Genomic DNA, 72,089 nt, shown 5'->3' on the forward strand with positions numbered 1-72,089 from the left:
GAAGGTTCAACAGGACCAAGTGCCAGGTTCTGCACTTTGGCCACAACAGTGCCAGGCAGAGCTACAGGCTTGGGGCAGAGTGGATGGAAAACTGTGTAGAGGAAATGGACCTGGGGGTATTGATGCTTGGCTGAACATGAGCCAGCAATGTCCCAGGTGGACAAAAAGGCCACTGGCATTCTGACTTGTATCAGAAATAGGTTGTTAGCAGGAATAGGGTAGTAATTGTCCCTCTGTACTCTGCAGTGGTGAAGGTGCACCTTCAGTTTTGGGCCCCTCACTGCAAGAAAGACATTGAGGCCCTGGAGCATGTCCAGAGAAGGGCAACAAATCTGATGAAAGGGTCTGGAGCACAGGCCTTATGAGGAATGGCTGAGGGAGCTGGGATTGTTCAGGCTGGAGAAGAAGAGGCTCAGGCAAGATGTTATTGCTCTCTGTAACTACCTGAAGGGAAGTCGTAGTGAGCTGGGAGTCAGCCTCTTCTCTAGTGTAACTAGTGATAGGACTAGAGGGAATGGCTTCAAGTTGCACCAGGGGAAATTCAGACTGGATGTTTTGAGATACTACTTCTCCAAAAGAGTGGTCAGGCACTGGACTGGGATGCCCAAGGAGGTGGTGGAGTCACCAACCCTGGAGCTGTTCAAGGAACATTTAGACACTGTCTTGAGGGACATGGTTTAGTGAGAACTATTGGTGATATGTGAATGGCTGGACTGGATGTTCGTGTAGGTCCTTTCCAACCTTGGTGATTCTATGATTCTATGGTATATGTATTTTCTATACAATAACTCTTTAAATAGAGTCTAAGCTTAAAAGGATCTTTGTGTGCATTTAACCTAAGTGTTCTGTGAGCACTCTTTTTTTCTTTGCCTCTAGTTACACAAAATCTCTGTCACTGATTCTTAATGGCTATTTAACATAAATTTAGCCAAAATGCTGATATTTTGTTACTGCATATTTCCATTTCAGATGCACTCATGAAGATTAATAGTAAAGACAGAATGGTGTTCTTTGCCTAAGAGAGCCTCCTGCTTCCTTTATGTACAGAAATATGGTAACACTTTAGGGTCTGACTGTTCAGCTCTCTTGGGTTTCTTTGTCCATTTTTACTGTATAAAGTACTTGCAAATATAGTAAACATTGCCAACAGGGAATATTAGGGCATAGGGAGCCGGTCAGTGGAGTGGCTGAGACAAGGGTGTGTGACTAAAAGCCTCAAGCTGAGAATGAAACAGCAGTGTGTGCACTGTTTTTCTCAAAGACTAGACAGGCAGGGTTTTGGCTTGCCTCAGAATCCAGTTACTTCTATAGAGATGAAATTTGAGCACACTGTCCTTCTCCTTAAGAAATTTAAAAAAAAAAAAAGATACATGGGTGGAAGGAACATACAAAAAGACATGAAATTTACTCAAGTCTGAGGCATCTAACTTTTAGGTCTACTCTCACATAAGGCAGGTAATTAAGTTCTAGGCTAATGTTATTTAGTAAATGCAAGGACAGACTGATGTGTCTATGGACAACATTCCTAGGTGTCAATGATAGGAAGCTGTTAGTTATACAGTTACCAGTTGCAAACATTGTGCAGATATGAAGTGTCTTTGCTGTAAGACTTCCAAAAAGTTATTTTTTTCAAATATGATTAGAGATAAATAAGACTTTATTCAGAATGACTGTCATATTCCAGACATAGTTGCTAAAGGCAGTTCAAATTTTTCCATTCTGAGAGAATCTGAGAAAGAAGGTGTGTTCTAAAGCATTGTCAAACCAGAGCCTCCCAAGTAACTACCTGCTGAATAGATTACTAAATGTCTAATTTTTTTTATTTAAATATTGCATACAAATTCAAATACTTTTGATGGATGAAATTGAAATAAAATAATTTCAAATTTTTATATATTCTCTGATCATGAGAATTCTATGAGAATGAAGAAATCCAAATATTTGATCTAAGCCAAGCAAAGAATGAATACGAATCTGTGATGAGTCTCTGATGAATTGAGAATTTATCAGAGATCACTGTAAAACAAATTCAACAACAACTAGTTTTGTATCCAAAGATGACACATATGTATGGCTGATACATTAAAGGAGTGGGATAAAATGATGTATTACACTATAACTTATTTAGTTTCTAATTTCTCTTTTTATAATATTATTAGTAATAAATAAGTCATTTAATACATAAACAGACATGTAGGCTAGTAAGGATATACTGACTGTCCATTCAGGAAAATTTTTTCTTAACACTGGTACAGATCAGAAGATTTTTTCAACATCTAAAGATACAGAAGGAAAAAAGTGAAGTAATATCTCCTGGGATATACAGAAATAGATCCTATCAAGTACTAAAAGAACTATTCCAAGCAGCTGTCGCACACTGTTAAATGAAAATTAGATTTAGGTTTTTACATTTCAGATTTTTAGGTTTAAATTAAATTCCCCTGTAGTGTCTCCTCTGCCTTGTTAATTTGCATGAATCTGTTGTTGAACATTTTAATTATATTACTGCCATTTAGAAAGCAGTTGACTTTTATAACAGCTGATGCAACAACTTTCTGAGGAGGACACATTACTTTTCTGCATCAAGGTGCTAATAACAGCAGTATGATCTTTTGAATACCGGTATTAAAAAGCACTGAGATATTGAGGATGAATATCTATAGAACAAATTAGAAAGATGAAAAGCCTTAATATCAATATGAATTTAAATATTTTTAAAGGTAAAAAATAATATTTTAGAGACAATACAAATTTTAATAACAAATTTTAGCTCTTTTTTTAGCAATGTATCTTACAGGAATTTAAGAGAGAGAATAAATAATGCTAACTTGACAGATAGTCAAGAGTGCTTGAGTTAATATGACTGAGATTGAGTAGCATTATATCAGCAGAAAATTTCTGGTTTAAAATTGTTGCTTTATCTACTAATGTTGCAAAGTATTACACTGACTAAATGAGCCTTGCAATGTACGCTTCAGTGTGGAGCTGTATTTTGAGATCTATTTCTCACATTTCCATTGGAAGAAATATAGCATGAAAGGTGTCAAGAAAGACAGGAATCAAGTGCTGAAATCCAATATCTTGATAATCATCTATTTATGACTCCTAAATGTAAATGTAAAAACAATATCTATTGTTGTATATGATATAATGCGTATAACCATACTATTAAACATGACTCTCGGCTCTTGCTCCTGTTTCACTTTGTGTTGTGACAACAGAGTTGCAAACTATGTTCAAGTACTGTATTTTAGGTGACCTGTGGAGAAGAGGGTATTGTTTTGATCAACTGCTTGTGGATATATTTGGGCTGACTGGCACAGTTTGCTCAGCCACACGTAATTGTTAGTATTGTGTCTGTCTCCAAATGGACATGCTCACACAAACAATAACAAACAACCCAAGCTATGTCTTCCTCTGCAACAGTTTTAATTTAATAAAACATTTGACATAATAATCCAGAGATGCTGTGTCCAGCAGTGGGCTTATGTAGTATTGACCAGAGGGGGAGACCAGGATCAAATTCATATCCTACCATATTGTTCCTGGTACATTTTCCATTACAAAAGCGAGACAACCAAACAGAAACACTGACAGGTACTACTACCATATTTCAAGTATTGTATCAAATGAAAAAAATGCAGAACTGACACTCTTTCTTTGCATAAAATATTCTACTTTGAACTATGCTCTTTTTTCCTATTGTACTGTGAGCATTGTTATTCAGAGAGTGAATGTTAATAGCCTAAGCATGAACAAAATTTCAGACAGATTTTGTATTTTATTTAGTTCTGTTTCACTTATTTTTCAGTATGGTATTTACATTTGATATTTTATATGGTATAATTGAATGCAAATATTATAGTAAAGAAGAGTGTTAACATATCAATACTGCTGCCTGCAACAGAAGCCAGTGCTTCAGATAATACTGAACTAACTTTAGACTGGTATGAGCACAAAAAGTTAATTAGCACTGTTATGTATTAAGGTGTATGAGTGTATGAAGTTTACTGCAGTAGAAAAATTCAATGAATTCTGTGCTAGTTGTAAACAATCAATCTTCACAGTTAAAAACTTGAGTCTTTCATATGTCTCATAACATTCTATTTAATAAAATCTCATACTCTTTTTGCAGAGTACCTTTTTCAAGCATTCAAAATGTATAGAGTTCTGTTGCCAAGCACTTTTTGCAACATTTTTATCTCTTCAGCCTTTTTCTGGATGTACACAAATCAAATGTTGCTCCAAAGACAGAGTCATTCATCTCCTTGTGAGGTTTTCATCTGGGGAACTTGAATGGATTTTTTTATTTATTTATTTAATTGTGTGTGTGTGTGTGTGTGTGTGTGTATCTCCCCTGTGAGATGAACTGGAATTATTTTTCAGGTGATGAACAGAGACATAGAGAAATTAAACTCAGTGTTTAACATTTAGCCTAGTTTTCTAGTGTGAAATGTCACTGATATATTTTGTTTGAGCTCTAAGACCATCCTTTCTATAAATTAGGTCCCTGAGCTCTAAAGTCAGATATTGGGAAAATAAGAAAGCTATATTTATATATAGAAGATATATCTGACCTTCAGTGAAGAAAATCGACTGTATACTGAGTTGTATTAGAAAGAGAAGTTCTCAGATCAAAAGAGATCCAAGTAGATCTTCACCACCTATAAAGCATTTGTGAAGCAGCATTTGAAGTTCTGGGCACACAGCTGGGCTCTGTTCTACAAGACAGCTATACTGGAGTGTGTCCAGCAGAGACCACTGAGCCAGTAAGGAGGCTGGAGGAAATGGCATATGAATAGATTCTGGCTGTGATCAGCCCTACTAAAGGCATCTAAAGGGGAAGTCCTACTGATGTTTTCAACTGCTTATGGAAAAGTTAAAACAGAGTTGGAGCCAGGTCACTCCTTGGAAAATTTCATCACAAAGTGTGAGAACTTAGTCAAAAAGGGAATTCTGGTTTTATCAAGAAAAAGATATTTACACTGAGAAAAGTCCAAGTTGCTGGCAGCAATAATTCATCTAGCAAACAGATGATAAGGACACTTTCTTAGATAAAAGTTTATATCTTTAGTTTCATCAGCAAAATAATTTTTCCTCATATATACATTTATCGTTCTATCTGCTAGTTAGATAGTATATTTTGATAATATAAATCTTAGATTCAATTGAAGACTGTAAACTTTATTGCAGATTGCACACGATCAACTCCTTGAATTAGGACTGAACAGAACAACAAAGATGAGAAATTTCTTCACAATATGAAAACAACAACTAACCTTAATTTTTTCATATAACACTAAGAAATTATCTTGAGGAAATAGATCAGAATCTCAAATATTGATGGGCTAGACTGTGTCTGACTGATTGTCTCAGTGTGAAAATCCATTCGTTATTCTCATTTTCATTTCAGTTACATCTAGTTAGCTTCTTGCTTAGTTGAGTTCCAAAAGCCAAACTAGCAATTAAGTTTTCTTTGAAGTAGTAAAGGTAACAAAGGAGTAAAGTCTTATCATGTCTTTTGTTTTGTTTTGTTATGTTTTGTTTTATAAATCCGGACCATGATATCACCAGGCAAATAAATTCAGCTTCTATGTCTGCTCAAAATAATTGAAACTTTTATGTTGTTCATACTGGAGTTCAACTTAAAATTACAAACAAGAAGGTAGCTACAGAAGTCTCTCTTGACTTTTTATCTTGCCAAATCTACAGGGGAACCAAACATTCATTCAGAGAATATTTTCTTTGAGTAATATACTGTGTTCTATTGGGAAACAGCCATATGTTTTACATATAATGTTACATACTTTCATAAATAGTAATATAGGAGGAAACAAATGATAGAACTAAGCCTATGTTATATACTGTTAGGAGATGTTTAGAATACAAGCTGATAAAATAGCCATTTCATGGAGGAAAAGAAAAATACAAGTTTTTTCTGTAACATCTTGCAGGCTCTGCATAAACTGCATGATTTAGTTCTTTTGGATAATTGTTCCTACATTTTTGTAAGCTTATGGCAGATGCGTTCATGAAAAATTATGGCTGTCACAGAAGATTTGGAAAGAATCCTAGGCTGCCCAATTATGCAAGAGTTATAGCTTATGTAAGGGACACCCACTGTTTTAAAGAGGAAAGGGGGAATTATAAATTTGCACAAAGGAAGTTCTGTCTGAAAGATTTAATGGAACTGGGACTTGAACAAAAGATGTTCAGTCAGTTTGTTTTGTTTTGTTTTGTTTTGTTCTTTTTTTTGACACCAATTTTGTCAACAGCAATTAATATTAAGTGCTGCAGTGGTTTGAATCTAAGCATAGTCATTTTATTCACACTTCCGACTTGATATATGCTATGAATAAAGAAAAACACTGAGAAAACAGGCATATTGCCAACTAGTTTGTTGTTGATGATGTTGTTTTTCCCTCTTGAAGGAATTTTTGTTAGTTATGGTGCATATAGCAAATATAAATGCTCACATATTCATTTAATTATGTATTAATACAAAATACAAATAGCATACCAAAAAACCTTCATTAATTGTAGAATATAATTTGTGTAGATTTTTCATAGTGTCAAAGGTAAAAAGCAGCAATTTTTTACTCTTACTTTGACCTCATCTATTGCACAGACTCTTATATGTCCTCACCTGAAAATTTCTGCTGCAGGGTCATAACTGGAATGGTGAGGAAAAGTAAAAGTCCTGTTTTATGAGAATGCCTGAAATTTCAGACATTTGCTCTGTCTGAGAAAATAAGTGAAAAATAATAGAACCAAAAATTACTTTTCCAGGAATTACTTCAATTCTGTCCAAAATCCAAAATAACAGAACTGGCAAGTAAGCACTAATTTGCTGCTGCAGCCTTTATTCTTTAACAGGCATCTGCTTCTAAGAGAATAAGCAGTTGTCCTTTCGACATAAATTAGAACCAGTTTTAACGTTGATTATATTACTTCTTACTGTGAATTTTGTTGGCAACAGAATAAATAGGTCTCTTTGGTTACATTCATGTTTCTTTCATCACTATCAGAATTAGAAATTTGAAGTTACTGGTATACTGGTAAATTTCTAGTATCATAAGCTCATTATTCTGTATCTTTGTAAATAGTCTACATATGTTTTAATAACAAGTACCATAAAGATTAAAAAAGGTCTAATTTCCTTGAAGAAGGGAATTTTCAGAGTTCTTAATGACAGGCATTTCTTATCCAACACATAGTGTCTCATGTAAGTATATAATTGTTGTTACCATGTAAGCTAAATATAAATTAATATTTTTTGAATGAATATAATATGAATTATGCTTTTCTGTATTTCTTTAGATACATCACAAGTATTTCCAATTGGATAATGGAATGACATTTTAAAAAATTATGATTACAGCCTGTTTAACAGGAAAAAGTAATTTATGTACCTGAAGGGTCAGATGCAGAACTGACATTTCATCAGCCCTTTTTATTTAGAACACAGAAGGAGATACATTTTGAGAGAGAAATAATATTAAAAAGTAAAAAAAGGGGAAAGCTAGAGAGAAAGAGATGTAAGAAATTATGAGATTATATTGCATTTTGATAGTTACTTCAAAGAGCAGAAATATGCTTATAGATACCCTATTTAGAACCTATATATAAAATTTGTGAATTTCTGCTATTTGTAAAACTCACCTATTTTCACTCAACTATATAGTAGTTTGTCATCTCTTAGCAAATAACAGTGAGAGTGCAGAAAAGTGTCTAAATAACAACTAAGCTGAGTCACAGTTCAACTTGCAGGTTATTAGACTAGCTACATATCCCTTGTCTATCCTCAACCAAGAGACTGTAAAAGTATTGTGATGGTATCTTTGTAATGCATCCTAATGCCTTGGAATTGCATAGTACACTAAATGTGTGAGATTCCAGTTTAATTTTTTTTACCTAATTCTGAGCAGAGATTTGAACTTAGATTTTGGAAAGGAAGAAAAATGCATCATCAGCTATGGAAAAAAAATCTTCTTATTTGGTGCAGTCTTAAATTTTCTCTATATATTTCATACAACAGCTCAATAATTTGTAATTAAATCCAATGTTCCATTTAGGAAAATAACCTGTAGTGAATGCTTGCTTATTAGGAGTATACAAGCTACGACTCAAGTAGTCAAATATTTGATTGCATTCACTAAAAATATAGTCTACCTCTACTTCTGCTATTATAACAGTTAATATAACAGCTCTTTTGGCACTAAGAGATGTAATGTGTACTTTCAGATTTCATTCAAGATAATTAATTTATTCCCATGGTCTAATCAGAGAAAGAAATAGTGCGAATGTATTTTGAACAAAAGTTTTCCTGGACAACTCAAGGATGCTAAAATTGAGAAATAATAGATATTTCAAAGAACAACAGCTATGTAAGGAAAGATGCGAGTAAGTTATTTTATAGTATAGCTGTTTTAAAACGTGTTGAAATTTTCCTTAGCTTGTCAAGATCAGGAGCTAGGAGTTCATGCATAAAGTGATGCACAACGTTCCACTTTATGGTATGTTTTTAGAATAGAAACCCCCTTGTTAACAACTTTATGATGTTGCAGCTGAAGAATTCTTGTCCTTAAGCATATTTGGAAGCACGATATCAAAACCAAGAAGAGGATTTATTGCATCAGGATCTTTGAGGCTATGATATTTCTTCACCTTATTTAATAAATTTATTTGAAAATACTAATATAAATCATGGTAAATCTGCTAAGATAAGCTTGTCAGCAACATTTCTTATTGACAAAGAAAACAGATTGATTGTCTGTCTTAGATTTTAGCAGCAGTTTTGCAACTGTCCATTAAAATTGTCCAACAGCTGTTATCTTTGAAGGTTAATATATCGGACTAAGCCTTTTTGGCCTAAATAATGTGTAACATATTCATTTGTTTTCTTTTAGACATGTATCCCATACTGTTCTGCCATACTGCTAAATCAGTAGCATATCCACTAGGGCTGCTCTGAAAGTAATGACTACTATTCTAATTATGTTAGCTCATGAAGTTAGAGGTGAATATTGATCATATGGCTAACAATAATCCACTTTATTTTGTTGCTGTGTGACAGATGGGAGCAGAGGAGCAATCTGTCAAAAAGGAGTCTGATGTGGAAATGTGTATCAAGCAAAGGTGCATCACTCAATTCCTCCATGCAGAAAAAATTGCACCCATTAAGCACCATCAGTGCTTGCTGAATGTTTATGGTGACCAAAGAGTAGATGCAAGTGAGGACGTAGTGGTGCATTTCAGCAATGGTGACAATGACAGTGGATCGCTTTTGTTGGTACAGATTTTTATGAGTGCAGTATGCAGTCATTTTTATCTTGTTCAAAAATGCATAGCTAATTGTAGTGTCCATGTTGAAAAATAGTGTTCTGTTGCTGAATTTCTTTTTCTATTAAATAGCGTTATTGTACTCTCTGTATCTGTTGTAGTTCCCATGCAAATAAATAGTAGGCATCATTTTCATGGTAATCTATGTTAATAAAACCTTCTCCGCCTTCCCCACTTCCCTTATTCTGATATGGCAATGGAAGGTTAGGTAAACTACTTCTAAACTCTGTTCTGCTCTTTAGAATATGTAAATTTCTCTTGAATATAAAAGGTAGCACTCATGACTTCTAAATATAAAAGTGAAGGATGTGAATTTTGTCTTTAAGAAGCCATAGCAAGATGTGGAGAATGAAATTAGTATAGCACATCTACTCCTTTTCTTCAGTTTCATAGCTAGCTATTTAGAACATTAATAAGGAATAGTAGAAGTCTAGTGGTTGTAATTCTACTGATGTCACTTCACTGGTGAAACAAAGAAAGAAAATGAAGTTAAACATTTGTTCAATGTATACAAGAGCAATCAAATAGATGTCACTGTCAGCCATCCAGAGTACCCAATGCATTCATTCTGAATCGACCTTTTAAAATCAGTACTGACACAGCTCAGCTAGTACGTTTCAATTCACTCTAACTTGATCTGGTTAGAGCACATACTGAAGAATATTCATGTTAAGTTCAGGTAAATGCATACTTGCAAGTAATAGCTCAAATAAGATTATGTCTGTCAAAAGCAATCTTCAACAGTATTACATGATGACACTTAACAGCAGTCATGTGTGAGCAATGTAATCATGCATAAAATAAGCATCACTGAAGGTATGAAAATCAATATGGAGTTATTGGAATAAATAATAACCTTTTTCTTTCGCAGGATTTTATGTTGTTTTTGTTAATTGGTTGGTTGGTTTCTTGTCTTGTTTCTATTTGTTGTTTTTTGCTTGTTTGTTTTACAAAAGTTTTTTGCCTTGTTAAAAATTATATCTTAAGAAGTTTTTAACTGCACTGATTCTCAAGACAAGTAAAAGAGAAGAAAAATATGCTAATATTTCATCATAACTACTAATAAAAGTATTTCTTATTTAAGTCATACACCACAGGAATGCTATGTATAATAGCTTTAAATACTAAAGCTGAGAATAGGAGAGAATTCCCATTACTCACCCTATATACATATGCTCAGTAGAGAGACTGGCTAAAGAGTTCAAACTCTCCCTGTGATGAATAACTTCAGTTTACTGAGGAGCACTAACAGTATTCCTGTTTAGTATATATAGCTTTGTTGAAAAATCATTGTATAGGATGGCTTGCAGAATTGAAGAAATATTAATTAAATATTGTTTCAGGTAGGAAGAGATGGATGGTTAAGAACATTCAGTTAAATATTGCTCTTTACTGTAATGATTGTTTAAGAGATAGTACCTAAACTTCAACCATGCTTGGAAATTAAAGAACTGCAAAACTGATTGAGGGACCTCTCTGATATCTAACTGCCCTCCCCAACACTATTCACTACTTTTCATTGTCTCACAGAAAACCCAGATCACACATATATGTCTGTGAATAAAATATATTGAGCTATTAAATCTAAAAATTCAAATATTTTTTCATTTGTCCAAGTCATTTCATATCTATTATGTATTTACGCATTTTGTTTACCTGTTTTGTTTTGTTTTAATTTTATATCTCTCTTTTCTTCATCACCTATTATTCTCCCTACCTCACAAACACAGAATGGTTGAGCTTGGAAGGGACTTTTAGAGGTGACCTGTTTTAACAACCCTACTCAAGCATGTACATTTAGGGACTCTCAGACAGGGAGATGCCACAACCTCCCTTAAAAACCACTGTTAGTGTTTGATAACTCTCACGATATTATGGTATCTCCTTTACCACAATTTTGTAAATAAAAACAACAAAGTATTATAGCTTACAGTATTTCTCATTAAGAAAAAAAAAAAAAACCAACACCCTAACCCCCCCCACATTTTACTGATAAATTTGTCTGTAAGAAATTTTCAAGAAAATAGGATTTTATAATATTAGTGCAGTTCTGTGATATTATATCACAATCAGAAGCTCTTCTGTCCTCATTATGAGAATATTTTCTGCAAAAAAAAAAAAAGGTAGTATTTAAGTAGGAGAAAGGTACAAAATAATAGTGATCATCATTGCATTGCCACTCTTTCTCCTTATTTATCTTCTTTTCCAAAACCAGTTTGTAATGAAAGATGATCAGTATGTATATTCATTTTATGGCTGATGACACTGTTGTTTGGATTTCCAGCATTCTAAGTGAATTTCATTTTGCTGATTTATTCAGAGTATCTTTATATCACATTGCAATAGTCATTAAATACCACAATTGGTTTACTTTACAAGTAAGAGTAAACTCAACCTGAATTATTTCATCTTTTATGATAAAAAGTAGCATTTAGTGCAAGAACATGAGTCGAGAGATTAAGAATAGCTTTGGAAATCACTCTGCAATCAGCAATGTCTTTGAACATGAAAGTAAATTCTACAGTTCCTAGGACAAGGTATGGATGGCTGACCTCCTTTCTTCTGAGTAAGACACGTTTCTTGGTTGAACTTCCTGTGGCTTTTTTAGACAGCAGGAGACTTGACTGCTCTGCTAAAAGTGGCATGCATATTTCTTGTCAGCTCAGTATCAAAACACTTATCAAAGATTTCTGACAGAGGCAGAGAATGATTTTCTAGAAATATCTACAGCTTATAAAAGTGAAGTGGGAATGACTTCTGCATCCTGGAATATACTAGGAAAAGTATGCAATGAGTTGTGCTATAAATGAAGTGTGCAAATATCTGCCTGTCCTTGTTCTATTAACCTTGAAAAACACATGACAAATTTAATGGACACAGATGTCACCTCTTCCACTATCCAAGCTTTTTCTAATTGCAGTGCTTCAGGCACTAAATCATCATTCATTCATTCATTCATTCACTCATTCATTCATTCATTCATTCATTCATTCATTCATTCATTCATTCATTCATGTTGTCACTGAGTCTGGAATTGCAGATGGCTCAATAACCTAAGAAAGTCTACAGTTCCAGCAGAACGGTTATTATGACTGTAGCAGAAATGCATGAGGTGAAATTCAGAAACTACAAGAAACTTTTCATTCTAGCTGAAACTCTGTACCAGAAATAGAATAAGCTTAAATATAGCAGACAAAAAAAAAAAAAAAACAACAAAAGTTGTGCTAAAAAGATTATAACAATAAAAATAATATTCAGTGTACATGATTTTTACTTCTTCTGAATTTATGATATTGTGTCTTACTAGACTAAAAAACACATATGAATTTATAATTTAACACTGGTTCCACATACTGATGAGTGTCTTCCAAGTCTGGCCAAGAGTATCTTCAAAATAATTCTGAAAAGGCTCACTATCCCCTACAGAGTTCTGTATTTCAACTGTATTCATTGAAACTGAAAGAAATCAGAACTGAATGTTCAGCACATTTCAGAAAAAGACACATAAATATTAAAAGAATGTATTTTAAGCCTTGTATTCTGAATTTATATTTGATATGTGTAAGGGTCTTTACCTATTAGAAGACAAATTCAATACTTCACAGATAGAAGAACAATCATGAAATACATGAAAAGAAGTGATAAACTAACATCTGAGAAATAATTCTGTCATCTAAGAGGGAAAAAAATAAAACTGTCCCAATTTTAACTGGTAAGGTTTTAACGTGGTGAGAAAAAAATCTAGTGAGATTGATAAAAATAATTGTGCTGATTGTCATGAAACTTATGTCTCCAAAGGATGCAGATAGTTTAAAAAAGATACTGAAAAAGCTGTGTGTGTTCAACTTCAATTGTATGTCCACTTAATTAATTTCAAGAATTAATTTAAAGTCAAATGAAGGCCAAAAGGGATTAAAGGAATTCAACCTCTCTTAATCACAACTGAATGATTTTGTCAGTCAACCTAGTCCAAGGAGCCTGAAGAGGGGAAGTCAGTATGAAAATAATTTGCTGTTATGCCATATGTTTTTACAAACATGTAGGGAACTGACCATTCTCTAATTGAGAAAGAATAGGGTAGGGCAGGTTACGCTGAACTAGGATAGGATAGAGTAGGACACAGTAAGACAACATAACACATGACTAAGAAAGATAAGATTAAATGAAATGCTAAAATAAACTAGAAACCAAATTACATTACATTTAATTAATGTATGGATTTATTTACTATTATATAATTTATAATTTATCTGGATAAATTTTAGATGAAAAAGCATATTATCATTACTAACTGCAACAGAATGTCTATAAAATCTGTGGAGTCTGTTATTGCAGAAACAGACATAGCAAAATCTTTTGTTCTCTAAGGCAGAAAGTGAAGATGAACACCTGGTTTCACTAGCTTTCACTAATATATATACATAAATATTTCCAAATTAATCTGATTAATTCATTTGTTGAAAGAAAAAGAAAAGTCATAGATAGAATTCTGTGGCTTTGCCTTCTGATTCAGCATAGCAGGCAGCGTAGCTCTTGGTAATCAAAACAAAACTGAATTCTTGAGAGGGAAAAATAATACAAGTCAACAACAAAAAAAATCAGTTTACCTTAGAACACTTCTAGGAATTTATCTTCCAATATTTTTCTTGCAGACAGTAGGTGTACGTTGGCCTGCTGTTAGCTTCTTTTCAGTTGTGGTGTTAATGGAAGATGGTAATTTCTTTCATTCCACTTCACTGCAGTAATTCAATATAACACAAAAATATTCAGATAGATACAGTGAAAGGTTTCAGGAAGAGTGAGTTGCAATAACTGTCTTAGAAAAACTATTTTTGCTGTTGAATAGAACTGTTGACACTGAAGAAGGAAATGAAAAAGTCAGAGATTTAATTTTTTTCTACTGAAGGACAAGTAGGTAACTGTGACAAAAAATAAACAATTCTTTTCCTCTTTTCCTTATTTATGTGTCAATTGTTTACGGGATGGTTTGGCCCAGTTCCATGACAATTGGGGCAGGAGGACCCATGAACCTACACCCCAGGAAAGGGGAAGGGGAAAGGGAAAAAAGGAAAAGGGAGATGGGCCTATAAAGAACAGCAGCAACAATCTGAAGAGAAAAGCTAATTTACAAAGATATTGGAATGCAAAATAATACAATGTAATACAATATAATTGGAATTGAAGCTAATAAATCAATTAAAATAAGAGAGAGTGTTAGAAAACTGAAGGGCTTACAGTAATGCTGAAGGTGAGATGGATGGGAAGCACCTGTTGCTGGGCTGATCTGGAAGGGAAAAACCCTGTGTCTCGTGACACACAAAGTTTTATCTTTCCCTCTGAGCAGAAAACTGAACAATTAAATCAACGCAAAGTCCTCTGGGGTATGTCATTCTTCTTTTCTTATGAGACAGGTATACCTGGAACTATGGATGATCCATGGAACAGGAGCATTAACTCTTTAACTCCCAATGCACTGCATGATGTTATGATGTGGAATATCAATAACAAAAAATCATAAATCTGTAACTTTTTGAAAATCTTATTTCTGGTACTTTCAGTTAAATCATAAATGAAAAATTAGAAGATAAGATTAGTTTTATATTTATCTCTTCTCCCTGAAAAAAAATAAAAAAATCACTTCTTCACAAAAGGGATCAACATTTTAAAGATGTGGTCTCATTTGTATTGTTAATGATCATTTATTTCCTAACAGGTTGGAAAAAGCTCTATTTTATTATGTTGGCTCCATCTGCATGAGTTGAACAGTAGAGGCTTCTCTATAACACATTCAAACTCTATCTGAGAAATTTAGTACTAGAAGTGTGATCTCAATATCATACTTCATAGTCAGTTGTCTCCCAGTGTACTATTAAACACCATCACTTTCTCTTAAATTTAGAGTCAGTTTATGATGTCTAAGAAATTGAGACTGATATTGAAAAGACTTAGTTCTTAAAAATTACTAGAAATGGTGGCTCATTTAAAAAAGGCAATGATACTAATAACAAGGAGCCACATGAACATACTTGTCTTCAATCAGTAGAGTGGTAACTGGAAAAGGCTTGGTGAATGAGTTCTCTGAGCTCCATTTAATAACTGGAAAATATTATCTTCATTGTAAAACTAAAGACTTTATCACTACAGATACAATTAAAATATTTCTGTTTAATATTAGCATTAATATTATTATGAATAATTTTAATATTAACTTACCAAACTGGAATTAAAACAAAACAACCAACCAAAACAAAAAAAAGCATGATTTTTCTATTATATATAAGAGATAAGAGTACTAGTTCTAGTAAATTTCTTGGATTTGAAATCCCTTTATTGAGGGAATAACAATGTAGTGATTTTGATCCTATACAAAAGTTCAGCACTGAATGCTATAACTACTCCTTTTCATTGCACACTAGACTGGGCAGCAGGAACATAAAGTTATTATAAAAATAAGCACATGTAAGAGTAAGAATAGTAAGACTAAAAAAGCTAGAGTAAATTGAAGCAAGAATACTAAAAACAATGGCTGATAAAATTCTGATGTTGAATATTTCATTTAAACTCTCCAGCCCTACAGAGAACTGTTTAATTTTTTATATTTAATTTCAAAATTGAATTTATCAAATGCTAATACAGTATCAATATTTTAACAAAAAACCTTTTGTAGCTGGAACATTACCCCATGAAGACTCTTCCAATTTTAAGTAATTCTCTGTTATGCCTTGCAATTGGATCAGATTTTTTTCAGCTTTTTTTTTTTTCTTTTTTCACTTTTGCAGACCTCAGATAGATTTGAACAAGTCTCAGTAAAACAAAGGCATGATTGATTACTGTAGGAAATAGATGGATATTCCATAGATCAATTCTATCATGTTCTTGGAAGATAATTGTATTTACATATATGGAATTATATTCTGTTTACTCAAGGATATTCCTGCAAACTGCACTAGTTAAAGAAGATAACTGTTCAAGATTATTATAAATTTTTAATTTGAGAATCCAATTAAGTGAGAATCCTTTATAGATTCATTAATTTAATCAGTTGAACACAAGAAGAAAACTTCCAGACCTGAGGTAATTATGATTTTATATTCAGAGGATCTCAGTACACAAAACTTTCTTCTAAGTTTACATACACTCCCTTTGACATCAGTAATGCTCATCTGAATGATAATCTTCTTTATTAAGTTTTGAATACAACTTTTTAATTCTTTTTCTGATTTGCTTCGCAACAATTGTAAGGATATAACATGTAGGCTTCAAAGTATGACACTTGGAACTTCTGTAACGGTACACATAACTTAACTTTTGGAACACTATATACTTCTTTATACATCTACAATTCATATGGTTTATTTCTGTACTCAGCACAAAGTGTTTCATCATAGTATGGAATGAGATACTCCTGGAAGTTATGCTATAGCATATGTAAGACAGGAAGTCATGATGAGATAACTGGCATGTCTTAACCAAGAGAAAATCTTACCTGACCAACTTTATAGCTTCTTATGATTGTGTAACTGCATGAGTGGACAAGTGAAGAGCAACTGATGCCATCTAGCTGTACTTCAGTAAGGCCTTTGACACAGCCTCACATAATATCCTTCTCTACAAATTGGAAATATATGGATTTGACAAGTGGACTGTTAGATAGATGAGGAACTGGTTGTGAGACCGTACCCAGAGTGTGGTGGTCAATAGATCAATGTCCAGATAGAAATCAGTGACTAGTGGTGTCCCTCAAGGGTCAGTACTGGCACTGTCACTCTTTAATGTCTTAATCAATTACATTGCCAGTGGGATCAAGTGAACCCTCAGCAAGTTTACGGATGACACCAAGCTGTGCGGTGCAGTCGAAATACCCAAAGTAAGAAATGCTATCCAGAGAGATCTAGACAGGCTGAGAAGTGGGCCCAGGTGAGCCTCATGAAGTTCAACAAAGCCTAGTGCAAGATTTTCCACCTTGGTTGTAAGATGAAAGGATAGAGGACAGCCTGCTGAAAATTACCTAGGATATTTGTGGATGGCAAGCTGGACATGAGCCAGGAATGTGTTCTTGAAGACCAGAAAACCACCTATATCCTGGGCTGTATCAAAAGAAGTGTAGTCAGAACACAGCAAGGGAGGTGATCCTGCCCCTCTACTCTGTGCTGTTGAGACTTCACCTGGAGTTCTGCATTCAGATGTAAAGTCCTCAGTACTGGAGAGAGATAGGCTTGATGGAGCATGTCCAGTGAAGGGACACATAAATTATCTCAGGGATGGAACACCTCTCCTATGAGAATAGGCTTAGAGAGATGGGACTTTTTAGCCTGGAGAAGAGAAAGCTCCAGCGAGATCTGTCATATAAAGAGGGGCTATAAGAAGGAAGAAGACAGACTCGTTAGCATAGTCTGTTGTGAAAGGACATGGGGAAATTGTTTCAATCCAGACAGGGGAGATTTAGATTGGATGCCTCACCGACAAGTTGATGAGGCATTGGAACAGGCTGCACAGAAAGGTGGTGGTTTTCCAATCCCTAGAGACATTCAAGTCTGGAACAAGCTCTGAGCAACATAATCTTGCTGTGGATGTTTCTATTCATTGCAGGAGAGTTAGACTAGATGGTCTTTAAGGGTTCCTTCCAACTCAAATAATTTTATGAAATCAATTGCAGTGACTTTATGACACAAGTGGCTGAAACTTTATGATACATAAGTCTATAACACTATCTCTCAAAATATGAAAATGTGTTGAATGTAATAAATTTGAGTAATGGCAGCCACTTCTATTTTAATGATCCTGTTTGAATTATAAAGAAGCATTTGTAATAACAATACTTAAATTAACATGTAAATTGAAATTAATTTGGAGAAAGTATAGATTATCATTACAATATATATTTCTTTAACATTTTGTAATAAAACTGAAGGTGATATTTTCTAATTTTTCTAATTCACCAATGTTCTTTCATGACTAGAATAATACTGATAAGTTAGCAATATAAACAGGACAAAAAATCCAGGTTACACAGCAACTAAGAGTACTGGAAATACGTTGAACATTTATATTCTTTTCCATACAAGCCTGATGTTATAACACAAGTTCACTATGATCTTTTTTATTCTTTTTATGTAAAATCTGTCAGTAGCCACTTCTAGGCTGACATTTTGCTAAAAATTGCATTATAAAGTTCACAGAATCTATCTCCTACTGATGTTTGATAAATATAAATCGTTTACTTGTGAATAAATCACAGTCTTTCCAAAAATCATGATGATTAACGCAGGGTGGAGATTACTCATCAGGAATACTTCAAACTAGATGCGAATTGAATACTCATTTGCTTAACATCATAAATTTTGAATATAATAGTAATTACTCTCATCTATTAATATTGATTTGCAAGGTTAATAGCATTCCCAATAACATCTCCCTGTCCCTCTTTTCTCCAGTAACTTAAAAAAAACTAAATTGTAAAGTACACATTTGAAGATGTCCAAGTTTTAAGAAAACATTAGCTAGGTGAAATTCAGATGTGCTTTCAAACTGGTAATTATAAAATAAATTATATTATGTTGAAATATTTAAAACATTCCAAACCAGGACCTTAGACAAGTCATGGCTTATATCTAGGGTAACTAGACTTAGGGAACTACAGACCAGTCAGCCTCAGTCATCCTCAGCTTCGTCCCTGAAAAGGCGATGGAACAGTTTGTTCTGGATGTCATCTCCAGGCAGTTGGAAGAAAAGAGAGGTAACAGGAGTGGTCAGCATGGGTTCACCAGGGGGAGATCATGCTCAAACAACCTCCTGGCCTTCTGTGATGTCATTACTGACTGGGTGGTTGGGGGAAGAGCAGCGGACGTAGCCTACCTTGATTTCAGCAAGGCATTTTACACTGTATCTCACAACATCCTTATAACAAATTGAGGAAGTACGGAATAGATGACTGGACAGTGAGGTGGGTTGAGAACTGTCTGACTAGCAGAGCTCAGAGGGCTGTGATCAGCAGCGTAGAGTCCAGTTGGAGGCCTATAATAACAATGTTCCTCAGGGGTCAGTGCTGGGTCTGGTCCTGTTCAACATCTTCACCAATGACCTTGATTTTATTGGTGTTTAATATCACTGCAGAGGTATGTACAATTTACTGCATTGTGGGAGTATCTCTTTACTTTCAGCCTTTGATATGGATATATTTTTGCTCGTCATCATGACACCAACTTTGCGTTTGGCAGGAAAAAAAATTAAAATCACATTTGTTCTCACTATTCCCTCAAGTATTTATAAAGTAGTGAAGTCATACATATAACGTTTGAAAGCTAGTTTGTATTACTCTAGCCAAAATATTCTATTGATATTAGTATCTGGTGAAAATTAAATTGAATATAAAAAGATTTATCAAAGCAATCAATATTAAAATCTAAGAGTTAAAGATATGAATAAGAGAATGGGTGAATTTTTAGTACATCTTAGTACATTTTGAAACTTGCTGAACCTTGCTTTTCACCTGTCATGGTTTTATGATTTTTGGTACTGGTATTCCACATCATAACATCATGTAGTGCATTTAGAGTTAAAGAGTTAATGCTCCAGCTCCGTGGATCATCAATAGTTCCAGGTATACCTGTCTCAGAAGAGAAGAAGAACTCCATTCCCCAGAGGACTTTGCGATGCTTTGCGTTCTTACGTGTTTACGCTCAGAGGGAAAGATAAAAACTGTCTGCAGTCACGGGACACTCTCTTTCCTTTGGGATCGACTCAGCAGTGGGTGCTCGCTGCCGTCCTCCTTCAGCGTTAGCGTAAGGCCTTCGGTTTATCGGACACTCTCTCTTGCTCATTTTATTTGATTTATTAGATTTAATTCCAATTATATTGTATTATATTGTGTTATTTTGCTTTCTGATATCTTATTTAGTAAATCAGCTTTCCTCCTCAGATCGTTGCCGCTGTTTTGTTCCTAGGCCCATCTCCCTTTTCCCTTCTCCCTTTCCCCCTTCCCCTTTCCTGGGGCGTGGGTCCCCCGCACCAATCGTCACGGAACCGGGCCGAACCTGCCCGTAAACCGTTGACATTTTTGGCGCCCAACGTGGGGCAAAACCGGCTGCCTTAGCCGAGCAGAGACATACTTTTAGAGTGAATCTCTGTCTCTCGTTAGCAGGCTTATCTGTACTGCAGGTGCTGTACGGCAAAACACGACCTTGAAGTCTGGGCGTACTGCCAGTTGTCCTGGGATATTTGTAAACTTTTTGGGTACTGCCAGCTAGTTTTAGAAAAGGAAAAAAAAAAAAAAAAAAAAAAAAATGCTTTCTCTTTTTAAACTGGTCTTAAAGGGACTGCATTTCATCGGTTTTTCCCTTGTAATGCTCAGAACGTACTGGGACTTAATTAAGTTTGCCAGTCTGATCCATGGAGCTTGGTCTCTGTATGATAAACTAAAAACACTGATGGAAATACCTACCTGGCTTTTGTATATGATGTGGCATTCAGTTCCAGAGGGAGTAACTCCAGATGAAGTTGCTAACTCTATGGAACTTGTGATTTTTAAACAGACTCCTGGCCACTCCTTTGAATTCATTATGCGTTTTCTGAATGCCCATCCAATGCTTGTTATGACTGTGGTATCAGTCTCCCTGAATGTACTTTTACTCAGTATTTGTATTTATAATATTTTGAGAAAACCCTCCCCAGAGCCAGAGAATACTGACTGGCAGGGAGTTTGGAGGGACTTAGGAGAGACTTTAGAGAAATGGGCATCACCGGTGTCATGGAACTTTTCTCCTGAACACCTGCAAGATCCTGAGAACTTAAGCAGATATTTGAGACAGGGATGTTGCGGCTCAAACAGATCTGAGGAGGCCCAAATTATTTGGGGTCTGGCTTATGCTTACCGGGCCTTATTCAATACTATCCCAGAGAGGCATAGAGTTTTTGAAACAGAGCGAGAGAGTCTCCGAGCCGAAAGGGACAGTTTCCTGATCCAGAAAGAGAGTCTTTTAGCTGACAATCAGACTCTCCAGTCCAATCTAGACGTCCTCAAATCTGAGCGAGACACCCTCCAGACTGAGAAAAACACCCTCCAGACTGAGAGAGACACCCTCCAATCTGAGAGAGACGCCCTCCAGACTGAGAGAGACACCCTCCAGTCTCAACAAGAAGCTCTCCAATCCAGCGTGGATGCCTTCCAGACTGAGAGAGATGCCCTCCAGACTGAGAAAGACACCCTCCAGTCTCAACAAGAAGCCCTCCAGACCGAGAGAGGTGCCCTCCAACCTGAAAGAGACACCCTCCAGTTTGAGCGAGACACCCTCCTGTCTGAACAGTACTCCTTCAGAACTGAGCGAGGTACCTACCAGCCACAATAGCCCCTGCCCCCCAGCCAGGGGGGGGAAAGGGATAATAGAGTGTATTGGACTGTTGGATTCGATGGCCTGGCACATCAGAACCACAGAAATATAAGGCCCTGGTGGACACTGGTGCACAGTGCACTCTAATGCCCTCGAGTCACCAAGGGACAGACTTAATCTATATTTCTGGGGTGACTGGGGGTTCCCAAGAGTTAACCATGTTGGAGGCTGAAATAAGCCTCACTGGTAAAGACTGGCAAAAACATCCTATTGTGACTGGCCCAGGGGCTCCATGTATACTTGGTATTGATTACCTTAAAAGGGGATATTTTAAGGATCCCAAAGGGTATCGATGGGCCTTTGGAATAGCTGCTGTGGACGCAGACAACGTTAAGCAGCTGTCTGCTTTGCCTGGCCTATCAGAAGATCCGTCTGTGGTGGGGCTGCTCCACGTGGAGGAGCAACAGGTACCGATTGCTACAAAAACGGTGCACAGACGGCAGTACCGAACCAACAGGGATTCCTTGCTCCCCATTCATAACCTGATTCGTCAGCTAGAGAGCCAGGGAGTGATCAGCAAAACTCACTCACCTTTTAACAGCCCCATATGGCCGGTGCGTAAAGCCAGTGGAGAATGGAGGCTGACGGTAGATTACCGTGGCCTGAATGAAGTCACACCCCCTCTGAGTGCTGCTGTGCCGGACATGCTACAACTCCAGTACGAACTGGAATCAAAAGCAGCCAAGTGGTATGCCACCATTGACATTGCTAATGCCTTCTTTTCAATTCCTCTGGCTACAGAATGCAGGCCACAGTTTGCCTTCACCTGGAGGGGCGTCCAGTACACCTGGAACCGTTCGCCCCAGGGGTGGAAACACAGCCCAACCATTTGCCATGGGTTGGTCCAAACTGCATTGGAGCAGGGCGGTGCTCCTGAGCACTTACAATACATTGATGATATCATTGTGTGGGGCAATACAGCAGGAGAAGTTTTTGAGAAAGGAGAGAGAATAATCCAGATCCTTCTGCGAGCTGGCTTTGCTATCAAGCGAAGCAAAGTGAAAGGGCCTGCACAGGAAATTCAGTTCCTAGGTATAAAGTGGCAAGATGGACGTCGTCACATCCCTACAGATGTGATTAACAAAATCACTGCCATGTCTCCACCCACTAGTAAGACGGAGACCCAAGCTTTTTTGGGTGTAGTGGGCTTTTGGAGAATGCATGTTCCAAACTACAGTCTCATTGTGAGCCCTCTCTATCGGGTGACGCGGAAGAAGAATGATTTTGTGTGGGGCCCTGAGCAGCAGCAGGCTTTCGAGCAAATTAAGCAGGAGATAGCCCGTGCCGTGGCCCTGGGGCCAGTGCGGACGGGACAGGATGTAAAGAACATCCTCTACACTGCTGCTGGAAAGGAAGGCCCCACTTGGAGTTTGTGGCAAAGAGCTCCTGGAGAGACCCGAGGCCGACCCCTTGGATTCTGGAGTCGGGCGTACAGGGGGTCTGAGGAGCGCTACACTCCAACTGAGAAGGAGCTCTTAGCCGCGTACGAGGGGGTTCGAGCTGCTTCCGAAGTAATCGGTACTGAAACGCAGCTCCTTCTGGCACCTCGATTGCCAGTGCTGAGCTGGATGTTCAAGGGAAAGGTTCCCTCTACCCATCATGCTACTGATGCCACTTGGAGTAAGTGGATTGCGCTGATTACACAGCGAGCTCGGATGGGGAACCTCAGTCATCCAGGAATCCTAGAAGTGATCATGGACTGGCCTGAAGGTAAAAAGTTTGGAACAACACCAGCAGAGGAGGTATCACGTGCCAAAGAGGCCCCACCATATAATGAACTACCAGACAATGAAAAGAGATATGCCCTGTTCACAGATGGATCGTGTCGCATTGTGGGTAAGCACTGCAGATGGAAATCTGCTGTGTGGAGCCCCACACGACGAGTTGCAGAGGCCACTGAAGGAAAAGGAGAATCAAGTCAATTTGCAGAGGTAAAGGCTGTCCAGCTGGCCTTAGATATTGCTGAACGAGAGAGGTGGCCAGTGCTTTATCTTTACACTGACTCATGGATGGTGGCAAATGCTTTATGGGGGTGGTTACAGCAATGGGAACAAAATGGTTGGCAACGGAGGGGTAAACCTATTTGGGCTGCTGAACTGTGGAGAGACATTGCTGCCCGAATAAAGAATATGGTTGTAAAGGTGCGCCATGTAGATGCTCATGTTCCTAAGAGCCGGGCAACTGAGGAACAACAAAATAACCATCAGGTAGATCGAGCTGCCAAAGTTAAGGTGGCTCAAGCAGACTTGGACTGGCAACACAAGAGTGAATTATTTTTAGCTCGATGGGCCCATGAGACCTCTGGCCATCAGGGAAGAGATGCAACATATAAATGGGCTAGAGACCGAGGGGTGGACTTAACTATGGATGCTATTGCACAGGTTATCCATGACTGTGATACATGCGCCACAATTAAACAAGCCAAGAGAATGAAACCTCTTTGGGGGGAAGGGCGATGGCAAAAGTATAAATATGGGGAGGCATGGCAGGTTGATTATATCACCTTGCCACGATCTCGCAGTGGTAAGCGTTATGTGCTCACCATGGTGGAAGCAACCACTGGGTGGCTTGAAACATATGCAGTACCCCATGCTACTGCCCGAAACACTATCTTAGGGCTCGAGAAACAAGTCCTATGGCGACATGGCACTCCAGAGAGAATTGAGTCCGATAATGGGACTCATTTCAAAAATTCTCTTGTAAATACTTGGGCCAAAGATCATGGTATTGAATGGATTTATCATATCCCCTATCACGCACCAGCTTCTGGTAAAATTGAAAGGTACAATGGGTTGTTAAAAACCATGTTGAAAGCAATGGGTGGCGGAACATTTAAGCACTGGGAGAAGCATTTGGCAGAAGCCACCTGGTTGGTCAACACTCGAGGATCCATCAATCGCGATGGTCCTGCCCAATCCAGATCTCTACCTACTGTAGAGGGAGATAAGGTCCCTGTAGTACATGTAAAGAACATGTTGGGAAAAGCAGTTTGGGTCCTTCCAGCTTCTGGAAAGGGTAAACCTCTCCGTGGAACTGTTTTTGCTCAGGGACCTGGGTCCACTTGGTGGGTGATGCAGAAGAATGGGGATGTTCAGTGTGTACCACAAGGGAATTTGATGTTGGGCGAGTGCGGTCGTTAATTCCATGTATATACATATATATGTTGTGTGTATTTAATGCATGTTAATCATTGTTCTTCTATACGTATATATCAAACATGATGTAGTGATGTGGAATAAGGGGTGGAATGTCATGGTTTTATGATTTTTGGTACTGGTATTCCACATCATAACATCATGTAGTGCATTTAGAGTTAAAGAGTTAATGCTCCAGCTCCGTGGATCATCAATAGTTCCAGGTATACCTGTCTCAGAAGAGAAGAAGAACTCCATTCCCCAGAGGACTTTGCGATGCTTTGCGTTCTTACGTGTTTACGCTCAGAGGGAAAGATAAAAACTGTCTGCAGTCACGGGACACTCTCTTTCCTTTGGGATCGACTCAGCAGTGGGTGCTTGCTGCCGTCCTCCTTCAGCGTTAGCGTAAGGCCTTCGGTTTATCGGACACTCTCTCTTGCTCATTTTATTTGATTTATTAGATTTAATTCCAATTATATTGTATTATATTGTGTTATTTTGCTTTCTGATATCTTATTTAGTAAATCAGCTTTCCTCCTCAGATCGTTGCCGCTGTTTTGTTCCTAGGCCCATCTCCCTTTTCCCTTCTCCCTTTCCCCCTTCCCCTTTCCTGGGGCGTGGGTCCCCCGCACCAATCGTCACGGAACCGGGCCGAACCTGCCCGTAAACCGTTGACATCACCATTCTTAAAGATCTGGTTTGATCTCATGTATGCTATGATTTTGTACTTCACAACTTTTTATCAATTAATCCAGAAAAAATATATGTAAAATAATTTTGTATGATTTGTTGGAAATAAGACAAAACATGGTCATTAGAACTTAAATAATTTGAAAATACACACAAAAACACATTGGACAAAAAATTTCTCTACTTAGTAAGATATTTCAGACTGTATCCCAGCCACACAATAAAGCAGTCGACAGAAAATGTACATTTTTGATGCTTTCTCTCGTAGCTTAGCTTAGATAATGTATCATTCCATGTGCCTTTTTTGAATTTGATTTTTGTATCTTCAGCTCTTCTATTTTAAAAGTTAGAAATGTTTAACTTACTCAAGAACTGAACATCATACACTGCTAATGATCTGCATGAACAATGTATTTTTTTAAGTGTTCAAAAGTCAAAGACACGCTACCTTTTTCTTAATGATAATTAAGATACTGCAAGAAAGTTTTATTACTCAGCAACCTTTTTGAATCAGTATTGATTTCAGTAAATAAGGACATAATATTTCAAATGCATTGTTTCTCAAAACTGGATTCTGCCTAATATCAGGCATACATCAGATTGGAATTGATCTCAATTGTCCCATTGGTTTGAGCTGCTCTGAGAGTGACTCTGAAGAGAAATCAGAATAAAACGACCATTTTTAACACAAAAATGGTAAAAAAATTAACTATGCATAAATAATAAATTTGGATTTTTTTAGTGCAATTAGCATAAAAATGGATTTTTTTTTCCATAGCTATCCTTAAGAAGGGAAATGAAGGTGGTTGATAATGAAAATTTTCCATATGTAATTCCATACTTTCATTAAATTCCATTTATTTATTTATTTATGAAAATAAATACATTTTTCTAATGTTTGGATTTGAAAGTTGTTTTTATTTTTAAATGTGAAATATTATATGTAAGAAATGAGCTTATATCCTATCAAATTCCCTAAGAGTAGAAAAGAGTAATAGTAGAGAAAAAGCTTTTTAAAATACCATTCTTCTATTTCTAATGTTGCTGCAAATGAATAGCTATTTTATTTAGGAAAAAAATAAAAATAAAAATTTATATAAAAGAGAGATGAAAGTTCTGAGCTCAAGTGCCAGTGCATAACATAATAAAACTTGATTAGTTTAAGAGGTAAAGAAAAACATCTTTGTTCTAATTTAATTGAAGTATTTGTTGATTTATTTAGATTAAAAAAGGATCTGTAAGGCTCGTGCTATTTGAGCATCACCACTTTTTAAACAGAAGTCTATAACAGCCTCTGAGGACTAATCTTCACACCAGATAATATCACTATCAAGTCTATATTTGTTTTCTAAACAAAACAAAACAAAACAAAAAAAAAAACAGGCTAGTGTCTAGAAAATAATTTGTATATATATATATATTTTAGTTTAAGACTTTATAGTTAGAATTAATATGATACATTTTCATATGGAAATGAAGATATTATAGGTACAAACAATTAAAAAGCAAAAATAAAAATTTGTAAATAGCACAGTAATCTACAACAAATATAGAAATACTCTGCTGTAAATATATGGGCCTCAAAAAGCTGCTGCTAAAGCAGATGAAGAATCAGACCATTCCAGAGATTTTCTTAGTGGGAGGGAATATCTTGGCTACCCTGAAGTCAATAGAATCTTTGCTATTCCTCACAGGTACACCAGGAATACTCTTAAAATCTTTTAGAGCTTTGCCAAGTCTTATTACCTGAATGTTATCACACCAAAACAAATTTTGCTTTTCTTATTCTTCTTTTTCTCTCCTTTTCTTTTCTTTTTTTTTATTGCTTATAGGAAAGGCTCCATTATTTCTTCTCTTAGGTCAGAAACATATTTCATTGGATATGACAGGTCTTTAGGCACAATATATTGTATATGCTAAGAAACAATAGAGGAGGTAAAACACTTCCACCTTGGAAACCTTGAAAAAACTAAACACTTTTTAAGGTGATGGAGTCAGAGTTAAATTGTTTGTATTTAAAAAACAAATAAATTACGGGCACAAATGCATTTTGCTTGGAAAATTGTAAATCTTAAGCTCTCTCTTCGAACATTTGTTTTTGAAAAAATTATATATGTAGCTCCAAAATATTGTAATCTTTTTGTCCTTTTTGTTTCATATCATTTATTTTCTTTGTTGTGTTATTATGCTTATTTGTGTATACGTTGCATTTGCTACTTTTTTTTTCCTTTTTTTTTTCTGGTCTGCTTGTTTGATTTAGTACATGTACTTTTTATACTAAATAATAAATAGTTACAGATATTTATTGTAGAAATAAGGAGAAAAAGTTTCATAGAATATATTAATAAAAATTTCGTTCATCAGATGAACAATTTATCTAGTTCATAATTATACCTCAAAACAAACAAACAAACAAAACAACACATAGAAACTCTAAAACAAAATGTATTAGAAGTTTGAGAAAGATGATAAAATAGTGTACATGTGTGAGAAGAATAATCTGCATATGATGAATTTTCTTTTTCCTGAACTTCTTTGGCGTTGAAATATTGCCTGAAATATGCTGTTACATATAAGGTATCCATTTTTTTTAGTAATACAGAAATAACATATAATATTATATTAATATAATATTATATTATCTCTGATGTTGACTTAGTCTGCTGTGTAAAATACTGTCCATAGAATTTGACAGATGTCTTACACTATAATGTTGAATCAGCCTTTGAATTAGAGGTAATTTGATCAAATAATCTATCTTCATTGGAAATTCGATTATTTTCCCATCTTCATGATTTTGAGAGATTGTTCATTTGCCTTTGTCTCTCATAACTCTATTATACTGTATGATGTTCACAGCATAGCTTTCAATTTAATTTTCCTTTTTCTTTGAAAATTTCATTTCTATAGGTAGTGATTACTGAATATTATTACTTATTGTAAGTAATAATTTCTGTTACATCAAGAAGACTGAGAATGTCTTTTCCTATTCTTGTCTGTCTTATCATTTTTTTTTTTTGTCCAATTCTTGATATAAGATTTCCAAGAGACATGGTACTACAGTTATTACTACTATTTAGTGTTTTAACTCCAGTTATTATAACTCAAGACACTGATCTCTCTGGATTATTCAGAACTAAATTAGTCAGGACTATTTCAATCCCTTTGGGCTATTACATCAAATAACTAAATGGGTTGAGGAAATAATTTCTGGGGATAAGAAATTTCTTCTCTAAACATCAGACATTAAATCAGTTTGAATTTCAGTGACTGCTATCATTTATTTAAATATATTTGATATTTCTAAAAACTAACCATCCATATAACCAATGGAAAACAAATAACACTGGGGCTGGAAACGCACACAGACACACACACACAAAGTGATTAAAGGAGTCATCAGAAAGTATCCAGCAAACAGAGAGATAAATTGTCATACGGTATCATACAGATCGTATGGTGATATGGGCAGAACCACAGTCTTGTCGTAAGTCCCTCCAAGGGGAAGAAGCTAAGGAAGCTTCAAACCCTGAGAAGACAGATAGCAAAAACTTGTATGAAGAGGGAGACTGGACTCTCATCTCTGCTCAGAGCAGAGGGAAGAACCTCTTCCTTGACCCTAGTTATTAAGCTCTGGAAACAGAAAGAGAAGGTGTGGATAATGTTTCAGAACTGGTAAAGGGCAACCACATTAATATGGTCCAACGTGGGACATGAGTCAGAAACAGTTCCATCAAAATATGCTGAAAACTCTTATAGCAGTTGAGGAGTTGGCACTGAGGGGCACTGAGACAGATTTTCCACTTGAATAATCTCTCTAGAAAGGCTGCCTGCTGCCTTGCTGCTTGCTGGGAGCATACATTCTGGGCATAACTTAGAGGCTACCAAATACGATAAAGTGAGAGGACTACTATTTGTCCCTGTTCTTTTAAGCTGGGTCACAGGAAGCTGCAACTAAAACATCACTAAATGTTAAAGAAGTTTTTAAGACCCTTGGGGTGACACTGAAGGGATCCAGAGCAAGAGTAGGTCTTTCTTGATCCTTCTGATTGGACTGGTACCTGGGTAGAAGAAAGAGAACAGATAAATTGAATGAATGGCAGCTTGGACAGTGTCACACACACAGCTTTGGGTGCACCTTTAAAAGACTGAGCACGCTGTGTTGCACGGGACACAACTGACTAGGAGTGGTAAGAATATATTGGACTGCAAGATCTCTGGTCTGATCACCAGTGCTTTAAACTAGATTTGATGAGGGAAGGGTATTTAGTGCTGAGTGATAGAGAAGAGCCAGGGAACACTATCACTTTAAGAAGCAGCAGAGAAAAATCTCAGATTTCTCCCAGAAGATTTTGGGATGTATCCTCCAGAAAGGTAATGTGGTTGACCTCTACACCAATGCACACAATATGGAAAATAAGCAGAAGGAGATGGAAACCATTGTGCAATTTGAAAACTACAAAATAATTGCTAACACAGAAACACAGTGGGAGGAATTGTACAACTGGAATAATGCTACTGAGGTCTACAAGGTTTCTAGAAAAGATAGGCAGGGCAGGAAGGGTGGGGAAGTTGCCCTTCATGTTAAAAAGGTAGTAGATTTTGAAGAGTTGCCTCTAATAGTCACGATCAGACTGAGAGTCTGTGGATTAAAATTAAGGTCCATATGAACAAAGGACATCTGATGGTCAATGTCTATTACAGGATATTTTATCAAGAGGAACGAGCTGATGAGATCTTCTTGATTTAGGTGTGACACTCACAGGCTCCCATGCTGAAGGGAGATTTAAAAAATCCTGGCATCTGATTGTAAAACAACATAGCAAGATGCAAGCGATCCAGGAGCATGATGAAGACAACTTCCTGGTCTAGGCATTAGATATTCTGGACCTCGTGCTCACCAGTGTGAAGGAGATCATTAAAGAGGTTAAGAGTAGAGACAGTCTGGGCTATAGTGAACATGCCCTGGCTGAGTTTGAGATCTCAAGATCTCTGGGCTTGGTAAAGGATGGAGTCAGGACCCTGAACTTCAGGAGAGCAAAGCTATGGCTGTTTAAGGAATTATTAGATGAAATCCTCTGAGAAACTGTTCTTAAAGACATGAGAACAGCAGTGAAAGCCCATCTGTAGTGGGTCCATCAGTAGTAGGCACTATTAAATCCAGACCTGGATTCCCAACACAGGAAAGATGTTAGAGTTATTGGAGCAAATCCAGAGGAAGACCACAAAAATAATAAGAGGTCTGGAGCATCACTCCTATGAAGTCGTCTTCAGTCTGAAGAAGAGAAGGTTCTCTAGATACTTCATTGTAGCCTTCCAGTATTTAAAGAGACTATAGACAGGGGGGGAACCAACTTTTTACATGGGTAGATAGTGATAGAACAAGAGGGAATGGCTTTAAGCTAAAGGAGGGAGGATTTAGATAAAATGTCTCTTTCCATTCAGTGGGTTTTGAGGGAATTAAATCTTTTTCTGTCTTTTGAATCACTCCTCCTCTAGTCAGCAATGGGTTGCTACCATGATGGAGTCATCCAAGACTCAGAGAAATAATACATCAATTTAATGAGAACTTTTTTAACAACAAACAACAATTACTTGGAGATAAAACTGGCTAATTAGCAAATTATGGTTAATAAGCATTAGAGGTGAGACAATTTTACGACTACTACAAAGAGGAAAAAAATAAATAAATGAAGATAAGAGAAAAAGATAGAAAATAGGGAAAGAGGGACAGACAGATAAACAGACAGATATATGAACACGAAAAAGCAAAGCAGTTCACCACTCTCAGATCCAGCAAGGCTTCTGTGTCAGCTGCTGATCTTCAGTAGTGATGGGTCATCTGAGGTTGTGTTGATCAGTTGACTATGACTAATAATGACAGCACAAAAGTGATCAAGCTTGTTATTTTGGAGTGACAGCTTCTAGCTTAGACATCTCCGTGGGAGTTCCTTTGTTCCCATCCTCCAGGGTTTGCAAATTTAACTCTGCAGATAAGAAGAAGCAGGGAGAACAGTTTATACCTTGTCTTCACAGTATACAATGGTATCACCTCCCAGTTTCCTATATCATGCTGGAATTATTTGCTCCCAAGTCAGGTCTTCAGCCAATAAACACTCCTGAGCCCTCCTTGTTGAAGACAAACAACTCTAAAGAAATGCTTTCAAGTGTAAAATTGTCCGCAAAGTGATGTTGGTTGTCTCATGTTGAGTTGATACACTCCTTACCAGACTCAGACAGATATCAAGGTGAAGTCTTTCACTGAAAGGGCTATGAGGCACAGGAACAGACTGCCCAGAGAGGCTATGGATGCTCCATCCTTGGGGGTGTTCAAGATCAGCATGGATGGTAACCTGCACAAACTGATCTAGTGTTTGATGGTTGGCAACCTTGCCTGTGTCAGGGATGTTGAACTCTGTGATCCTTGAGATCCTTTCCAACTCAATCCACTCTATGGTTCTATGATTCTTCTCTGCCCTTCTAAGGCCCCATCTGGGGACCCTAGTATATGAAAGAACTGAGGTTTTTGGAGTGGATCCAGAGGAGGATCACCAAGATCATTAAAAGGCTGAAGTGCCTCTCCTGTGAATAAAGGTTGAGAGTGCTGGGCTTATTTTGGAGCAAGGAACACTCCGCAAAGATGTTATTGTGGTCTTCCAGTACTTAAACAGATCTTATAAGTAGGAAGGGGATCATTTTTTTTTTTTTTGCACAACCTGATAGTGATAGGATGAGGAGGAATGGCTTTAAAATAAAAGAGGCAAAATTTGCCTTCAATATTAGGAAGAAATTACTTACTCAGAAGTTGATGAGGCACAGCAATATGTTACCCAAAGAAGTTCTGTATGCCCTATCTCTGGAGATGTTGAAAGCCAAATTGGATGGGGCCCTAATCTAGTAATTGGCAACCCTGCCCATGTCAGAGAGGTTGGAACTATGTGATCTTTAATATTCTGTACCAATCTAAGCCATTCTATGATTCTATGATTACTTCTAACACAAAAATTTACAGAGAATTCCCATTGTGGACATGATTTACTTGATATTATATGATACCTGTAGTACTGACAAGAAAAAAGCTATATGCAGAATTAAACTTTTAAATCATCTCTGCCTTCCTTGATAACTAGCTTGGGAACTTGCTGTCTGTATGGCTTATGTTCCCAATAGGTTAGTAACAATTAATTAGCAATACATCTCAAATGCTCTCTGTTCTAATTGCATGGCACCAGAATGGTACTTTACCTGAAATAAGCTCTAGCCATAACCATTTGATCAGGCAAGACATATATGTAGTTTACATATATTTTTGTTGTTATATTCCAGCCTTTACACAGAGTTGCATCCAGGAGGCATAAAGGATATTTATGAAATTTGGGTGAAGCTATTCAACAACAGATGAAAAATGGAACCATGTTGCTTATATTATATCACTCTTGTATCATTATTCCCTTCAGGTTTATCAGATTTATAATCTTTCCTGATCACTCTGTATCAGAAATCTTGTTTACATTCAGAAGGAAATTTTAGGAAAAGTGATCTCTCAAGAAAGAGTTGGAGGATTAGAACAAACAAAATTGTAGATTCTGTTAGTCTAGAAGATTGACAATTATCATCATTTCCTCTATTTTCTAAGTCATTTAAGACTATTTAATCCTCAACTAAAGCAATTAATGTTTCTCTAGGAAAAAGAATGATAGAAACAGATGCAAATAGTGTGCAGAATTAGATATATGCAACTGATAATTAAATTGAAAACTCCATTTATACAGTTGCCTCAGGATTTATATAAAAGTTGATGAGTCTGCTTCTGTATCTAGTTGGTGAACTAATTCTTAATCACTTGAGATATAATATAGAGGGACCAAAACAGATGAAAAGTATTCACAGATGGTGACTATTTCTGAGTTTGTTTTTGCTAAACTGCAATGCAGAGAACAAGATTTTGAAAAAAGTAGAAGTAATCCTAATTTGTCAGTCCTTAAATGGAGGAACTTTTGAATATACTCAGATAAATGAGAAAATAAGTCAAGTTGTATAATATATAAAAATAATAGAGAAACAACTCATCTTTTAGAGTGAAGAATTGTGAACAACTTAAAAATTGTTTAAAATACTGATTTGTCCTAAGAACAAAATATCAGCTCCAGGAAATTTGACACTGTTATAATTTTTATGTATGAAGTCACTTGAATCTCAATTATATTTAAATGAAGTTGTCTAAAGACACACACACACGTATATATTGAATGTAGTTACAACATTCTAGATAATTCATCATCTGAATTCAATAGAAATACAAATAATGCTTTTTATAGATGGTTACACTTAAGAATTAGTCAACTGGGTCCTCATACTAAGATGTCAAAAAACAGAGCAGCAGACTTTTCATGTTACTTGAAACTTAAAGTGGAAAAACAAAGAAACATAATCCCATGATTTTGTCAAGAAAGATAACCAGCTGTTAAATGTTAGGATTGGGAATAGTGAAGTAAAGATTTGGGGATTGTCTCCATTGAGACAATCAACTAAGGGAAAAATGAACTAAAATAGGACTACAATCATGGACAAAGGGATAAATTTACAAATGCAGCAGGTGCTACATGATACAACCCCTACAATTCTGTGATTCTGTGATTCTTATAAATATCTAAAGGGCTGGTGTGAAGAGGATGGGGGTAGGCTCTTTTTAGTGGTGCTCAGCAACAGGATAAGAGGCAGTGACCATGAACTGGAATACAGGAATTTCCAGTAGTAATCATAAAATTAGTGATGTACAACAGAATAGCTCCACAATACTGACTAATGTCCAGTTTGTCCCCAGACAGTGGCTCCCTGCTCTGCCTACTCTCAAGAGTTTTGAAAGTTTTTATTTTGCATGATGTCCCATTATGGAATATTTCTTTGTCCACTTTATGTCAGCCATCTTGATTCTGTCCCCTACCAGCTCCTTGTGGCTCTCATGACTACTCACTATCAGAACAGTATAAGAAATTTAAATGTCCTTGGCTCTGTACAGTCACTGCTCAGCAACAATTAAAATATTGATGTATAGTTTTTCTCCCAAAGCCAAAGCATAGCATTATACTAGACACTATTGAAAAAAACAACTCTGTCCCAGATGAAATTAAGACAACTAAATTCAAGCTCTCTTTCCATTCTATTCACCTGTAGCATCTTTACCAAGATTCAGGTAAGAACCTTTTGTTTAATTTAATTTTATTTTATGTAAATATTTAAACATTTTTAAATGGTTCTGTGAAATATTTAATACTGAACATGGAAAGTGATATGTGAGGTATTATTTAAATTTATTTACAGTCAATTTCTTAAATTGCTTTCTTTCCTACCTGTATAGAATCTATTTATTGTTGAATTCCTCCTCTGCTTTTGGAAAACAGAGGAGTGATTTTTCTCTCATAGACTACTTCATGGATTGAGGAGGGGGAGTGGAAACTATCCAACTATCTACTTAAAAAGCTTCTACTTGGTAAGAAAAGCATTTTTACTGGCACCCAAGGTAATTAACATTTCATTATATTTCGTGTAGAACTGACTCTTACAAAGCAAAACTGATTATTTTGAATTTGGAAACAGTGGATATTACTCACATTGTGCTTTCTGAAGGTTTTTACTTTCTTGCTGAAGGAATAGCAGTTTAAAGAATTCTGAGGAGGCCAAAATTTTTGTCATTGTTATGGACTGAAAGACAACAGCTCACAAGGTTTCATAGATATTCAGATAATGAAGCTGGTAAATTAAAGTAAGCTAAGTCAATGTTGACTTCTTAGCATTATGGGATATTTTACATGTTGAAAAGGAATATACTAATTAAATCTTGACCACATAAAAGTTTGACAAATAAAGAGTATAGGGATCTGTAAGAAAATGCATGGATGTTATTATTTAAGCTGATAGAAAGGGACTTTGAAAGCTGGAGGGGACTTTTAAGATCATCTAGTTCCAAATCTCCTGCTGTAGCTAGAGAAAACTCCCACTAGGCCAGGTTGCTCAAAGCCCTATTCAGCCAGGCCTTGAACACCTCCAGGATGGGAGCATCCACAACATCACTTGGCAACATGTTCCAGTGCCTTACCACCCTAACAGTAAAGGATTTCTTCCTACTATTTTGTCTAAATCTACCCTCTTCCAGTTCAAAGCCATTTCCCCTAATCTTATTGCTGCATGCCCTTATACAAAGTCCATCCCTAGCTTTCCTGTAGGCCCAATTCAGGTACTGGAAGGGTAAGGATAAGTTCTCCTCGGAGCCTTCTATTCACCAAGGTGAAAAGACCCTGTCCTTACAGGGGAGGCACTCCAGCACTCTAAGCATCTTCGTGGTCCTCCTCTGGAACTGCTCCAACAGTTCCACATCCTTCTTGTCCTGGAGGCCCCAGAACTGGATCCAGCACCTTAGATGGAGCAGAGTAGAGGGAAAGAATCACAGAAGCACAGAACTGTAGTGGTTGGAAGGGACCTCCAGAGATCATCTAGTCCTAACCCCCTGACAAAGCAGGCTTCTTAGACCAGGTTGCACAGGTAGGAATCCAGGCAGATCTTGAACATCTCCAGTGAAGGAAACTACCACCTCTCTGTGTAGCCTGTGCCAGTGCTACATCACCCTCATTGTGAAGAAGTTTCCACGCACATTTGTGTGGAACTTCCTATGACTCAGTTTGTGGCCATTTCTCCTCATCCCATTGCCACACACTGCCAAGAAGCATCGGTCCTCATCCCTTTGCCTCCCGCTCCTTAGATATTTATAGATGTGGATCAGATCCCCTCTGAGTCTTCTTTTTTCAGGGCTGAACAGACCCAGGTCTCTCAGCCTTTCCTCATAAGGGAGGTGTTCCACAACTTTAATAATCTTTGTGGCCCTTTGCTAGACACTTTCAAGGAGATCCCAGACTTTTTTGTACAAGAGTGCCTCAAAATGGACACGATACTTCAGGTGAGGCCTCACCAGAGTGGAGTAGAAGGGGAGGATCACCTCCCTCGACCTGCTGGTCATGCTCTTTTAAAAGCACCCCAGGATATCATTGGCCTTCTTGGCCACCAGGGCACGCTGCTGACTCATGGCCAACCTACCATCCACCTGGACTCCCAGGTCCCTCTCCTCAGAGCTCTTCCCCAGCATGTCTTCCCCCAGCCTGTTCCAGTGCATGCGGTTATTCCTCTGTAGGTGCAAGACTCCACATTTGCTCTTGTTAAACCTCATCTGATCAATCGTCTGCCTGCTGGTCACACTTCTCTTGATGCAATCCAGGATCTGGTTGGCCTTCTGGGCTACAGCACACATTGCTGGCTCATGCTGAGCCTTTCATCAGTCAACATTCCAAAATCCTTCTCCTTAGGGCTGCTCTCAAGCCATTCTCTGCCCAGCCTGTATTTGTGCTTGCGATTACCCTGTCCAAGATGAAGGACCTTGCAATTGACCTTGTTGAACTTCATAAGGTTGGAATGATCTTTGCTCTCAAGCCTGTCCAGGACCTTCTGGATGGCATCCCTTCCCTCTAGCATGTCAACCACACCACTCAGTTTGTATCATCTGCAAATGAGTTCAGGATGTGCTTGATCCCACTGTCCATGTCACCTATAAATGTGTTAAATGGTACCAGTCCAGGATAATGGATACAGAGTTTCCCATAACTACTTTGCCTAACTATTATCTGAACTAGCATATCCTCATAATCTGATCTGGATATGTTTGCATCTCATCAATTCTTTTAACATCTAAACATATTACATATATTCATATACATATTACGTATATTCATATACATATTACATATACTGTGGTGTGGACAGGTTCACTCTTCTCTGGGTGGAGAACTGACTGGAGGGCCGTGCCCAGAGGGTAGTGGTTAATGGAGTTAAGTCCAGCTGACGTCCTGTTACGAGTGGTGTCCCCCAAGGGTCGGTATTGGGGCGCATCTGGTTTAATATCTTTATTGATGACCTAGACGAGGGGATTGAGTGTACCCTCAGTAAGTTTGCAGATGACACCAAGTTGGGAGGATGTGTCAAACTGCCTGAAGGTAGGGAGGCCCTTCAGAGGGATTTGGATAGGCTGAATAGCTGGGCTGAGGTCAATGGAATGAGGTTCAATAAGACCAAGTGCCGGGTCCTGCACTTTGGCCACAATAACCCCATGCAATGCTATAGGCTTGAGGCAGAATGGCTTGAAGAATGTAGAGAGGAAAAGGACCTGGGGGTGTTGGTTGAAGCTCGGCTTAACATGAGCCGGCAGTGTGCCCAGGTGGCCAAGAAGGCCAACAGCATCCTGGCCTGTATAAGAAATAGTGTAGCCAGCAGGAGCAGGGAGGTGATCATCCCCCTGTACTCAGCTCTGGTACGGCCGCACCTCGAGTACTGTGTTCAGTTTTGGGCCCCTCACTACAAGAAGGACATTGAGGCCCTGGAGCGTGTTCAGAGAAGGGCAACAAAACTGGTGAGGGGTCTGGAGCACAAGTCTTACGAGGAGCGGCTGAGGGAGCTGGGATTGTTTAGTCTGGAGAAGAGGAGGCTCAGAGGAGACCTTATTGCACTCTACCACTTCCTGAAGGGAGGTTGTGGTGAGGAGGGGGTAGGCCTCTTCTCCCTGATAAATAGTGACAGGACAAGAGGGAATGGCCACAAGTTGCGCCAGGGAAGATTTAGATTAGACCTGAGGAAACATTTTTTTTCTGAAAGAATGGTCAGGCACTGGAATGGCCTGCCTAGGGAGGTGGTTGAGGCACCATCCCTAGTGCTGTTCAAGAAGCGTTTAGATGAGGTGCTAAGGGATTTGATTTAGTAGTTGGGTAGGGATAGTGATAGTAGGATAGTTGGACTAGATGATCTTATAGGTCCTTTCCAACCTTATGAACCTATGAACCTATGAACCTATATTTGTGCGAGACTAATACTTTTTAATTTATATAAGGATAAAGAATAACTTTGAAAAACACTAGAGATCCCAGCATTTATTCAAGCTTATAATTCTGTGTTGAGCTGTGACTGAAATACGAATTAGGGACAGAAGGAATACATTACTGTAGTAAAATCATATTACCTCTCATCCTGAAGAATCGAAATATTTTTCTAAATACATTTTTAATTTCTTTTTTAAGGGCAAGTTGAAGGACGACTAGTCTTACTGGTCCAGATAAAAGATCAAACAAAAATATGCTGTAGTTAGAAATTACTTCTATCTCCAAAGGAAAAAAAATGAGGAGTGATTAGATCATATTCTACAGTTAGCTAGTTGAGTAATCATAATATAGATCTCTTCAGTCTACAATATATCTCTGTAAGTGTAACTCATTAAAGGTGCATAAGCTGAGACTTCGAGTAGAAATAAGACATTTTTTGATAACAAAAATATTTCAACTAAGTTGCAACTGTTCAGTGTTTCCTACACTTTAGAAATTAAGATTTTAGCTGAAATGTAGAAATTTTCTAATTTTCATCTGATATAAACTTTATTATTTAGCATTGCCTTCATAATCCTGCTTCTGTTATTTGAACTTTTATTTTCATGAATAATTATATCATGGAATCATCATAGAATCATAGAATCATAGAATCATAGAATGGTCTGGGTTGAAAAGGATCTCGAAGTTCATCAAGTTTCAACCCCCCTGCTGTGGGCAGAGTCACCAACCACTAGATCAGGGTGCCAAGAGCCATATCTACTCTTACCTTGAATACCTCCAGGGATGGGGCATCCACAACCTCTCTGGGTAACCTGTTCCAGTGCATCACCATTCTCTGAATGAAAAACTTCCTCCTAACATCTAACCTAAATCTCCCCCATCTTAGTTTAAAACCATTCTCCCTAGTCTGTATGAATACCTGGGATTGCCCCAGCCCAAGTGCTGCATCTTGCACTTGGCCTTGTTAAACCTCATTAGGTTCACAAGGGCAAGTTGAGATTAATCTGAACAATCAGTTGAGATTGCTCTGAATAATCAATTAAGATTGATCTGATTTAGAACACTGACCCTCTTCTTTACTTCTTTCTGAATAACATACTTTTTCCTGTCATTAATTGATCTTTCTGTTTGGAATTATGCTTCATCTTTAATGATACTAGATATGATCAGTCACTAATCTTATAATAAGGAACAACAACACAGGGGAAAAAAATCAGAAAGACCTCTGCTGTACTTCAGAGAGGGAAAATATAAGTAATTCATATATTATCTGTTAATCTGCATGTAAATTAAACTACTTAATTATAAAATCAACATCAAAGAAAGGGAGATCATTTCTTTACATACAGTACTATATACACAACTGCACATTTCTTAATGTCTCACTTTTCAGTGCTGGTGCTAAGCTGGAGTGAGTCTATGCAAGGTTCTAAATAATTTCTGTGCCACAGAATCTCAGTACTGCTAGTAACCTGATTTGAACTCTTATAAATGAAGATACAATGAAAAGATATAGAATATATTGGTAATATAGCCTCAGACATAAGATATATTTGTCATTCCAAAGTGAACTCGGGATTAGTTTGCTTTGAGAAGAACATGAAATTGTTCTATGCCAGTATCCTAAATCAAAAGGGCCTGAAATTTTCATTCAGAGAACAGTTTTATGTGTGTCCTCTGAACAGCTTGATTAGAACTTCTGAGTATATTGAAGATAAATCATGAAATCATAGAATTATAGAATGTTTGGCATTGGAATGAACATTAAAAAAATATCTAATTCCAATTCCACAGTCATGGGCAGGGGTACTATCCAAAAAATCAGGCTATCCAAAGCCCCATTCAGCCTGGCCTTAAATACTTCCAGGGTTGGGGCATCCACAAATTCTCTGGGAGACATGTTCCAGTGCCTCATCACCCACACAGTGGTTCACTTTTTTCTTGTCCTTATATCTAATATAAACCTGTCCTTTTCTAGTTTAAAATCATTACCCTTGTCCTGTCACATCCTGATGAAGAGTATCTCCACCTCTTTCCTGTAGACTCCCACTGAAAGACCACAATAAGGTTGAGCCTTCTCTCTTTTAAGGTAATTTTTTCTTATCCTGTCTCCACTGAGCAGTTAGTCCAGTTCTTTTTCCTCTTTCTGGCCCTCCTCTTGACCTACTGTAACTGATTTATGTCTTTCTCAAACTGTGAGTCCCGGAGTTGAGACTTTTTTTAATCGTCATTAATATCTAATACCCCCAAAATACCAGAATTCATTATTACTTTACTCCATAATTCAAAATATTTTGATAGGACTTTATTTTCTCTTTCTGTATAGATATCTAGGGATTTTCAATATCAGAGTTCTATATATTGCATTCTGTGTTATCTATTTTAGTTTTCCATCTGAACTTATGATTCTAAGTATTCATGGAGAAAATCATCGGCACTTTACTCTGATCTCCTCTCTATAGCTTTGATAGGTAAAAACACTCTCTCTAGCTGTATGACTGTAAAATCTGCTGCTTCAAAGATGTAGTTCCTGAACACCATCAAGCTGCACTCCTGGGGAATGGTTAGTTGGCATGAGAAAATAATGTCCTTTAAGATGCCTGTACTGATTGAGAGTGGTACTCACTGATCTTTCCTACTTGGACATTTTTAGATTTGTTATTTTTTCTCAGCAGAATAGTGTTGTAACATATTGACAATAAAAGGAGACAAAATAGAAGTCTCTATGAAAGGAACAAAAGCATTCCTAGTCTTACTAAGACTAGACAATAAAAGATCCTCAAGTACAAAGAAAAAAGTTGTGAACTCCTGCTGTTCATACAGCTACTGTCTAATTTTGCTTTCTCTCAGAAACTTTAAAAAATATTTATTGGTGATTTGACCATAAATCAGAATCTATCTTGTGGAACAATGTGTGAGCATGTTCTATTAAACAACAGCATGACAACTCAAAATGTGAAAATTTAGTCAGTCAGATTTCAAAGGGTGCCAGCCTCAAAGGACTGCATGTTTTTTTGCATGGCAAGGTTTTGGTAATGGGAGGTTGCAGGGGCCTCCGCAAGAAGGATCCAAAAGCTGTTTACCCCATGTTAGGTAAGAGCCAGCTCTAGCTGACTCCAAAAGCTGGGTCTAGCTGGATCCAGAAGGGACCCTCTGCTGGCCAAAAATGATCCAATGAATGATGCTAGTTGTGCCTCCATGCAAGTAGATTTAAGGAAAAAAAAAATGCTGCTTAACTTTAACTAGGAGAGAGGAATGAGAAAATGAGAGAGACAGAATTCTGTAGAAACAAAGGTTAGTGAAGAAGGAGAAAGAAGGTTTTCCAGGCTCCAGAGCAGAAGTTCTCCTGCAGCTCAAGGAGAATCCCACGTTGGAGCAGGATGTCCTTCTGCAGCCCATAGGGCATCATACAGAGCAGATCTCCACACACAGCTTTTTGAGAAGCACACAGTGAAACTAGTTCCTGGCTGAAACTGTGACTTGAGTACAGGAGTCCATGATAGACCAAGAGGTATGGCAGGAGCTGCAGCCCATGTGTGATTGGAACCATAATGTTATGGTTCCCATTGGAAACACCATGTTATGGACCCATGCTAGAGCAGTTCTTGAAGAACTGCAGCCTGTGGGAACCCCATGTTGGATCAGTCTGGGAAGGATCTGGTGGGAGTTACATAATGCCAAAAAAGATGAAGGACTAAGAGAGAGAAAGAGTTAACAACTAACCTCAACCCCAATCTCCATCCCTCTGAATAGCTTCAAGGAGGAAGCAGAAGAAGGTGGAAAGTGGTTTTAGTTTGCTTTTATTTCTCATTACCCTATCCTGTTATTAGAAGCCAATAAATTGCCTATAAAGACTTTGAGAAGATCAGACATTTCATGCTGATTTTCTGACGTTTTTTCTCACTGGAGTCAGTCTTGTGCTTGACCTTAAACAAAAATTATTTAAACTTCTCAAAAAAATTCAGTGCGCAAATTTTGTGTTTTTTTTTTTTTAATTATGAATATATGTTTAATACTGATGAAATCAAATAAATTCACTTTACAGAGGGAACATAAATATCACATAACCTGGCCAATACCTGAATTTTACAATGAATATTTTTCTGATCTGATCTTGAGGTCTAATATCATTTTTTTACAATTAAGCTACAAGTAGAAATATTTACATGGCAGATTATATTTTGCAGTTCCAGTAGAATAATTTAGAGCTCAGTGTATGCGTTCTTTCTTTTTCAATTTTGCTGAAAAACAGGATGAAAAAGTACTTTAAGATTCCTTTTTTCTTATATCTTAAGTTAATTCACCTAATATGATTCTTTCATGTACATACTTACATAGTATGAAAAATATTCTACTATTAATAGTAATATGATCTTTTTGATGTCATGTGTTTTCCTCATTATTTTATGAGTTCTTAAGTATTTACACAGTTATCTTATAAGTAGCTCACTAATTAATTCTTCTCCTTGTAAGAATGTTTATGAATAACTTCTTTCTATGAAATTCTTGACAGGAATTTCAGTTTGGGAATTGGTTGTTTCTCTGATAGAATTCAAGGCTAGAATTAGAACTGAGCTGGGGTAGAAAACCCATCATAACTACAAAATTAAATAAATTTAATGTTACTGCATTCTCAAATGTACATTCTTTTTATATTTTGAGAGCCATAGTTAAATTTTAATCAGTTGATAACACTTTTTTACATGCTTCTCAGGTTTACTCTTCATATGTTTCTTCATGTTTACTGTAAATAATCTTATTATCATAAAACTCCTGATACTCAGTGAGCAGTGATATTTTTTTTTCATCTAAATATGAAATACATGTGCTGATTATATTTACGTATTCTAGTTAATACTTTTGTTGTGTGGTAGTTTATATAGCAAGCCTGTACATTACCTTATAAATTTAATCTTAAGGGACATGTAAATGATCATCTTTCCATTCTCAGCTATGCATTACCATCATAATTTTTTTTTTGTCTGTTTATTTTGGAATGTGAGAACTTAATTTATTTTGAGTTAATTTCAAGGACATAAATGCCAAGACTAATCTCATCTTAGCTTATTCTTTGTCTGATGAAAAGCTGAACATACAGATCCATATCACCATTAAAAATTTCTTTTCAATAACAGTCAGACGTTAGTTGCACTTCTCATGTGCTTTCTCCAAAACTTCCTTTGATCTATTCCTCAGGGCCTAGGAAACAAAACTGGCAGAGGTTGATTTGTTTTTTTTTTGGATTCAGATCAGTTCATAGATGTAAGCAGGTAATGTTGCTAAGGCTGTTGCAGATAAATTTACTATTACAGTGAAGTGCAGATGAACTCTGCCTTTCTGAGATCTACTAGAACCTGCATAACACATGGAACAATATGATTTATTAAACTGCACAAAACAAATTTCTGTGGTCATGTCATAGCTCTGGTGCACTGTCTTTTATATCACTAGCATTTTGCATTTGTTTCCTTTGAAGTTTTGGTAAAATATGACTTCTGTAACATCTGTGAAGTACAACTTGAATGACAGTAGGCACAAAAATTATTCATTGGCTTACTGGTAACTTGTAGAGATTAATACCTGCCTCAGTCAGGGAAAGCTACCTATTTCATTGCCTTGAAAACTCAAGGAAATGCAGGGCAGGCACATGCACCTTCCTTGAGTTTCAACATCAACATCTACAGTTGTACTGCCTTTGATTTTGACTTTACTGCTCTGCACTTTTATCTGTGTAAATGCACTGAGGATAAGTGTCAAGAAACACTGACCTTTTCTGATAAAAAAGGTAGAATGACAGATATGATCACAGAATCACAGACTCACAGAACTGTATGGATTGGAAGGGACCTCTAGACATTGAGTCCAACCACCCTGACAAACTAGGCTCCCTAGACCAGGTTGCACAGGTGGGTCTTGAACCTCTTCAGAGAAGGAGACTCCACCAACCAGGTGCCCAGATCTGGACAGAATACTCCAGGTGAGGCCTCATCAAGGCAGAGTAGAAGGGTAGGATAACCTCCCTTGATCTTCTGGCCATGCTCGTTTTTATGCCCCCCCACGATACTGTTGGCCTTCTTGGTCACCAGGGCACACTGCTGGCTCATGGCCAGCCTGTTATATACCAGGACACCCAGGTCCCTCTCCTCAAATCTCCTCTCCAGCAGCTCATCCTTCAACCCATACTTGTGCATGTGGTTATTCCTCCCTAAGTGCAAGACTCTACACTTGCTCTTCTTAAACTTCATCCAGTACCTCTCTGTCCAACTCCCCAGCCTGTTCAGGTATCGCTGAATGGCAGCACAGCCCACCAGTATGGCAGCCATTTCTCCCAGCTTTTTATCATCAGCAAACTTGCTGAGGGTGGACTCTATCCTCTCATCAAGGTCATTGATGAAGATGTTGAACAGGACCTACCTACTAGACCTAACACCGCAATCTTCAGGAACATCACTAAAAAGAAAAGTCTGATTTTATTTTTTTTTAGCTTTTTTTTTCCTTTGTTTAATTTTGGAAACCTAGTCCGAACTCTAATGAGCTATTTTATTATATCCTCTGACATATTTTTCATCTGAAATTTGATGCAAAAAGGCTTATATTTGCAACCTTAGATAAATATGTATAAGAAACACACTAAGAAAGACACATCAGTCTGAGTATTTCTGCAGCAGCTGGTCAGCAGCAAATAAAATAAATCTGCTTTTTCTATTCACAGAAAATGTAAGTTCCCTTTTGTCTGTGAAGAAAATAGCTGTATTCATAAAAATGAAAAAAAAACCCCAACAGAAAAACTAAGAAGCTTTTGCATTGACTTCTAATTATCACACAAATAAAATTCAGAATTAACATGCCATGTCTCAAAAAAAAAATGAAGAAATCCTGTATTTGAATCATTTATTTGTTTTTTGCTGTTGTTGCTGTTATACTCGTAATTCTACTGCAATACAGTTCCGAACAAAAGAGGTTCTGTGTTACATTCCTAAAATAATACTTTTACAATATTAAATTACAGATAGTACCTTGAAAATTGTCTGGAATTCTTCTAAATGTTGCTACCTGGCAAGCAGAGAGGTTAATATTATGATTTAAGCAAATAGAATAATACACAGATTCAGTATAGCTACAAGTTACAGTCATCTAAATATATCTAAATATAGTAATCATTTCATTCAGACACAAATAGTTATCTCTGCATAAAGTACCCTAAGGAGACCACTGTACCATATCAAGGGTATTAAAATACAACAGAGATAACATAATATGCAAAAGATTTGTCTTCTTGGACTAGCAGTCAGAAGCCAAGTGCCTCCTGCCACAATCTCAAAAGATGTAGCTATGCATGAAGAAAATCAGAAGCTTTTATGACTGTATGTGATTAGTTTTACTATCACCATTATATTCAGTGTGAAGTAGACAGTACACTCATGGCATACAGAATGGTCTTTCAGCTGTTCCCTCAGGATGACATCTAGCCATTAGATATATAGAAACCTAGATGGTATTCATCTGTTCACACACACACCTCTAATATCACTTAAGTCAATCTTGGGGTGTCTCAGTTGCCTATACAGAAATGACAGCTATGTCATCATTTTGTAAGAAGTAAAAGCTGGAAGAAAGGTAGTATACAGGATCTAAATCACCTGCCCAGAGCATGCTGAGGTGACAGAAGACAAGCCTTAGTGCAGGATGACTTGGACAATATTCCATTGCACCTAAAAGGATAAAGACATTATTTGATTTCTTATTGTTTAAGTGTAGACTAATGTTTGTGCTGATAAACTCAGTTTATGGCACTTATAGATCTCATGGGATCCTGAGATAATGCTGTTAATTCCATGTAGATGTCTTAGACAAGTTAAGGAATCTCAAATTACATATATGTATTCGCCTAGACTTCTAAATTAAGCACTATGGTATTTTTTTTCTACAGTCTGGAACTGATCCATATATCTAGAACTAGTGTGAGTAAATTGATGTTCTAACCCTATTAACCCTTCTATTAGCTATATTGGATGCTACTGTTACTCCTGGAGTTTGTGAAAACATCCCCTTTATTAAAATGTGATGCAGCTTTAAAAGCAATATTGTTAGGTAGTTGATTGAAAATTCTTACCCTTTACAATAAAAATCCTGTTGTTGCTATGACTGGCCATACCACAGAATTACAGAATTGTAGGGGTTGGAAATAACCTCTAGAGATCATCTAGTCCAACTCCCTACTAAAGCAGGCTCCCTAGACCAGGTTGCACAGGTAGGTGTCCATATAATGTCTGTTCATTTAATTAGCTATCAGGAGCTGTATTTAATTACTTTTATTGATGCATCCTACCTAAAAAATTCAAGTTTATGACTAATGTATTCTAAATTATTGGGGTTGATCGCACAGTTTCTCAGAAAGTAACCTTCAGAGAAAATTTAAAATAGTTATAAATACAAGTAAAGAATTTTGCTGATACTTTCAGTTTTGTGAAAGCTTTGCTTCTGTCTCTCCAGAAAAAGATCAAAGAAGAAATGGAAAGAATTTTTTTCACTAGTTCTGCTGGAAGATTTTCAAGTGATAATCTTCTTAGAGAAAAAAAGAAAAAAAAATAGAATTTAAATTATTCTGCATTCATCTTTAAATACTACCCCATAAAATATAATTTCTATAAAATAATTTTTTGGGGAAAAATATGTTATTATTTCAATTTAGTATTTTCAGATTTATCTGCTAGACTGAAGTCATAGTATGTCAAAATCTCACCCAATTTGCATGTAATATCTCAAGGACTTCAGGAAACAGGGCTAATTTATTGCAATTAATTCAGTCATCTTCTTTAACATCCTGAATAGCACAGATTTACATAGGTTGCTCTGAAAATAATGCCTCTTTTTTATTTCCATGGAAACTAGAACACATACAAAGAGAACAATAGCACTATTTGATAGAGTGAATTCTCAGCTAAAAAAAAAAAAACATTATTTTTCAGCATTGTCACCACCTTTCACTATGTCTTGCCACATGCTATGAACAACAGCCTGCATGCCACACTCATAAAAATCTACCCCAGTGGAGGTAAACCTCTGTTGCTATCACTGCTGCTGAAGTGTACCACCCACTGCCTCACTGTGTTAACGTCCACTTTTGATATCCATTAACATTCAGTAAGAATTGATGAATGTCACTGGGTACAATTTTTTCATCACAGAGGAATTCAATAATACACCTAAGTTTCATAAGCACTTCCATTTCAGATGACATTTTGTCACTGCCCAACTGCTGCCATCTGTTACATGTCAATAAAACATAATGGAATATTGGTGGGAAGGCTCACTTTCTACTGCCTTACCATCAACACCTGCCTCTGATGTTGTAGGCCAACAAAATAAAATAGGAGGCATTACTTTCAGTGCATCCCTCATAAAATTGTATTGACTGTTTTTATTATTAGCTCACTAACATGCAGTTGTGATTGACGAGAGATAGAAACTGTCAGGCAATATTAAGAAAAAGACTATCAATTATAAGAATTGGTTTAATTTCTATGTAATAAGTTAAATAACATGTACATGCAACTTAATATAGTATTGCTATTTAATGTCATGCTAAATTGTCTCAGAGATGGAGAGGCCATTACCAGTAAGTACGTATGCACCTGAGGTTTTAGGTGTCTTAGTTTAAATGGTATGGCATAATTTTTTGTATATTGTTTTAATGTTCTCCACTATGGCTGCTGTCCTGGTTTCACCTTGGATAGAGTTTTTTTTTCTTTCATATTTTCTGATACAGTGCTGTGTTTTGGCTTTAGGAAAAAACAAAGAAAGAAAGAAACAAACAAACAAACACAGAAACAAACAAACAAAGACAATGCTGATAACACATTGATAATTTAGTTGTTGCTAAATAGTAGTGTACAGAAACAAGGATATTTCATTCTTGCAAGTGAGGATGGCTGAGGGGGCACAAGGTACAGGAACAAAAATAGTATTGTATGCATGTTTGTCAGCACTTATTGAACCAATGTGAGGCTGAAGGTGACAGATGGATTGCATCTTCACTGATGGTAAGATGTAATATCACCACTACATCAGTCAAAACATCAGTCCATGGAGTGGTGACGTGAATTCCTCACCAAAGAAAGTGTTATTAATGCAACCCTTATCAAGTAAAGTGATGCACATTGTCTTTTGTAATAGGAAAGGAATGATCCTTCTGTATTTCCTGGTACCCAGACAACTGTGACTTGGACAATGCAATACTGACTTCCAGAGTCAGGCTAGAGAATAAGACAACCTTTATCTTGCAATGCAATAAGGCCGGTCCACTTACCAGCTTGAAGGCTGTGGAACACATTGCCTATCTTTGCTGAACTATCCTTCCACACCCAACATATAGTCTGGGTTTGGCATCTTCTGACTTCCATCTGGGCTAATGAATGATGAACTGCAAAGCATCTGTGAAACAATAGGTCAACTCAGATGATGCAGATTTTTACGAGTGTGGGATGCAGGCTCCTGTTTGTTGCTGATGAAAATTGTAGGTGTTGGAAGGGACCTCTAGAGATCATGTAGTCCAAGCAGGTCTTGAACATCTCCAGGGAAGAAGACTCCACAATCTCTCTGGGCAACCTGTTCTGGTGCTCCACCACCCTTAATGTGAAGAATTTCCCAAGCACATTTGTGCAGAACTTCCTATGCTTCATTTTGTGACCATTTCCCCTCATCCTACTACCACACACTGCTGAGAAGATGACTATGTTGAAAAATAGAGTTTTGTAACTGAGAATTTGCTCTATCAAATAATGCTATTTTTTTTCTTTGTATCTGTTGTAGTTTCCATGGAAATAAATAGGAGACATTACTTTCAAAGTTACATTCTTATTTGTTTGTTGGTTTGTTTTTCCTTTTCTGTCTTAGTAAATAGTATTCATCTCAAACCACAAATTATGATTTTGTTTTGTTTTGTTTTTTAATTCTCTCTGCTATCCCACTGGGAGGATGGGGGTCAGTGAACTACTGAGTAGTGCTTTTAAACTGATGGGTTAAACCACAGCAACCACAAAATACAAATTACCCCAAAAGCCAAAAAGTAGCCTCCAGACTGCCATCCTCTCTGAAATTTATTGCTGCAATAAATTGCTGGTGCATGAGTGCAATGAATATAAACTGTGTGAAAATACAAGTGAATACACAGGGGGGAAAAATAATCTGAAACAAATGTTCCAGCTTTGAGTACCCTGGTGGCTATGTGCTAAACACACTACAATTGATCGGTGTCCTATACTGAGGAGAAAAGAAATGAACTCCATACTTAGTATAGTGGCTATTGAGTAGGGTATTCTTAATATACTGGTCATACTTCTGTTCATAAAGCCCAGGATGCTCTTGTCCACCATTACTTTCAGGACACACTGCTGTCTCATGTTTAACTTAATGTATACCAAGACCACCAGATTCTTTCCTTGTAGCTTCTCTCCATTCTATCATTCCCAATCATCCTCTTTGCAAAGAGTTGCTCCTTCCCATCTGCAATCTCCAAGAGATTGATTCCACAATTATCCAAAATATTGAATTACAGATAACAAACCTATACCTTCCCAGATTCTGTTTTTTACATTACTTGAAGAAAAGCATATCATTTACTTAAATCCTGATGTTTGTATCTTATGAAGATTATTAAAGAAGCCTTGCTATGACAATGGTCAGGTCTTTCAGAATTCTTAAACATAGCTTGAGGAATCAGATAGATTTGTATAGACTAGGTTCTCTATAATAAATCTTAACAGGACATCAACCTAAGTTATTTCTTATCTGATCCTGAGACCCACAAGTTTTCAACTTTCAACAAGCTTCTCAACTTGTTGAGAAAATCTCTGTAATTTGAGCTGCTGTTTCAATAGTGTATGCACCAATATGTCAGGTAGATCCTGTCTCTCCCCATCACTCCTTCATCTCCAGTGAGAGTCTTAGGATCATGAACACTAAATCCCCATTGACAACACAGACCGTGGAATTAGGCATTGACCTATGGAATCCATTTGTTCTTCTCCAGATCTAGCAGGATGGAGGAGAAATTTACTGGATGTATGTGCCCTTCACCTTTATTCCTACAGTGACGTATTCTCTTCTGATACACAGGATACTCCATGGCATTGTCATTGGTGCCTATGTGCATCAGTTGTTGTAACTGACAATATGAAGACCAGATTAGCCTTAATGGATTGTCTCTAATATTCTCCTTTATTGCAGCTGAGAAAAGCAGTAATTTTCCTGAGACGTAAATTTAGGATGGCATCTAGGCTCTCCTTTACTCACAGAAGATATTCTCTAACTGCTTTTTATTAGCAGTTCTCATCTGACATTGACTGCTCCTTTTTACATAGCTTTTTCCCCTCTCACCTACTAACACGTCATTGAATCCATTTCCTGGAGTTGCAGATGTTTGGAAGGACGCTGATAGAAATCATAGAGGAATTTTGGAAGACTGTTTCAGGAATTTCCAATTGCAGCTTAATCTGACCTTTCCCCTTTTATACTGTTTGGGATTCAGAAACTAATATTGGCAGTATCTCTGTGCAACTGTTGTGAATCTTCATCATCTTTGACGGTGCTGCTCAGTCCAAAATTTAGTATTTGTTTATACCACCTTTTAATTACATTATTTTCAGAAAACAAACAAACAAACATAAAAGCAAATAATACTAGACTGGAACAGTAAAAACTGCAGCAAAATATCAATTAGATGGTAAGTATACAGGCCAGTATCTACGAGATAAGAAAATGGGAGCATTACAGTATAGGGCTTAATAAATGTCTTCCCAGTAGAAATAGGTTGAATAAATATGCAATTAATGAACTCATTGTGCTTCATACTGTCATTACTGAAAAGTGCAAATATGCCTCTTAGACCCATCATGCTGTAGAGGAGATCATTTTTCATCCAAAGTATTGACATAAATAATGTCTTTAGAAAAGCTGATCAGCACAAATGTCAAGTTTGCATATAATTTCACAAAATAATCAACTTCACATACAGGAATTAAGGAGATTCAGTTAATATCATATTACACAATTGATATGATAAACTTACTAAAGCTAAATAATATTCAGTAGCACTTACATAAATATTATCATTATCATTCCAAACTTTGCTAGATTAAAATCCACTATCTTGCTAAATTACAAATGTTGTAGAGCAGAATGCATCATAAATAATCAGAGATGTCTAAGGAGTAAACATGTACTTCTGAGCTAAATTATTTGACACCCTTCTCAGTTCTCAGAGTTGAAAGTAATTGGTACTATTGTGACATGGTTAATCACACAAATTTTAATCAAGAGAAGAGTCTGGCCTCGTCCCATTGCCCTCAGAAGTGTATAGACATTCATCAGATCCCCTCTGAGTCTTCTTTTTTCAAGGATGAACAGACCCAGATCTCTCAGCTTTACCTCAAAATAGAGCTGCTCCAGGGCCTTTATCATATTCATGGTCATCTGCTGGACTCTTTTAAAGAGATCCCTGTCTATTTTGTAACAGGAAGCCCAGAACTGGACACAATAATTCAGGTGAAGCCTCACCATGTTAAACTTCATCTGGTTCATTTCTGCCCAACTCTCCAGCCTTTCCAGGTCTCACTGAATGGCAGCACAGCATTCCAACATGTCAACCATTCCTCCCAGCTTCATATGATCAGGAAAATTTACTGAAGGTGGACTCTATTCCCTCATCAAGGTCATTGATGATGTTCAACAGGATTGGACCCAGTACTGACCTCTGAGGAACACCGCTAAGTACAGGCCTCCAACTGGACTCTGTGACACCAATCACCACCCTCTGAGCACTGCAAGTCAGTCAGTTCTCAACCCACCTCATCGGCCACTCATCAATTCCACACATCCTCAGCTTTTTTATAAGGATGCTGTGGGAGACAGCGTCAAATACCTTGAAGAAATCAAGGTAGACTACATCTACAGCTCTCCCCCCATCCATCCAGTCAGTAATGACATCATAGAAGGCTACAAGTTTGGTCAAGTACAACCTCCCCCTGCTGAACCCATGTTGACTACTCCTGATAACCTTATCCTCTTCCAACTGCCTGGAGATGGCATCCAGAACAAACTGTTCCATCATCTTTCCAGGGATGGAGGGGAGGTTGACTGGTGTGTTGTTCCACAGATCCTCCTTCTGGAGCTTTTTGAAGATCAGAGTGACACTGGTTATCCTTCAGTCTTCAGCCATCTTCTCCCTTTCTCTAAGATCTCAAAGATGATAGAGAGCAGTTCAGCAGTCACCTCTGCCAACTCCCTCAGCTCACGTGTATGCATCCTATTGGGGCCCATGGATTTATGTACACTGATGTTACCTAGACACTCTTGGACCTTCTACTTCCTCACCAAAGGGAAGCTCTCCATTCCCTAGTCTCTTCCACTTACCTTCAAGGTCCAAGATTCCCAAGGAGTAGTCTCTGCAGTAAAGACAGAAGGAAAGAAGGTGTTCAGTATCTCAGTTTAATACTTTCTGGCCTCAGAGTTAATTTCAAAGTTGTTTTAAAGTTGTTCTTAAAATTGTACTATATAATATCACAGCCCATGGATTTACATACACTGATGTTGCATAGATGCTCTCGGACCACCTTCTCTTTCACCAAAGAGGAACCCTCCATTCCCCAGACCCTCTCACTTACTCCCACAATCCAGGAGTCCCGAGGGCCAGTTCCCATAGTGAAGATAGAAACAAAGGAGGTATTCAGTACCTCTACCTTCTCAGCATCCCCTGTTACCAGAACACCAGAATTTCCCATAATGCACGCATTAGTTTACAGACACTTTAGGGAAGCAGCAGGTGCAGGGATCCCTAAAGGGAAGCAAGAAGTTTCTACAGGATGATCCAGAGGTATTTCCCTGCAATCTCCTACAATGATAACATCCCCAACCCCTTCTCTGTCCTGTTGACCTTCACTCTCTTCCCCCATCAGAGTTAGTTGACAACTCTGACCACCACTTTTCTGAGGGTCTACCTGGCACCCTTCTCTCTGGCCCACCAATGAGTCACTCCACCATTCAATCTCCTGCTCATACTCCCTGATGGTTCTTAGTCTCTCCACTTCCTCCTTGAGCAACCCACCAAGCTCAGCACCTTATCCACCTGCTTGCACCTCACACAGGTGGAATCCTGACTATCCTCCCCCAGCAGCAGCAGCAGAGACCTGCAGCCAAAGACCTGAACCACCATATTTCTGGACAGGCCTTCTATCTGGGTCACCATGGTCTTCTTCAGGCAATCCCACTGTCTGCTGGAGACCATTGTTAAACCTGCTCAGAGACTACCAGTAAGAGAGCTGGCCTCCTGAGCAAAGAAGGGCAGCACTTATACATACTGCTGCTTTATCCACCACCCACACCCGCTTCTGAAGTATTATATGGGCAGTGCAGCCTGTCCTCATACTTCCACTTCCTCTCCCTGTTGTCAGTGGGCAGCAATACTCTTTTCTCATCTGATGTGCTATATGGGCAGAAGCTAGAATCCACCCTCCCTAAAGCTGCTTGTAGCCTAGCAGCCTGGTCAAAGTCAAGGTCAAGGTCAAGGGGTGGGCAGTGCCAGCTCCACCCCTGCTAGCTCAGCAACCCACCCACAAGCTGCCAGCCCCCTGTCACAGGCGCAGCAATTTTGCTGTCCCAAATTCACTATAAATCCTTATTCACATCTCAGAAATTTCATCTCTAAATTACCCTCATTGTTAATTGTAAATAAGTCAGACAGATTTTTCTTTTTTAACAAAACAACGTAATATAAAATTAGTCATGGATGCAGATAGCACCTTCTTTCTGTAGACAGTGTATATGATAAATAATTGTGAATGGGTTTTATAAATTGATTTAGCTGATTTCAGTTGATATAAACCACATATGTCAATAATAATAATAATGACAGGGAGCTAGTTGCTGCTCAGGTTTTAGCTGGGTATCAGTGTGCAGGTAGCGGGCAGTTGCATATTGTACCAGTATGTATGTAAATTACAGAATCATAGAATGGTTTAGGTTGGACTAAGCAAATAGTTTTTATCTCAACCCATGTGCTCTATTTTGTTTCCTACTCTCTCACACATCCCGTTGTGGAGAGTGGGTGGTGAGTGAATGGCTGTGTTGTGATGAGCTGTTAGTCATGTTAAACCACAACATATTTCTTTCATGATTTAGTTCAGTGGTTTGAGGTCTCAGCCTGGGATTTCTGTATCCCAGATATGGTTGTTTCCTCTGTATGATACACTTAGTTCACATATGATTGCTATGTCTCTCCTCTGAATTTGTTGTGTCTTGTAGGAAGTAAACTAATGGAGTGCGAATACCACTTCAAATATCTCATTTCTTTTTTTTTCCTTTTTGTGGTACTTGCTGAGACTTGAGTTTTAGTTACAGATCCCTTGACTGTGTTACTACTTGTAGTACAGGCAATAAATCCCAAAGACAGTACAGGAAAGGAATAAAAGTAATGATGTACTGTTTAATTAAAAGTTTGAAGAAAAGGATTTTTTTTTTCCACAAACACTAATGTTAATCAAAGATAATTGAATATTATCAGGAGATTAAGATCTACTTGTGCTCTTCTAAATATGAGAGGTTTTTTAAGACATTTTTAAAGCCCATTAAAAAGTTCAATGGACTGACAAAGAGAGATATCACTGGTTTTGAAGAGAATTTAGAATTTTACTTGATAACAAACACATACATAAATGTTGTCCAGGTATAATAATTTCCATCTTTGGTCTTCAAATATTTATAGACCTATCATATCTTAATTTAGTCATCAGTTACTCAGTGTGTAGATATTTGTTTTTGTTTTAATTACAAATCGTCTTTTAAAATATTTTAATAGTTTTATTGTTATTCCCTGAACATTTTCCTGTCTATCAGTATGTTTTTAGGAATGCTGAGTCCAAACTGCTACATGCTGCAGATCTCTGTGTGAGAGGGAACAATGAAGTAAAGCTAGTGTTTTGATGGGGTTGGGTATGAGGGAGCAGAGGAACTTGGATATCTAAATTGACTTTGACCTTTCAGAGAGTTTCAAAAGTTGCACCAGAGGTACTGTATGGTGATTCCATGCTAATAGGCAGCTGAGCTCTACCATGTTATCTTCTCACTCTTGCTTCTTAACAGGACAGGAGAAAATGCTGAAAAAAGTCTCATGGATTGAGATAATGACAGGGAGATTGCTCACCAATTACCATCACTGACAAAACAGAATCAGAACCAGAAACTAATGTTATTTATTGTTTATAGCTAATAACAGACTAGATCAAGAAGTTAAAGCTGATTAAAAAACCTTGCATCCACTCATTTTCTTTTATCTACTTTCAAGAAATGCAGGGAAATAGGAAACTGATATTATGGTCAGATCATAAATCTTCATCAGCAGCTTGTCCCATTTGCAACTGGTGCTGACTCTTATTAGACATGGTGCAACTTTTCATAAAGGCCATCCCTGAAGACCCCCTCTCCCTTGCTTAAAACTTATTATGTAGACCCAGTAAAAACTGGGAGCTTTATGACTGGGAAATTGATTATATATATGCTCTAGCAAACAGATGAACTGCAAAGAAAGATGTTATCAAATATTCTTTTCATTAATGAAATTAGAGATGAGAGGATAAAGGATTAAGAAAATTAGATTAATGAAAGAAAATACAAGATGAAAGAAAAAAATAATAGGATCAAAATAAATGAAGAAGGAAAATTGAGGAAAAAAGAGTAAAAAGGAAAAAGAAAGTGGGAATGATCAAAAAAGTATTGTCAAACTGTAGAAGAAAAATATTCAGACTGACTAAGTATCTGAGAGACTATTTTCTGTCCATGCAAACTGGATTTGGAAACGACAGGTTTCTTACAGTAAGTACTTTCTTCGTTTTTCTTTCTCTCTTTGGAAGGCACCATATTTGTGTGTTGAAGTATTTTCAGAATATTAGTGAATATTAGTGCAAGAATATTAGTGTCCAATAAATTTTGCCTGGATTACCTGTTTGTATGTTATCCATATTTTTAAAAGAAGCTATGAGCCATATAGAACAGAAAAAGGGAAGATAAAATAAAATAAAAAATCTGAAAATAAACCCTAGCAACAGTAGCTATTGACAAGAAATGGGCATGTTTTTTTGAAATAAAAGTTAGAATTATATAAAATAACAAAAATTCAGGAAAAGAAAAATGGTGTTTTCTGACAATCTAGTTGAGTGAAAAATCACAGAAAGCATAAGTATTTCATGTTTGGAATGTGCTTGTCAGGATCTTCAAGAACACTTCAAAACTTATTACCACAAAAATCTGGTGGCATGAAGAAAAGTCCTTGTGGATTGAGTATATTCCTCTCTCTTTCTGGGAAATCAAGAGTCTGAGGTTTATGTACACCTTAAGAAAATGAATTCATTGAGATTATCTGTTTTTGAACTCCATCATGAATTCATTTTCTAAGGTTTAAGGACAAATATGAGACTAGATTTCTATTGCTTGAACTCAATATTCACTATATTGATATTAACAGATATTTCATATACTCCTAAACTATGTTTGGGGATCAGAAGCATTCAGTGTATTTTAGTAACTTCTTCCGTGAGGATTACTCCAAAAGTAATGTTTCCTATTTTATGATGTTAGCCCATGACTTCATATGTATCTGCTGGTGTTAGGGCATTAGAGGTTGAACCTTTCCACCAATATTCCCTTATGTTTTGTTGCAGTGTGACAGAAGCAGCAGAGGGGCAGTCTGATAAAATGGCATCCAACATGGAAGTGCATATGAAACAAAGGTCTGTCACTGAATTTCTCCATGCTGAAGAAATTGCACCCATTGGCATTCATCAGTGCTTGCTGGATATTTAATGGGGACCAAACTGTGGATGTGAGCACAGAGAAGCAGTGAGTTGTGCATTTCAGCAGTGGCAACACTGTGTCAGTTCTGTTGGTGCAAATTTTTATGAGTGAAGTATGCAGGCTCTTGTTCATCACTGACAAAAATACATAGCTAATGGTGTTGACTATGTTGAAAAAGAATGTTTTGTAGCTTCAAATTTGCAGTATCGAATAGTATTGTTCTCTGTGTATCTGTTGTAGTTTCCATGAGAATAAATAGGAGACATTACTTTCAGAGTGAGATATGTAGTTCTGCATATATATGCACTAAGTTCCATCTACAGTCTCTGCAGCAGAATTTCTTCTACTTTGTGCACAGGATTCTGGGAGGTTCATGGATAAACCAGAGCATTTGTACTGAATCCTTCACAGAATCCAAAATTTGGTAAATAATCACAGGTCTTTTCAAGGCCTTGTAGAAAAAACAAAACAAAACAAAAAAACAACTGTTGAACCATAAATTGTCATGGTTTTATGATTTTTTGTTACCAATATTCTGGTATTCCATATCATAGCATTATGTAGTGCTCTGGGAATTGAAGAGTTAATGCTCCAGTTCTGTGGATTATCAGTATTTCAAGGTACATGGTTTTCAGAAGAGAAGAACTACATACCCCAGAGGACTTTGTGTTTCCATTTTCCGTTCACAGGGAAAGATAAAACAGTTTGCAGATCACAAGATGTCTTTTTTTCCCCTTTTTTTGCTCACCCCTCCGTGTGTGTGCTCCCAAGCAGTATCGCCTTCAGCATTAGAGTAAGACCTTGATGATGAAAGCATGATGAAAACAATGAATCTGATGAACCCATGGTGGTATCAGAGACTTCTGATGAGAATCAGGAATATCAAAATTGTCTACTGGAGGGGCTGATCAAATTGGTTTCCTCCTGACCTGCGTCATCTAATATCTCAGCTATTAAGAGAAGACATCCTCCTGTTCGAGCAAGTGACAACATTAAGACTATGTTGCATATTGTTTTGTGGAATTACCTACATGAGCATGAAGAAGATCACAGAATCACAGAATTGTAGGGGTTGCAACAGATCATCTAGTCCAACCGCCTTGAAAAACCAGGCTCACTAGACCAGGTTGCACTGTTAGGCATCTAGGTGGGCCTTGAATATCCTCAGAGAAGGAGATTCCACAACTTTCTGGGAAGTCTGTTCCAGTGCTCTGTCACCCTTACTGTGAAGAAGTTCCCACACACATTTGTGTGGAACTTCCTATGAACCATTTCCCCTTGTGGCATAAAATACCCACTCCTGCACTACAAGCACGAGTAAGAGAAGTACAAGACAGATCAACCACCAAGGCAAATTCCAACAAAAAGGTAATTGCTCCAGTTGCTGTGAGACATGGCTAAAGCCATAAGGACCCTGATCATGACTCCAATTATATTGTATTATATTGTGTTATCTTGCATTCTGCTACCATACTTAGTAAATAAGCTTTACTCCTCATATCATTGCCACTGTTTTGTTTTTAGGCCCATCTCCCTACCTTTTCCCCTTTTCCCCTTCTGTTGGGTGTGGATCTGTGGATATCCCCACCCCATTAGTCATGGAATCAGGCCAAACCAGCCCATAAACCATTGACATAAACTAATAGTGTCCTCATTAGGATAATTAAGGTTAGTTTATTTTGAACTCTACCATAATCATGCTAGAAGAATGTAATTAGGAAGAGTAAATAAGTATCAGGAAATGCTACAGTGATATAGCCAAATTCAACATGTAAGCATCTTACATAAGTATCTTAGAAATTTTCCCACCTAAGGGGAGAAAAAAGGTGCATTCAGGAGTAGTTGAGAAACACTGATAGAAAAAGAAGGTAAGAACATTTCTAAGATATATCAGAAATGACAGGATTTGGATTTTCAAATAGTAAATTATATTAATACAATCATGTTCATTGGCTCATGTCAACCATAAGAAAATCTTAATAGATACTTTTAAAATCAGTACAGGTACCTAGCTCAATACTATGGATCTTAGTAAAAAGGTGACAAATTTGGGCACAACAATCCTAAGTATTGAAATGCTGATATACCTTTAACATTTATTCTCAGGCCCTTACTCATATCTTCAGAAGTTAAGAAATATTCATAAAAGTGGACTAGAGAATCTTGTTGCCTTAAAATTTTTCTAGAGTTAGTGTAGAGAAATTAGCTACTCCAGGGAAGGATTCAGAGCATCTAAATTTAAGCTCTTGAAAAACACTTGAATGACCGTCTCTCTCCCATTGATAGAGGTGCCCATGTAAAACAGTTCCACAAGAATGTCTGTTTTGTGTATATATGCTATATTCTTATCCATGCAATTTGAAATGTTTGTCTCACTGTAGGGAAATATCTACTAAAGATTTGTAATGACAAATAGAAATAGTTGTTGTCATGGTTTTATGATTTTTGTTATCAGTATTCCACCTCATAACATCATGTAATGCACTGGGAGTTAAAGACATAATGTTCCAGCTCTGTGGATCGTGGGTAGTTCTGGGTATACCTGTCTCAGAAGAGAATAAGATCTACATACCCCAGAGGACTTTGTGTCTTTGTCTTGTTACCATCTTCTGTTCAGAGGGAAACATAAAACCATTGGCAGGTCCCATGACTGCCTCTCTTTACTCTTTCTGCTTGTTCTAGCAGTGTGTGTGCCCCTAACTGTCTCATCTTCAGCATTAGAGTAAGGCCTTCAGTTTTTGGACACTCTCATTTTTTATTTTTATTTTTTATTTATTAGCTTCAATTACAATTCAATTGTATTATATTGTGTTATTTTGCATTTCCATTTCTTATTTAGTAAATTACCTTTCCTCCTCAGTTGCTGCTGTATTGTTTCTCAGCATGGGTCTGTGCGTCCCCCTCCCCCATTAGTCACTGAACTGAGCCAAGACATCCCATAAACTGCAGATAGCAGTAAACTATGGAATAGTTAAATCTTATTTAAAATCAGCAGCACACTAGAAGTATATGTTTCCCACCCCAAAAACAGAAATCAGTCCTCTGTAGTCACTCTGTCCCCCCCTTTTATTACTTTCCCTTAGGATATGGTATTATTTAAGAAAGTTGTATATATTCTTCCTACACACGGTCTTAGCCATGTCCCAAGAAGAGGAACTCTTAAGTATCATTTTAATAACAAAACAATGAGTAGTTAACTGAGTATAATTTTAATTGTGCATATATTTTATCTATATAAAAGATATATTTTAATCTATATAAGAGATTGATTATTAGAAATAAATTAGCTGGACACAGTTTGAATAAAAGAGTTTCAACCCCTACATTACTTTATTCAAAGATTTACAACTGCCTAGTAAACAATATAGCACATATTTCCCAGAATGGAAAGTATGTATACATGTTCCTCTATATACTCCAGAAGATCTGAATATCAGTCACTTGAGCAATATTAGTTTTCATCTGTGGTACCTATTTTCTTACTATTTGAAAAGCAAACACACAGAAAGAAGAAAATGTACCGAAAGAAAAAAAGTATGGATTGTATTCTATATAGTTTTACAAAGAATGAATAATATGAACAGTTAGATAGCTTCACTTATTAAATAGGAACAGGGTACCATAAACTCTGATGGCCTATAATAAAAAAATACTGATCATAATAAAAAAGCAAATTGTAGAGAATTCATGTCTTCCTTCATTTGTATCTGACTGTATTAATAGTGAATTGCATTAAAAACATCTTAGACCTCACATCCATAGTCTTTATTTCATAAAATATGTGATGTGAGAAGTTTTTCAATTACTCATTATTGATGAAGACCAAAATAAAACTCCATGCAAACTCATATATGACTTACCATTACGTATGTTTCAGCAGCTGTCAATACTGTACTACTATATGTTTTAAATTTGAAACATTCTTCTTTATATTAGAGATTACAGCTATTTCTGTCAGAGGCAGTTGTCTCTATTCTTTACAATTTATATAAATGAAACCATTTCAATTGCCTTAGGAAAACAGATGAATTAAAGGAATTCTTGTTTCAGGTGAAAACTTCATGCTGAGAATAGCTGATTTAGTCATGTGATTATGAAGTAGAATTCAAATGAACTTTGGTACTTGCATGGAGAACAAAGTTTATTCACAGCATTTTCCTAATTCTAACAATTTCCCATTAACAATTAATAAAACTCCAAATTTTGCAGTTAAAAAAGTATGTATATTCGTAAAGATTATTGTACTTAATTACATGATTTCTTTGTTGATTAGCTTCTCTGATAACAACATTGTTATTTTATTGAGTAATATCAACAACATTTTATGAACTTTTTAATAAACATGGAAAAAAATAGTATATTCCATTCTGAAACTAAGGTAATTAACATAGTCTGTAACAAATTAATAAACCAGTTAAAAATAAAATCAAAGCAAAATCATACAATCAAGAAACTTAACATGTTCAGAATTAAAGACTTTCTGAGAGCATGGAATCAATTTTTAAATTATCTTATTCAAATTTCTGATAAGATATGACCTCATGTCTTTCTATATCAAGATGCTATAGTGCTAATATTAGAATCATAGAATCATAGAATCCTTAGGTTTGAAAGTGACCTTTAAAGGTCATCTAGTCCAACTCCCCAGCAATGAGCAGGACATGCAGAGCTAAATCAGATGGCCTGTTGCCTTATTCATCCTCACCTTGAAAGTTTCCAGGGATGGGACATCAGCCACATCTCTGAGCAGTCAGTTCCAGTGCCTTACCACTCTCACTGTAATTGGCTTTGTCCACATATCTAACCTACCTTTTTAAGGTTTGGAGCCATTTCCCCTTGTTCTATCACCACTGACCTTATAAGGAGCCTGTCCCCTTCATTCCTGTAGCTCTCCTTTCAGTATTAAAAGGTTGTTATCAGTTCACCTTGCAGCCTTCCCTTCAGTCTGAACAGCCCCAGCTCTCTCAGCCTGTTCTCATAGGAAAGATGTTCTCCTTTGGATCATTTATATGGCCCTCCTCTGGACACACTCCAACAGTTTTATGTCTTCCCTGTACTGAGGGTTCCACATCTGGATGCAGTACTTCAGGCAAGACCTTAATAGAGCAGATTAGAGGGGCAGGATCAACTCACTTGACCTGCTGCTGGTCATGCTTCTTCTGATCCAGCCCAGGATAGGGTTGGCTTTCTGGGCTGCAAGGGCACATTGCTGGCTCACGTTCAGCTTCCACCAGTACCCCTAGTAATGTTTTGTCATTTAAATGTTTGTCATTTAAATGTTGCACTCAATTAAATGTTAACAATTCAGTGTACTGATGAGTCACTGTAATGGGAAAAAGGAAATAGCCCCAAGGTGAAGAAATTATGTTTTTATACATGCATGTTAGCAGTATGTACCTATAAGTATGCATGAAGAATTAAAAAGTTGAAATATTCAATTTAAGATATCTAGGAAATGCTAAAATAAAAACTATTTATGCAAATATAATTCAATCTTAGATACATAAGTAACATGAATTGTGGCTTAATAAAATTATTACAAATTATTTTTTTCCTACAGGATAGGCAGACTTTAATTCTGCTGTGATTGACTTTTTAATTATTTAACAGTTTTAATGTTCATTAATGACAATTTTAGTGCATAAAAATGTAGAAGAAAGTAGCAGTCTCCCTCTGAAGTTATCAGAAGAACTTTACAAGCATTTCAGTTCCCTTATGATATTAACTAACTGATTAATTTATAGCAATAAAGTGACTGTTAACTTCTCAATTGGCCTAACATTACAGAAGGATGGAGATTAACTCAAAGTTGGAAGTGAAGTTCTCAAATATTTTTAATAACTAAAGAGAAACATGGAATTTAGGAATAATATTTTCTAATTGAAAATCTAGAGAGAAATCTGTGTGACATGACAGACTACCATCCTCCTTAATGCTGTTATCTGTCCTTCTTCTGACAGTGTTTACAGTTCTTATTCCCATTGTTGTTCCTTACTGCTTTTCCCACGATGTCATGCTGTGTTTGCCCACTTCATGGTTTCTATTACATTTTTGTTATCTCTCTCTTGTGCTTATTTTGGTGTTTGCTTCCTACCTTCATTGCTGACTCTGAGCATCCTATTCCAAAAATAGATTACCATAATTTTCTATTTTGTCTCTTTGTTCTTATCCATCTACTGTCTTGTTTTCTGATCTTCCCTACTGTCACGCTCCAATATAAAGGAGGGAGATGAGGTTCTTTATATGTATATGTATACCTGATGGCGAGATTAAGACACAGTGGGTCAAATGTTAGCCCAACCAGTTTATTACAAATACTAGTTGCTTAGGGATATGGGGAAGGGAAGGTGGACGATAGAAAAGAGATGAAAAGCAAGGAGACTTGGCAGAAAGCAAGAGAGATATAATCACCACTGTGGATCCAGCGAGGTTTGTAGTAGTGCCATGGAGTAGCAATGTCTTTGTGGTGGTCAGCTTCTCCAAGCCGTACCCCCACGGAAAAGGCTATTTGCACCTATTTCTGCTTATCTTTACAACCATAAGCAGAGACAATGAGGCACCATAACACCCATCCAGATAGCCGGCAGTTATCAGTCAGAGTCTTGTCGCCAGAAAAGGCCTTACGAAGCAAGCTTTGAGATAAAAGAAAGGAAAACAGTTTCTGTCTTTCACACCTACCATGATGGCCCATACATATAACCATAGAATTATTTAGGTTGGAAAAGACCTTTAAGATCATCATAGAATAGAACCATAGAGTCATAGAACAATTGGAGTTGGAATCAACCTTTAAAGATCATCCAGTCCAACTCCCCTGCAATGAACAGGGACATCTGCAACTAGATCCCATTGCTCATACTCAGATCTTGAATGTCTCCAGGAATGGGGCACTAATCAACTCTCAGGGCAACCTATTCCAGTGCTTCACTGCCTTTATCGTAAAAAAATGTTTTTCTTATATCCAATCTAAATCTCTTTTCTTTTATCTTGAAACTATTTCCCCTTATCCTATTACAACAGACCCTGTAAAAGAGTCTGTTCTGAAAGGTCACTACCAGGTCTACCTGGATCCTTCTCTTTTTCAGGCTGAACAGCCCCTGCTCTCTCAGCCTGTGCTCACAGAGGACACTCTCCAACAGTTATATGCCTCTCCATTACCAAGGACTCCACATGTGAATTAAATACTCAGGTGAGGTCTTACTGGCTCAGAGTAAAAGGGTAGGATGACTGGGTGACCAGACTGGTAGATGAGGGAAAGGCTGTTGATGTAGTCTACCTGGACTTCAGCAAGGCCTTCGACACGGTCTCCCACAGTATTCTCCTGAGGAAACTGGCAGCCTGTGGTGTGGACAGGTTCACTCTTCTCTGGGTGGAGAACTGGCTAGAGGGCCGTGCCCAGCAGGTAGTGGTTAATAGAGTTAAGTCCAGCTGGTGTCCTGTTACGAGTGGTGTCCCCCAAGGGTCAATTTTGGGGCCCATCTTGTTTAATATCTTTATTGATGACCTAGACGAGGGGATTGAGTGTACCCTCAGTAAGTTTGCAGATGACACCAAGTTGGGAGGATGTGTCAATCTGCCTGAGGGTAGGGAGGCCCTTCAGAGGGATTTGGATAGGCTGAATAGCTGGGCTGAGGTCAATGGGATGAGGTTCAGTAAGACCAAGTGCCGGGTCCTGCACTTTGGCCACAATAACCCCATGCAATGCTATAGGCTTGGGGCAGAATGGCTTGAAGAATGTAGAGAGGAAAAGGACCTGGGGGTGTTGGTTGATGCTCGGCTTAACATGACCGGCACTGTGCCCAGGTAGCCAAGAAGGCCAACGGCATCCTGGCCTGTATTAGAAATAGTGTAGCCAGCAGGAGCAGGGAGGTGATCATCCCCCTGTACTCAGCTCTGGTACGGCCACACCTCGAGTACTGTGTTCAGTTTTGGGCCCCTCACTACAAGAAGGACATTGAGGCCCTGGAGCGTGTTCAGAGAAGGGCAACAATCAAAATTCTTCCAAATAGCAGATCTAAACTTCCTATGCTGGAACTTGAGGCCGTTCCTTCACATCCTCCCACTTGACACTCAAGAAAAGAGATCCACATTCTTTTCACTGTAACTTTATTTCAGGTAGTTGTAGTGAGAATGAGCTCTCCTCTCAGACTTCATTTCTCCTGACTAAACAGCCTCAGTACACTCAGCTGCTCTTTATGTGTCTTTTTTTACTAGTCCTAGTCCTAGTTGTCTTTGCACATACTCAAGCAATGCAATTCCCATTAGTGAAGGGCCAAAACTGAAGACAGTACTTAAGGTGAAGCTTCACCAGTGGTGAGTAAAGAGGTATAATCTCTTCCCTACTTCTGCTAGCCACACTATTTCTGATACAAGCCAGAATGTCATTGGCTTTCTTGACTATCTGAGCATTCTGCTGGCATTTAGTCGAACAGCTGTCTTCCACAACTTGTACGGCCTTCTCTGCAGAGCTCCTTTCCAGCAGATCAGCCCGTAACCTGTACTGATGGACATGGTTTTTCCTCCCCAGGTGTAGGGCTCTACTCTTGACCTTATTGAACCTTGTAATGTTCCTCTCCATTCAGCTATCCAGTCTGTCCAGGTCTCATGGAATGGCAGCACAGCCTTCTGGTATGTTAGTAATTCAGCAAATTTGCTGAGTGTACACAATCTCTTTGTTCAGGTCATTGATAAATTGTTAAAGAAGATCAGATCCATTACCAACCCCTGGGGAACATTAGTAGGTACTGATTTCCATCCAGACTGTACCTCTGATTACAACCCTTCAAGCTCTCTGCCACTCAGTCAGTTCTCAGTTCACTCTTGTTCAACTGTCTGTCAGCCAGAAGTGAAGAAAAAGAATCCCAGGTTCTTTTCTACCATGCAGCATTCCAGACTCTCTTCCCCAAGTCTATACTTCTGCATGGGGGTGCTATGTCCCAAGTGTGGAACCTTGAAGCGTTTGAGGCATGGACTCAGATGTGGATGATCCAAATTGTTTATTACAGTTTTAACATCCCTTATATACTTTCACAAGTTTTCTCTTTCCCACCCGCCTATACATGTCAACAAGATACTCCCCAAGACAGTCCTTAACTGTACATATAGGCGCTTATCCAATCAGGGTCATGAGTCATTCCAATCCATGCACTCTTCCTCCATCTGGGGTCTGCCATCACCCAGCTTACTGGAACTTGATTTCCTTTTCTTCTGGAAGTGTCCTTGGTTCTCAGCCTTCCTTTCTCATGCTGTTTATCCTGTTCCACAGCTTCTGCTCTAAATATACTTTCTCGTATTCCCACAGAACCTGACAGTTATCCTTGTTGAAAGCCATGTGACTGGACATGGACTATCTTTCCACCGTATTCAGATCCTTCTGCCAAGCATTCCTACTCACAAGAGTAGCACTTATTATTTTCCCTGAGCATAAAAGATACATTTTTTGCTCTTTTTTCTTTTTTCTGATAAAAATTAAAATATATTCTGGCTATCTCAGCAACTGATGCTATTGTTTAGCCAGTGGTTGGCACCTCCTTCTCTTCCCTGTATTACAACAAGAAAAAGAATAAAATTTTAAATGAGCTCTTAACCTTCTTTCCCCTTGAGGTATGTGTCAACATTTGCCAATTGATTTCAAATTGATTTTATATGAATTATTTAATCCCTAAAATGGTTATACTCCATTTAAAACAAATTAAATGAAAAGTAGAAAGTGGAAACAATTGTAGAAAAAATAAATTGAAGCTTTATCATCAGGGAATTGGTAATGATATCCTTCAAGGAAAGATTCATTAAAACCAAGAATACCTGAAATGCAGTTTAAGTTTATTCGGATAGGTCTCATACATAGGTCTTCTGTCTCACTGTTCACAGCTATCTGCTTATTCTTGTTGAGCTTTTCTGCAGACCTAACAGGACTGAGGATCTCAATATTAATTTGTACTCAAACCTAGAGCAGTGGTCAATAGTTTAATGTCTGGATGGAGATCAGAGGTTGCCTGGGCTGCAACAACCATGTTGCTGAATTCATGATCTCAAGGAATGTGGCCCTAGAAAGAGTGGAGTAAGGACCCTGAACTTCAGGAGAGCAAACATAAAGCAAACATGTTTAAAAAATGGTTGGATGAGACCCCCTGGGAAACTGTCCTTAGGGATAAAGGAACAGAACAGAATAGGCAGCACTTTAAGGATGCATTTCTGAGAGGAAAAGAGTTTCCATTCCCCAGAATAAGAAATGAGATGGATGTGACAGGAAATCAGCATGGCTAAGAAAGGACCCAGCAAGCCAGATTGAGGGGAAAAATGGAAAATGAGCTGGGATAGGTGGGATAAAGGAAGCCAAGGCACAGGTGGAATTAAAATCAGTGAGGGATGTGAAAAACACCCAGAAGGGTTTCTTTAGATGTACTGGGCAGAAAAGCCAGGCAAAGGAGAGTGTATCCCCTCTGATAAATGAGATAGGAGAGCTGGCCTCTTCAGACTGGAGAAGGCTGAGATATTTTTTGAGTTCTTTGCCTTGGTCTTCATGGTCAGTCAGGCTTCTCATGTGTTGTACTTTGGTCGAGGCAATCCAGATATATGTGCAGACTGGGAAGAGAACTGATTGAGTACAACTCTGTGGAGAAGGACTTGAGGGTGTTTGCTGATGGACAAAAAGCTGGACATGAGCCAGCAGTATGCCCTTGCAGTAAGAAGACCAATTTTATCCTGACCTGCATCAAAAGACGGGTGGTGAGCAGGGCAAAAGAGGTGATTTTCCCTCTCTATAATGGCCTTGTAATGCCCCATCTGGAGTACTGTGTCCAAGTCTGGGGCCCCCAGTACTGGAGGGATGTGGAGCTGTTAAAGAGCGTACAGAGGAAGGCCACAAAGATGATCAAAAGGAGCACCTCCCCTCTGTAAAAGGATGAGGAAGCTTAGTTTATTTAGCTTGGAGAAGACTCCAGGGAGACCTCACTGTGGTATTCCAGTACTTGAGAGCTTACAGTCTCAAGACGATTGACTTTTTACGTGGTTTAATTAGCGAGAGGACAAGGGGGGATGGCTTTAAACTAAAAGCAGGGAGATTTAAATTAGGTGTTAGGAAGAAATATTTTACTCAGAGAATGGTGAGGCACTGGACTTTATTTTCCAGAGAAGGTGTGGATGACTCATCTCTGGAGGCATTCAAGGCCAAATTAGATGGGATACTGGGCAACCTGATCCAGTGATTGGAAACTCTGCCTATGGTAGGGGGTTGATCATCTTTAAGGTCTGCTTCAACCTAAGTCATTGTATGATTCCTTAAATTTTTATTAAGGTCCTCATATAATACAGAGTATCTTGTTACTTAAAAATGTGTACATAGATGGAAGTGTTTTCTCAGAAGTGTGTCTATTCATACTACTACATCAAAATATCACTTTAGAATTCATTTACAAAGACTATTCAGTAAATAAGCACCAAGTAGATCTTTTCTTAATTCTTTTCCTTATCCCTACCTATGCTGGCAATATTCTTACAAATATAGATTGCACAAATAGCTTAGCATTAAAGTATTATCCTGTAAGTGAATGTTAGAATATTATTTTGATTATATGTTGACTCTACAAATAGCAGATTCCCTCCAAAATCATATCCCTTGAATATTAAAGAACTCAGCTTAATCTAATGTTGGCTACAAATATCACTGAACTTAAAATACAAAATATTCTTCCTAATGATGTCAATCTTCCTTTAATACTTTTTTCTTTGTTCTTTACTTATTGAGAGTATTCCATTGCACTGCTTTAATTCTTGTGGAAAATAAATATTTTATTAATATCCAAGTGAGATTTACGACTACTCCACTTCTGATTTTTTACAATATTATAGATGGTGGTGATGTTTCAGAGGCCTCTAATTCTGGAAAAGTAAGTGGTAATTAATAATTTAAATGAAAGTTTATTCATAACAAGAACTGACACAAAAGTTTTTGATAACTTATGGTACTAAGTCCTTGGCACATAGGAATTCAGTAGAATTTAACATAGTTGTTGTTGTTTTTGCATGTGTTTGTGTGTTTTTTCCCCACAAAATAAATTAATTAATTAATTAAAAGTAATTAAATAAAGTAATTAAGTAATTAAATATAATTAAGTGGTATCAACTACTACACATTACTACTACAATCATATTATGGAATTATCACAGCATTGTCAGATGGTTACATTTTTTGTAAACTATGAATAATTTTGTGTAATAGTTCCTAATATTACCTCCAATTGAATTTATTTGGGATAAAAAATTACATATAGTATAAAAACATCAAACAAACAAAAACAGGTATATCTGGCAATGTTTCTGGAATATTGTAAATGACATCTTTTCTTGATAATGGCTTTGCTGACAACGTTTACACTCTTTCTGTAGACAGTGCATCCCAACTTTTCAATGACATCATAATTATTCATTGAATAAAGATGTATAGCAAAACATCTTAAAAGGTGCATGAGGACACTGAATGATATCTTCTTAACATCATTTACAGTAGAAGCGATGTATGTCTCCTCGGTATACTATACCACAATTGCTACAGAGCTGGTGTCGCATTAAAGCTGTCATAACAGTTGTACAACCTGATCAGATCAGGTGCAGAGCTGTTTTATGTATCAGAATTAAGTAATATATGTGTCCCTTGTCTATCAGTTTGCATGTCATGATGTAAGTGCTAGTATATTATTGCATGTTTTTTCCTGCTTGTAATTCTCTATCCTGTTTTCTGAAAGTGTGATTCAGGTGCCTGTATTAAATGTTCTAAGGTATCTGAAAATTGGTAAAATGGTAAAAATAAGAGATCACCCTCTACTATTTTCCTGGTGTCTTATTAATATGATTCCATGTTTCCAAAGTCTGCAAGGATAGCTAGTAGTAAATGTTGGATACTATACAATGGCAAAGCAGGTGGCCTAATGGATTTTTCTTCACTTGATGCACTAGGATCTTCTCCCGATCCAATATCAGGGAAAGGTTTTTAAATGACCCCAGAAGCGAGATTAAGACACAAACAAGGTCAGATGCTGTAAAATCTTATCAGTTTTATTTGCTGCAACAAACACCAATAAGAGCAATAGGACAGAAGGAAAAGGAGAGAAGAAAATTAGAATCCCTAAAACAATAGAACAATAGAGGATGTAACTAATTACCACCACCATGACCGGGGATCCGGCGATGTCGATGATCCACGTTCCTGGCTCCACCCAAGTCTCCAGATCTTTCTTCTGCTAAGTGCACAGTCTATCCTTGTATGGTCCCCGGCCCCACGGCTCAAAGCAAGCAAGAACAGCCAGGAGACTCCCAAGAACTCCTGGGAAGAACCCTCTGCAGAAGAGTCCCCTCAAAACAGGAGCACGCTGTTCATCCTTTATAGTCTCTGTCCCCACGATTTGTCTGCCCATTTCAGAGGCAGCTGACAGGGTCCGTCTGGGGCGGATGTCGTGGGTCTTCGTTGAGACAAGTTGTTTACTTCTAGGTGAACTCTTCTCTCCTCGTGCAGGTGGATCGGATATTGTGGCTTCATCAGGGACCATTGATCTTCTTCGAGGTGTCACAACAACAGTTCAAGAAGCGTTTAGATGAGGTGCTAAGGGATTTGATTTAGTAGTTGGGTAGGAATAGTGATAGGAGGATGGTTGGACTAGATGATCTTGTAGGTCCTTTCCAACCTAATGAACCTATGAACCTATGAACAGGATGCTGAAGCCAGGAAGTGGTAGCGATGAGGCAGCAATGCTGAGACAAACAAAAAAAAAAAGTCCAAAGAGTCCCTTACAGAGCTGTAACACACAAAACTCTTCTTTAAATTTTTTCCAAACGTTTTAAGCAGTATAGTTTAAGCTTTATACATCTTATACCTGAATTTCAGACAAATCTAGTAGTTATTAGCTCATATCTCCTTTTAAGTCAGTTTAAGTGACTTAAGTTTAACTTAGTGAAAAGTACCCTTTATGAAAAAATGAATCCAAGAAAATCATGAGGGAAAACATGTTTTTATCTGGTTTTCTATTACAGTAATAAGTTTGTTACTGTGAGAACCAAAGTAGGATGTGGTTCTTATCAAAGTTGGAATAACTAAGTGTGAATCTTGTTTAATAAATTTCTGATGACACATGTATGTACATATCAAGGAGACTAGAACAGAACCCAGAATTCCTTAACAGTAGACTCACAGAAATCTGTCCCACAACAAAATCATCCCCTAGCCCTTCTCTGTCCCGTTGACCTCCACCCTCTTCTCCCATCAGATCTAGCTGACAGCTCTGAACTACTTACTCCACCCTAGTGAGCGACATATTCTCCCATTCTCCCTTCATACCTAGTTGAAATCTCTTTCAACAAGCCCTGCCAGCTTCTGTCCTAGGATCTGCTTTCGACTTGGAGACAGGCAAGAACTCGAAGTTCCTGTGGCAGCCTTTCGGCCACTTATTCAAACCCTGACTTTTCCTAGACCACTCTGTATCCCTCACCACTCCAGAAGGCAGAGAGGAAAACACCACTTGTGCTCCCACCCCCTCAACCAACCTCCCTAAAACACTGAAATCCCTCTTGATAGTTCACAGGCTTCCCTGAGCGATTTCATCACTACCTGCCTGAACTATCAATAATGAGTAATAATCAGAGGATCGAACCAGACCTGGGAGTATTTTTGGTGACATCCCTGACCCGGGTTCCAGGGAGGCAGCACATCTCTCTGTGCATCAGGTCGGGTCTGCATATGGTGCACTCCATTCCACTTTTCAGGCAATTACCTTTCTGTCTTTCCT

Source organism: Cyrtonyx montezumae, unplaced genomic scaffold (assembly GCF_038088225.1).
Source record: "Cyrtonyx montezumae isolate F1298 unplaced genomic scaffold, pur_monq_1.0 scaffold_3, whole genome shotgun sequence".
Classification (NCBI taxonomy): Eukaryota; Metazoa; Chordata; class Aves; order Galliformes; family Odontophoridae; genus Cyrtonyx; species Cyrtonyx montezumae.